Raw genomic sequence first — 72,089 nt, 5'->3', positions numbered from 1 at the left:
ATTGTTCAAAGAAAACATTTTTATGGATATTTTCTCTGCATAGAGTATGTTTTCTTGTATTATTATAATATTTCTGATATTAAACAAAAAAGTAAATGTTTTATGAAACTACGTAACAGCACTGAAATAACCAGAATAATTGCAAAATCTGTTTTATTTTAAAGGATCTGATGCTTTGCACAGAAACAAAATGAATGCTGTCTGGCCCAATATGAAACATGGAAGAAAAGCTGAGGTGAGGAAAATCTTTGCTACAAAGAGGTTTTTTATAAATATGGAGTAAAAAGGAAGTCTCTTACTGTAAGAAGAATGGAGATAGGTAGCTCACCCTTTCTTGGGTGTTACTTATTAGTTTTTTCTATCTGTTATTTTATAAGTACCCTAAGAGTGATACAATCTAGAGCAGAAGACAGATGTAAAATAGCAAGTGTTCAAATATTTCAATACAGTGCAGTTTTAGTAGTAGTAGATGGGAAGAAACGGGAAAGGAACACACTTTGAAACTATGTCTCGGTAATCATGATCATAGAAATTATGTCCTAAACATGTTTTGAGTGGTAAAACAAACTGGAAAAGAGCTTCCTACTTAGTCCTGTCTATACAGCAGCAAATCATTAAAGACATTTAGGCTTCAGCTCTGACAGACTATAATTTCAATTACAATTTTTACAGCCACAGTAAAAATGTTGGAATGTACTTATGCTTTTTTTCTCTTAATGTGATTGACTTTTCATAATTTCAATAGAGCAATTGGTAGAATATCCACTCAGAATCATCCATATAATGTTTGACTAAAGTTCTTTCATAAACATGAAAGCAACATATATAAATATATATACACCTGCATATTTTTGTTGATGCCGTGAGAGACTCTAAAAATGTACACACACTGTACACACAATTATACACACACAAACAAAATTTCAGATTATTCTAGATCTGGGACAATTATTTTGTCTAAAGAAAGTGTTGATTTTGAATGCCTTTATTTATCAGTGCATATCTTGAAGCATCTGATGGGGACAATATTCATAAGACAAATGTAGGTCAATTGCTCTAAATTTTAATTTTTAATAAGAGTACTCTAAAATTAAGCCACTGCATAAACTTGATTTTTCTTTTCTAAATATAGGTCAATGGTTCATGCCATCCTGGTTGTGTTACTTGTTTTCTTTCCCTTTCTGTCCACCAGTGTGCTGCTGAAAACATAAACAGATAAGCTGACTCCACTACAGGAAAATTGATTTATGCTGACTTCTACTAGAATTGATGAAAACAACGCAGTTATATATCCTGTGTCACAGAAGGAGGGCTCGGCTTTCCAATATATCAAAGCTTTTTGTTCAATCCAGACAAGTATGTTTGCATGAGTTGGTTCTCGAGAAGGGACTGGTCACTCACTTTAAGTGCTTTAGTGTAGTAATACTTGAGTGTTTAGCACTTTGCAGTATTGAGATTTCTGTAATGTTCATCACCCCTCTGCTTCCCTTGACTTTTGAGCACTCTTTCACTTACAATTCAGAGGCAGACTACCACCTTCTGAAGCACTAACATCACTGCTTCTAAAATCTGGGGTTTTGTTTGTTTATTTTTTGTGAAGATTTCAAGTGAATATGAATCAGACCTTGAGCTTTAAAGTGTGAGAAATAAGACCAGAACTCAGACTCATGTAGTGTCTCTGATGGGTTCCAGAAATACACATTGGCAAGGAAATATGAGGTGAGCAGTATGTCAATGGAGCTTTGTCAAGTTGGAACACTAAAACATAGCAAAACAAGTAAGTAGTCAAATGTTACTAATTATCCCAGACTATTTTCTACAGAGCATGTCTTTTATCATCTGCTGGGAATCCATGTAATCCAACTTTTGGGATAAACTGCCTAACCTAGGGTTTTAATTCTAGGCATGCTCCAGTTTCTAACATTCTCCCCAGGCACTCCAATGCAGAATCTCTTTAATTCACTGCAAAATGAAGTTTGTCATATCTTATTATGAAGAAATACTTATTTGAAAATGTACAGAGCAGCTCTAAAAAAACACCAGTAAGCTCAGAAAGCCCTGTCAACAGTGCAGCCTTTCTACAAATACAAAAAAACCCCCAAAAACAAAAAAACACAAAAACCAACCAAAAACCAAAACAAAACTGAAACAGTATTTACCGTTACCAATGAAATTTGCAAATAACTGTGAGTGGTATCTGTGAAGGTACTCTAGCTATAAAACCATTAGACTGAAAATACTGAGAATTTATAAATTTTCTGTGCTATTGTCCTAATTCAGCAAGCTGGAACCAGTTTACCACTGTGTGGATGTGACCAAAGCTGTTTATTCTAAACCCTCTGTGCCATTTCCCAAGGACTGTTAACAATGGACCATTCACAGTAGCTGTCCAGGGCACACCCAACCCCTCAGGCTGTGAGCTGGGTGTGAAAGACACCTGTGAGATAAGAGCTGTAATAACGCCCTTCCAGCAAGTCGTTAGCACCTACACACCCAGCCTGAGGTATCATGTCTGCTAATGGACCATCAATGATTCCAAAATACCCTATGACTCACAGAATGAGATCACTCATTGTGTAATACTCTGCCCTGAGGGAGGTACTGGGCAGTCCCACCTGGACCTGAGGGGATATAATTTTGGGGGGTTTGAGACTTGGGGAACCACTCATTGGATTCAGAGGAGGACCAGAACCTCGACAGGAGGAGACTACCACATTCGCAGATGACTGCGACTGTCATCTGCACCAACTGGTTTTTCACTTCCTTTTACTTTGGACTCGAAGGAACCACTTGGGTCTCAGCACAGGGGCTAACAAACACCATGGTTTTTGTGCCCCAGGGTGCTGGGTTATATTTTGGGTCATGTAGGTTAAAGCCAATTTCTCTTTGTGACTTGCATTTATTGTAATAGTTATCAAATTGTAACTCTGACTTATGGTCTCATTTGTGTTGGGTTCGTTTCTCCTGTCAGTTTACCTTTAAACCAGCACAGCTGTCCTAACAGCACTTACACTGAACTCTGTGGTCTGATACCTTGTTAGTAACACTCTTATCTCTCTTTGTTGCTGTGAGAGAAACATAGGTGGAGTATTTATACAGCAGGACTTGTGGTACCAGTTCCTCTGAGTCAGTGTAGAAGCCATTTCACAAGTGACTGAATTCCAGGTTGTATGAAACCAGTCTGTCAAAATCATATATCAATTTTGTCTTCTTCAGCAGAATACTACCATTTATGTGAAATCAGTACTTTAATGTCTACTTACAAAAGGCTTGGATTTAGTTCTGCAGCTTTTCTTCCCCTACCTCTTTTCTTTTCCATCCATTGTTCCCTTTTTTTTAACTGACATCTACAATGACATCTTGCACCCAGTGTCTTGGTTTAAGCTGGCAAAATGCCAGCTGCTCAATACCAAGTCAGAGCCTTTCTCCCCTTACTGAGAAAAGGGAGAAAGGGAAAAAAACCTCTCAAACTACATTTCCGCTTAAACTAGCTACATATATTTATACAGAGAAGAGTAAAACTACAATATAACATACACTTACACAAGCTAGGAATAACAAAAAATAACTTCTCCACTCCCCAGTGAAAACAGATTCTATTACTGCAGTTTTATAAGCACCCCAGAAGACACCCAGCAAAGAACGGAAAGAGTAACAACAAAATGTTTCTACTTCCCTGAAGTCAAACAAAATGCAAGTAGTGGCAGCAAGAGCAGCAGGGCCTACTCCAACAAGACAGGAGCTGCACCACGTCCAGCTTGTATTTCGGTCATGATGGAACTGAGAAAAAAACACCTCCTACTCCTGTATCATATCTTAGGTTCCCGTCATCTGGTATGAAATCTTTCCTTGATTACCCAGTCAGGTGATAGCTGTCTCTCCCAATCCACGTAGATTCTCTGAGCCTGCTAATTTGAGGCTTAGCTAAAACCACTCCACCCAGACATGGCTCATATTGCCAACATATAAATCAGATTGTTGATTCATATTGTGAAGTGTTTTATATTTTTTGGAGAATTCCATGGTATGTTGCAGCCTTTTCTTTTCAAAAAAGGAAAAACCCCTGTTCAGCTCAATATGTTGATACTATGTCACTGAATATGCTGGGTGTAGGATTGGGGAATGAAGAAAAGAACACTTCATCGATAAAGATATGTTTTTAGTGGTTAAATTTATAAAGCAAAACTGTCAACTGTTTTGAGTGGAAAGGTCATTAATGGCAAATGCAGGAGAGCATGGGATACTGGATGCAAGTTAAATCTTCATGGATTTCTCTTCATCTCCAGCACCACTATCTACCACCATGAAGATTACTCATGTTTGGGAGACATCTCAGTGACAACCAGCTGGAGGGAGAGATTGGCAGCCTCACCACTTCAGTCTGCTTTTATGAGATCTCCAGGAGGGCTAGGGGAGAAACACATGGATCCTGTCACACTGAAGGGGTCATTTCCATCTTCAACATTTTCCATGGGAAAAAAAAGAAAAAAAGTCTTCCTCTTCATTTTATGCCTAAAACAAGCCTTTATTTCACAAATCTCACTGCTTTGTTGTGAGCCATGACTGACACGCTGAGATAAATCAATGCCTTTGACAGCCAGACAAGGAGGACTTGTGAGCTGTATGAGCATCACCCATCTGCCCAGGTGCTGCATTTCTGCAACAAAGAAGGCATAAAAGGAAGTAAGAACCAGAAATAGAAACATTTTCCAGAAACATTTTCCCTTGTTATCCTTTTGTTTTCATTGGGAACACTTTTTGGGTTTTATGTAAGAAAGATAATCACATTAGTCCCAAAATTTCTTTTCCTCCCACAAAAGACTCTTTAAATCATTCTTGATACCATCCAAAATATTGTCCTGTGGGGGGAGGGAGGTTTCTGCACTTCTGAATGAGCATTATTTTAAATGCAAATTTTACTTGACTGAATGTTTGGTAAGGAGGCAGTAGCTTCATTGCAATATTCTTTTCAATGGTTCTTAGTGTGGGAGTTGAGATGCATTTCACTGTGTGGGCCAAGGTGTTTCACAGTTTGGGTAGGGAGAGTACAAGTCAAGGCAACCAGTCCTGCGCCTCTCAGACTCAGAGTATGTGCACAGCCCAGCAAACATGATGACTGCACTATGTCACCAGCAGCGTGACCACAACCCATTGATTCTCCAGTGCTCCTCTTAGATGGCAGTCCATTAATCAAGTTACCTGCTAATTGGACAAAACATTTTGCATGTTTTTCCAGGACAAACACCAAAATATAGTATTATACGCAGCTGCCTTAACAGTCCATGGCCATATAGCAATTTTTTCCTTTTTCCTCTCTCACTGTCATGCATGTAAATTAGGATGTGAGGGTGTGCAGATGGAGAGAGCTATCAGTCACCTCATATTCTAACTTCTTGACAATAAAGTCATTCAGAAATACAGCTTCATGCAATTAACAGTAGATTTGGAAGAAAGATAAAAAAGTGTTTTTTACATCATGACATCTCCTTTCATAGGTGTTCTGAAGAAGACCTAATTGTTCTTTTGTCTCTATGTAAACAGACAGAAAAAGTGTAAGATGTAACACCCTAACAAGGGGACCAAAAGGTGATAGCAGAAGATAAAGAAATTGTGGCATTGTTATTACAAGGAAATCAGTTCAAATCTTTTGGGAAACCTCTTGAATCTGGCCTTTGAATCACTGTAGCTAGTAGCTACACAGGAGTTTTTAAAAAATGGGTAGTTTTAACCAGGTATAGGATTTAATATAATAGATGTTGCCATCTTCTCCATCTACAGTTGTATTAATAACTAAGTGCACAGAGGTGCTGTGACTTCCACCTGCAGCAGCATGTTTGAGAACTCGAGTTCTCTGCTGCTTTTAAATACATTCTTTCTTTGGAGATGTGGACAGGTGAAAAATATCTGCAGGAACTGATAGAAGCAGTTCACCAAAATAAAGTGTTCTTGCATTTCTGGCATGTCACAAACATCTGCTTCCTTCTTAAATAAACCATTGAATGAACATTCTCATACAGCATTACTGAAGCATGCAATACCACTTCACTAAGAGCCTTCCGCTGCCCTCCAGATACACTTAAGAAAATAAATGGAAAGATGATACACATAATAGCTAAAGGGAATGCAATCACATTCAGAGAAGATAAAGAAATCATAAGCAGCCACCTGCATTTCTGAAAATTCCTTGGGCTCTTGCTATTGGAAATTCTAACAAAACATTTCACAGTACAGACTCATGTCTGTCTCCAGAGCTTTCAGGTTGAAGCAGAAGCTCTGGCCTTACTTAGAAATAAGTAGTGGCGAGGCAATTCTTCCCCAGGAACTGAAGAGAAATTTTAAGCATTAAAAAAAATTAAGCAAAGGAATTGCAGGAGACCCAAGTGATGGATCCTCAAGACTGTCTTGTGTGTATGTCAGAGTACCCCATCAGGCAGTTCCAGCTGTCTGCATGGGGAACTTGAGTTCAGGTATTGCTTGTGCCACGGGGACAGAGGGAAATTTCTGTCCTGAGGCCACCATGTTAGAAATCAGATGGGGAGGAGCTGGTCATGACTGAGGTGGTTTGATACCATCTTTTGGGAGAAAGTAGAAAGCACGTTGGCAGTCAGAAGCAAGAGAACATGATTAGTCTCATGCTGGTTCAACAGTGGTAATATGTATGGGAATAGACAGTGACTTTGATCTAATTCTATTGTTGCCTGACAAGTCTGTGGATAAAAAGACTCCAAGCCAATTTTAGTAGGAGATAAGAGAGCAGAAGCTTTAATGAGCACCCAGGCTCAACCAGGAATACATATCAACATGCATGCCCCGAACATTGGTTTCATGGGTTTTATAATAATGTCCATCCAATACCCATTCACCCTTCGCTCAGTCCTGCCCCATTATGCCCCCAGCACACCCCATCCGGAATTGAGTCTGGGGGAGTCTGGGACCCCTTCATCATCTTCATCTCTCTCATAACATGCAGGATACTTGGAGGTTATCCAGTGTTCTGGGCTTGGAGGTCACTAGGCCTATATTTATGTCTTGTGATACAGGCCTTGAGGTGTTTTTCAGCACTCTACCTTAAAAACAAGACTAAATAGCTGATGAAATCTTGAGGGGTAAAGGTAGATATGCATAAACATTGAACTTTAAGCTACTAGAAATACTGGTACACTAAAATCTACATTCATTATAACTACTCCTAAAATCTATAAAATTAACAATCAAAAATCAAAAAATCTCTGAGGCATCACTATTCTGGTTGGAAATTGATTGATTTAATTTTTCTTCCTTCTAGACAATTTAAATTAAATTCATTTACTTGCTTTCTTGTGTTCCAGTTGTGTTGCTTTTCACCTTTGAAATAAACTCTTAAACATTATGCTTTTGTCTTTACTTTTCACCAATTCCTACATTGGGCAAGTGGGCTGTCCCCTAACTGGGCAGCAGCTGAATGCTGTCAGTATCCCAGGTAATTCTCTCCTAATCCTCCCAGCTGAAGTGCTAGTGAGCACGGCTCTACTAACTGTTTTTCCTCCATTAACATCTTGACTTTGACCCTTGAGCTCCACAACAAAGCATGTACTGAAACATCAAACACATTTTTAAAACACTGACATGTCAAATTCTTCATAAAGGACATACAGGTTAGTGAAAATTTTGTAAAAACCCTTTCCCTTTTCTATGAATAAGGCTTGGATTTTTCAAGTGTTTAAAATGCTGGACTAAAGGCTCTTCGTAGGGTCTTTGTTTCCTGTGGAGTTACTACCTCCTCAATAAGAAAAAAAGGTGCTCTTGTTTAAGGCTATGGGGGGCATACTGAGCTTCCCATCCCCTCTCTTAAATCTTCTGCCTTTTTTCCCTGAAAAATCCTGTTGAAAGGAGTCTATTTCTTAGATTGAATTCAGAGAGAAGGACTAGAATAGCTTCCTGCAGGCAGTTGCCAGGTTGATATATCAAAGCAATATTGCTTTCTGAATTGAGTGGCACCAATCAGCAGGAACTGTCAGTCTGGGGATATAATAACTGTGGTGCCAGTCGTCAGGAATCTAAATGAAAGTTTCAGCTGTACTTGTATATTTAAACTGCCTGTTGGCTCAGGGAGTAGAATAGGAAGGAGAAAGAGCTTTGCTGGCACTGTCAAGGAAAGTATGGCATCTGAAGAAAAATTTAGTGAAGCACAGAGGACCTGGATTCTCCCTGGGGACCAGTAAGAGAATAAGATGACCAGAGTCACAGCATGGAATGGATCTCACATCTGCGTTCTCCCTAATTCCAAGCCCCATTAATTATCCTTCTGAAGGGAAGGTGAAGATTTGTATAATCTTGTCACATTTGTCATGCTGACATCCTACCAAACTGCCTTTCTGGACTTCAATCCAAATATAGATCCCCAAGACTCTGCTCAGCTTCTGTCTGGATCTGTCAATGTCTGAAATATGTAGATACCTGATTTTTTTAATTAATGAAGTTCCTTAATTTTTCCCAAGATAGTGACACAAGCTCTCACGGAGCTGGCAGTGCGTGTGCCCTTGTGTTCATGCTGCCCAGACATGGATTGGAGAGTACGAGAAAGCTGACAGTACAGGAACTGCCAGTCCAGGTGGGGAGGCCACAGAAGTGTACTCAGCCACAGCACTCATCCATCAGTCCTGGGGACAAAGGAGCCCATTTCCACTTTCCCAGTGTCCTAGTTAAGCAGGTGGGACCAGTTGTCACTGTGTGTGGGTGATCAAAGCTATGTATTCTACCCCCTCTATTCATTTCCAAGAACAATGGACCATTAGTAGCAGCTGCCCAGGGAGTCATTAGCACCTTCACACTCAGTGGGGGGGGGGGGAACATTTGGGAGGTCTAGGATTTAGTAAAATAACTGGTATAATCAGCTGGATCATCCTCCTCTGAGGGAGCCACAGGTCTTGGGATCAGTGCTGTTTTGTTATGTGAATCATATTTTTATTGGATTATGGTTTTTTAATACTCTGCCCTACAAACATGAGGTAAACTGTTATATCCATGCAGTACCTGTGATTAGTGAGTAAGGTCACAGTGCGGATTCAGTTTTCTGCACACGCAACTAAGATTCACTAGATGCAGGAAGACTCTGACTGTAGCAGTAAAGGCATAAAAAGCAGGTAAAGCCCATCTATTCTGGACTACACACGAGCCTTCATCCCCCAAAACCTCAGCCTGATTTAAGAAATGATTGAGAAGAGTGTGGATTTCCAGCATCAGGTAGATGCTGTAGATCTGTGACACCTACCTAACTGGCATGATTTTCTGAAAAGCCATTCTTTTGCTGTATCAAGCAAAAATCTCACCATCTACTAAAAAGGGTGGAGTGACATTGTATGTGACTTCACAACTCCTGATATGGAGTCTCTAGAAGAGTAAGACACAATAACCCCCATAAAAACCCACCTAAACCTGGAGACCAAACTGGAGACCCCCAAACCTGGAGACCAAAACCCCCCAAAACTGGGACAGGTACCTGGCCAAAAGGATCCCTCCTTAAATTTCATGAGCTGGAAGTACCTGTCATTCATCCAGCCATTGCAGTTATGCAATCAAATATTCTGCCTTTAACAATATTTGGGGTTTACCCTCTTAAATAATGTAAAATTGGTCTCTAATGAAGAAAGCACATTTTAAAATAAATTTAATTTAGAATAATTTTAAATATGTATTTTAAAAATTACCCTCTCACATTTACTTCTTCCAGTAATGAAAACAATAAATCGTGATGTCTATGGAGTGGGATTAAATGGACATATGAAACAGTTCCTTTTCCTGGGAAAGAATCAGATAAACTAGTACATGTCTGATTTTTCCTTATATCTGAGCATGCTCTCTAAAGGATGATAAACACTGAAAAGGTGACAACCAGTTTAAAAGGATATGTAATATTGATTTTATAAGTGGATTCAGGTTAACCAGATATGACTCCAGAATTTCCTGCCATCTGTCCCTTTGGGGAATGCTCTGCAGTAGTAGAGAAGATTTCATGGCAGATCTCACACTTAGGCTCTTCGGGCTGTTTTGTCCTCCTGGATGCTGTCAATTACATTTGCATTTATTTTTATTCTCAGATTTTTCACCCTGGTGTCCACCGAGGAACAGATTCTTGTGTACACATCCTGCAGCAGTGCTACAGGCAGATGGCTTCTATCCCAGTGCATCATTGGCTGTCCTAGAATTCTGGATTTTTTCCTTAAAGGATTTTACCTAATGTCTGCTGTGCTGGGAGTAGAATAACCTTTTGTATTATTCAACTTTAGAATAGCTATCAGAATAAGAAAGAATTACAACTGGTATCCAAAACTCTTTTTCATTAAATAATCAAAAGCAAATTCAGTTTCTCAAAATATTTGTGAAATATTTAACCTGGAAAAAAAGGCAAGGCCAGTAATGAATTGTTCAAAATTTAAACCAAAAGTGTTCAGAGAGAAAGCAATATGCCAATATTTAACAGTAATTAACTTAATTATGGGGAAAGCATAATAAACTTTAGTCTCTGAAACAAACTCATATCTCTCAATATTGACAATACTATTTCAAAACAGCTTCTTCATAAGGACTATCGGTTCAGATTATATGATTTGCGTCATGTAAAAAATCAGAAAACATCATAAAGAACATTTCTAGCCTAACGTTTTCACCCTAGTTTTATTTGGAAGTTATTTTCTTTGGCTCTATGAATGGAATTAACTACAATTGTTCAGTAGAAATTGTTCAGTAGAAATCAAAAGCAATTTGTTTACAACTGATAAAATGAAAATTTAAATTCTTGATTCTTGTTTATTTTTAATGTATCATATTTATATTCCCTCTAGTTATCATTGCATCTGAGAGTTTATCAGGATATTAAGAAGGATAAGCAAATACCAAAGAAGAACATCTACAGATGATCTAAGCATTGTGAGGAGAATTATGGAAAAAAGATCCCTGATGACTCTGCAATTGTTGATTATAATGATTTGAACATATTTCTCTGCAGAATCATCCCTGGGCTGAGATGTGGACATGGCACTAGATGAGTCATTGTCTTGATGCTCTAAATCATATAAGGACAAAATCAAAGAATGTAATGTTTGCAAGCAAGATCCACAATTTTTCATTTTAAAATTATTCTCCCAGTTATCTGAACATTTGGCAGTGTCTTAGCTCACTTCAATAATTCTATTTGCTAATTTGATTTGCCATTTAATTGATTTTAAGTGAATAACAAAATATAACAAAATATCCATACACAAAACCTACATCACTGCAGTATCTGCTCATGAGAAACAGAACAGCCCTCTTGCAAGGTGAATGTTTTGAATACTAGACATTTCATGAGGTTATATAAAGGTCCAGGTAAGCAGCTGACTCCTTGAATTTTCATGTATCTGTTTGTCAATTGCCTTAATTTTATTAGCTGTGTGGCAGAGGATTGTGAATTGCTTGGTGGAAACAAGGGCATTTTTCAGGAACTTGTCCATTGTTTCTATCTTTAACAGATAACTAGCTTTAGATGAGCTGCCCATCAGAGATACAGAGATAAGCAGAAGGAACTGTGTGATTTAGCCAGCTCTTTGGTAGATAAACACAATTTTTTTGCAAATGATCTCATTGTTTAAGAACAGGCAATGAAGTGATACACAATAACTGTCCTCAGTTCTCTGTTGACTGCTACAGAAACCATTAGTATTGACAGAGTGAGTAGTGATGCCGAGTTAACCACGCCTGCTACTTTGCATTGCTCCAGTAAGGAGACAGAATTGAAGTGGAAAGACTCTGCAAGAAACCGGCTCTGAGTGTGAAAGAGCCCTGCTGTGGGGTAGTGCTTGGTAAGGAAGCAGAGATTCTGAGTCCATAGGGGACCGCAGGTTTGGGCAGGGAGCACCTGCATTGAAAAGTCTGCCGGAAGAATCCAAGGCAGTGAGGAACTGAGTGTATGGAGGGGGTAAAAGCATGGAAAGAAACAGATTAAACAAAACTATTGACTTGATAGAAATTTTAATTATCCTTATATTAAGAGGAACATATATATTGACAAGATCTAACAAAGCTCTCTGCTTTGAGGTTGAAAGTCACTAGGAGAAATGTAACCCTGCAACCAGTTAAAGCCATAAGAGTTAGTTTCCTACCTCCTTGTCTGGTGAAGGGCTAAGGTGACAGTTGCCATGAAATATCAATAGTTACTCTAAGAAATACCAAAAGGATGTAGGAAGATGTGGTAGTATGGGTGAGTGACAATTACTGTTCATTAGTTTTCTTCCTGATCATCTTAAGTCTTTATGCTGAACACCTGATACCACCTGCTTCCCTCCAGCTGTTCCCAACAGGGAGACTGGGGGAGGGTCTGTTGCAACCCTGATCCTCTCACCACTTTGTTTATCATGCTGCAGCCCACAGTGCCCTACCTTCAGTGAACAATAGTGCAAATTAGATCAACTTCCAAAACTGTCTGAATGTTGTACTTAGTGTTGAGTTTTGAGTAATGCTCATATTTTACTTCTAGTATTGTCTGGATCACATGAAAGATATCATCATCCCCCAGTTCCTCCATTAGCTCAAACACTGGACTCAAACACTCAGAATAAAAGTTGCATGAGGTGGACCACTTTCTGAGATGACTCAGGTTTCTGAGGTAAGATCCCTCAATGCATCTGTAACAGAGGCTGAAAGGCTTGTACTGATGAAGATAGGATTTCTGTAAGAGAAAGTGGTCTTATGATTAAGACAGTCTATCAATCATTCTGTACCTATTCCTGACACAAAATTCCTACCTAAAACTTGATTAGTAATTGCACTAAACACCCTACAAAGTATAAGGTCTTTGGTGCCTCAAATTAAAGGCCAATTTCAAGCTTACTCTGTCCACCTTTCTTCAACATAAAATTCAGATAATATCACCCCTCACAACACAAAATACTGCAAAAATAAAATTTGAAATGAGTAACATAATTGAAAAAGTCCCTGAGGACATCTATGATTCTCACACACAGAAAGGTTTGAGTAGCCTAAAATAAATGTGTCCATAGGGCATGTACTGAAATATGAGAGTAGAACAAAAATATGGAGAAGTCATTCAATCACTGAGTGCTGTCCACCCAGAGCACTGAATGAGACAGTCTTGCAGAAAAAACTGTGGGTGATCCTCAGTCAAACTGCAAAAATTCATACACAGGAGGAAGGGGACAGCCCAGGGCTGTACAGATAGAAATGCAGAGAGATACACAGAAAGCTTAATTCTGGTATTTTGTAGCTTTTCAGTACTTGCATTACAACCTTCATGTAACTTTACTGTGTGCCATATTTAGAATATCAAGTTGACCAGAGGTAAAAGGTATTTTCTCCCTATCACATATTTTTACATATTTTCAGAACAAGCCACTTTCATTTTACCATGCTACAATTGTCCTGAGCTCCTGTTGAAATTATCATCTGATTCAGTAGTCTTACAGGATAGCCATGAGAGGAAATCTTTCATAGTTTGATGAACACCATATTATCATCACTATAATTCATTTCATGCAACATATGTTCACTCACTTTGAATGCCACATGATTTTCACTAGAACTTAGTTTCTTCTTCTCTGACTGACACAGGTCTCAGAAACTATAGAGAAGCAAGCACTTTTGAGCTCATTCAGGTACATCTTGCATCTACAGTGAGGGAATTGACTGCAGTAGCCAATGCCAATGCAGCAATGATACATACATCTTAGCCTGGCTACAAGTTGGTGCCCACAGCAATTCTTACTTCTTGATAGGTCCAAGGCAGGACTGTTCCCTAGTTGCGGCCCCAGGAAGTTATCTTGCTGTGTATACAGATGGGAACACATGTTATGCTTGTTCAAGAGCAGCAGGAGCAGACACAGCAGCATGTACTATCATGCAGGTGAAAGGAGAGTTCAGGCTAAGCATAGCAGAGCTTCTCTTGCGAGTCCCATTTTCCATTGTTCCTGAGTGATCTGGAAATAAAAACAAGCACAGTCAGATCCAGTATTTCTCAATACATTCAGTTAGTCAAATATGAGGTCTTTTTCTTAATTGTGTTGCAGTTTTCTTTACTTTGTTAGCTGAAAGAAGAAGGGAAAGTACATATCTCAATCAGTGTTGCAAATGTGCCCTACCAGCTTGGTGCAATATTCAAAGGATGAGAACTGACTGTTCATCCCCTTTCATTCTAATATGCTGAATCTAAATGCCCTAAAGTGAAGAAAGCTGGAATTTCAATTCAAAATTCAACAACCACATCCCCAAATTCAAGAGCGTTTGGGGTTAGTGTTGATGTTCATTCCTTACAGGGATAAAAAACAAGTTGGTCTGAAGCCAGAAAAGTATCTGGGGTCCTCTCTGCCCTTTGCTACCATTGTCTGGCAAATCAATCTCATGACTAATTGAAAACTGCACCTGCAGAATATTAAAGGTGGGGAGTGTGCAATGCATTTTGAGTGACACTCACCTCATTGTGATGGATGCTTTCTGACAGTGCTAATGCAGTGAAAGGATAACATCCCTCCTCTCCTGTCACAGGTGCCTGACAGTAGTCAGACAATTGGCATCCTGTGTCAGCCACTGTTTGTGCTGCCCAGTGTGGTTGACTGTTGCCTTATCCATGTGATGTAGAAGGGGCTGCTGAGCAAACTCCTCGATGGCTGTCCCTTTCCTGCACCTCTGCTTAACTCTCTGCTGGCATGTGAGCTAGAGCTCTCTATCTGCTCAAGAAGCATTACAAGGCATTGAGCTTCAGAGAAACTTAACTAAAATACTGATTAAGCAGATGTTAATTATTGCCAGCCAGTATTAAAAGGAAAGGCTCCTAGAAAAGGAAACACCGAATACACAGAGAAAATGTTATAAATAATATTAAATGTTATCTAGAATGTGTTTCACAACTAAAAATAAGACGGAATTAGCTACTAGAGGTACTGTGGCACTTCCTACACAGATATGGCTCTTTTCTTCTCCTACCTCTATTAATAGGATTTCAGCTGCAATATCCGTTTACATAGCATTTATGTTGCATTGACACTAAAATAATTTAGTATCCATGCAATCCTCCACAAGTTTCTTTAAGTGACAAGTTTCTTAGTCTCTCTAGGATATAGATGATATTCTGTGACCTGGGCTCCAGAGCTGAGAAAGAAAGGCAGCACTTCAGTCCTTTCAATGTCCTACTAACTCATGATATCAAACTCTCTTAACTCCCCACATTGACTTGCAGGTTAATCACTGATGACTATTCATTTAACAGTTAACACAGAAGTAGGACAGCTATTGGATTTACCAAATATAAGATCTCTTCCTTGTAACTATGGGGTTTTACTTGAGAATATATTTCACTCACCTGTGCACAGGCTTGTAGGCCTACAAAATATTATCATCTTCTGATAAACCCAGGTTAAATAAAATGCTAATATCCACACAAGCATACCTCACCAGGTGCACCTGGACTTGTCTGGAGAGGCAGAATTCCAGCTTAAAAGCAGTGAATAATGAAATGTAATCTGTGGAGATCACTGTACACTGGTCCATAAAATAACCCATGGTAGAGCAAAACTCAGTCATGACAGAGAAATTAAGCCATTATATGTAATAAAAGTGGTAAAGGTAGAGACAATTTACATTAAATTTATTTAGGTTCTGTGTTTTTCAAGTATTTTTCTTACTTGTTTTCTCCACACTATGACTGGGAAAGCTCTTGGAGGGTAAGCATGTATGGCTTGAGGGAATAATCAACCACAATCTTCCTCAGATAGTGCCAGAAAAAGCAATTAAGCATCCCTTATAAACACCATCCTCTACTCCTGATTTTTCTGGGTCTTGCAGTTGAATGCCCCTGCTATCTTCATGTGAGTAGGGATCCAGGTTGTTTCAGCTATAATCCACCTTTCTCTTCAGCTGGTTTCCTTCTGTCCTGTGACACAAATTCAAATGCTTGAAGTATCAAAGCATGTAAACTACACCTTTAGATTTGTTCCCCTTTATCTCCTCATCACCTCTGCTCTTCCATTGAAAGAAATGCCTGTTTTTGGAGCTGAGTCACTTAACACTGCAGGGTCATAGTCAGTAGCAGAAACTCCCCAGGGACTCATTAGGACTTTCAGAATTGTGAATAAATGGAGTATATGTACATATATACACTGCTATAGTTCAGAAATCCCAGTTTAACTGTAATGTAAGTTGAAGCCCTGAAAAGAAGTGGGCATACTTGCAATCACAACCAGAGCAGGAAAACCTGTTTCTATTCATTATGATTTTTTCAGCTGAAACAGGCTGAATCACAAAATTTTTCTTTAACTACAGTTCTTAACAAATCTTCCTCTATCCTTTATTCACCAGGTGAAGCTTCAAGAGGGCTGGGTAGAACCTGATCACACCTGTCTTCAATGAACTGGATTCACTGGCACTAGAGTAATTTAAGGGCTTCCTCTGAGCCATTCCTAAAACCACTTGCTGGGATGACCCATACAGGACAAGACACAGGGTGAGAAAAAATTAATTGGAAAAGGCAGGTTATTTTAATTTTTGTTCACCTATTTCCTTTTTTCCACACTGCTAAATAATAATGAAAAGCAAAAGAACCCACTCAGTGTTACTTCAGCCTACCACCAGCACTACCACTGGGGCTGGTGGGATTGGCCTTGTCCAGCTTAGGATTTATAGATCAGTTCATCACGTGTTGTCTCTGCCACTTCTTCCTCATCAGGGTGAGGACTCTTCACACTCTTTCCCTGCTCTGTCCTGGGGTTCCTCACACAGCAGCCAGCCCTCCAAGAACATTTCCAATGTGAGTCTTTTCCACAGGCTGTGTTTCTTCACAAACTGCTCCAGTGTAGGGTCCTCCATGGGCTGCAGGTGGATCTCTGATCCAACATGGATATCCATGGGCTGCAGGGAAACAGCTGCCTCATTCAGTCTTCACCAGGGTCTGAAGAAGAATCTCTGCTCTGACACCTGGACCACCTCCTCCTTCTCTCCTCCTTCTTCACTACCCTGGGTATCTGCGCAGTTGTTGCTCTCAGACGTTCACACTCCTTTCTCCAGCTGCCACTGCTTTGAGAAGCAATTTTTTCCCTTCTTCTTCTTAACTGTGTTATCTCAGAGGCACTACCACAGTCACTGGTGGGCTTGGCCCTGGCCAGCAACAGGTCCATCTTGGAACTGTCTGGCATTGGCTCTGTCAGACACAGAGGAAGCTTCTGGCAGCTTCTCACAGAGCCACCCTTGCAGCTCATACCCATTACCAACATCTGGCATTGCAAACCTGACACACAGACATTCTGTTGGCTCCGTGCTGTATTTTTAGCCTCTTGGATGTCTCAGATCGCAAATATCACAAATGATACTTAGACCTTCATTCACTTAAACTGGAGTGTAAAAAACTAGTTTACATGGAGACAACTAAAATTTGTGAGAAAGGATAGTAATAAACTCTTTTACACTTAAAATGAACTAAATGCAGAGTAATATACTTTTTTCCTGGAAAGAAAGTGAGCTGTTGCAAAAAGCCTTGAGGAGAAAAAAAAGTTCCATTCTTTTGACTTTTGGTTGATATGAAGATCCTTATAGCTCAGAAGCATTTCAGGGTTTGCAGGCTAGTTCTGTGGAAATCTAGAGTTAATGGAACACTGGCTAATGTTTTTTTATCTGAATATTTTCATTCAGGTCTGCCTCATTATGTCTTATTATTTTATTTTTCAGCCCTAAATTATCAGCATAAGGATCAATTATAACATTACATTTTCCTGTTAAAAAAGAAGTTCATGGATCAGTGAAAGAGTGCTGAAACAGCAAAAATATTTTTTCCATAAAAATAACTTTTTCTGCAGCAGTCTCACTGATAATTTTGTTAAATTATGGAAGATCTCACAATCCCCATAAATGTGCATATAGGTCTCTTGTGCCTGTGCTGTCCTGGAGTATTTGTACTTATCAGAACCAAGCTATAAAAAAGCACTCTTTCTCCCTCATTAATCTAGACTTATATTCAGAGAAAGACAAGTGTACTCAGGTGGCTTGGCTTTTAAGTGACTACCTTGAATTACTGAAATCTATTCAAAAGTGCCAACTAGCTCTCTGTGAATTGTGTTCTATTAAACTTTCCATTTTGGGGAGCCCAACTGGCTAAATTAAATCTCATGTTAAAGCTAAAAGTAGGTGTATGTTAATGAAATTTTTTGCAGCTAGAGGTAGAAAATGTCTAGCAGTGCAGAGATATTTGCTTTTGTTTCCATAAGTCTGGTGCACATGCAGTTTTTTCCCCCAAAGTACAGAGACTACCAAGTTCTCACCAGATCTGAGAATCAGGTAGCTGACTCCATGCTTCTCCCTGAGTGAGAAAGATGTCTTTGGATGCTTGCAGGGTATAGCCCTGCACCTCTTCTTTGGTTTTTGACTTTGCACTGCGTAAGCTGTTCAGTGGGTTGCAGTGACCACTGAAGCAAGACTAGAAAAGGGTTGACCCTGAAGGCTGGTGGGGTCCTCAGAAGAGCTCTATGGCCTGGCACACTGCCCATCTGCAGGTCATTGATGCCCCATAAGCTGACCTACTGGAGGGAAGACAAGTCACACTGCTGACCTGTGGAAGAGAGTAGGAAAAGAAAATGGTTTAGGTCTGTGTGCAGGAGGGCTACAAGGTCCTCTCCCTCCAAGGAAGAAAAGCTTGGATAGATTAGTCTATCAGTAGAATTTAAAAATCAGCTGTGATAAGAGATGGTAATACAACATTTGCTTCTTCTGGTAGATTTTACAATTCAGATTTAAGCTTGTGACACTCCAGTGTATGAGAAAGCTGTCAGAAGCATTTTAAGTACAGTTATTTTTCTCTTTGCAAGGCTGTGTTAAGGCAACCTGGGTTTGTATCTTAAAGAATTGAAGTAGGATACTTTGTATAATTCTGAAGTATTTCCTAAATATCATCTGTTAAACACAGCTTATGCTGCATAAATTATGACGAGGTAATGTTTATTAGTATTCACTTGATATAACCTAATTTATTCATTGCTTTGTCACCCCTGAGAAATATGCACCCCTCCAAGTGAAATAACTAAACGGTATACCTTGCCATCATGCATTCTCTCGACATAAGATTCCAAAAACATTAAATGTATGGGAAATATGTTTCTCTCTCCAAGATTAATCTGTGCAGTCAGGGAGACTAGCAGATATGAAAATGCTGATTTATTATATGGCAGTTCATTTCAGTGAAATATTTCTACATAACTGTTGATAGAGAGCAAAGCTGGAATTTGCTGAAATGGTTATATATGGTATGCACTTGCCTCTCAACAGCAGGAACCTTTTAGCAGTACAGTAGCTAGTTCCTAAATGGTTGTTTTCTTAAGCCAAGATGCAACAAAATTGGCACCTCAGCCCTACCAGAAGTGGTGCTAGACAAGATGCAGAACTACAGGGTTTGGACACATGTACTACTGGCAGATGGTGCTGAGATTAGTCATTATCAATCAGCTTCAACTTGCATTTTTTCTCTGGTTCAGTGCCAGTCAGTGATGAACCCTGACTGATATTGCCTTATTAGTGGTTAATATTTATTAAGAGTGGCTGACTCCCTAGAGGTTGAAGTGGATGGATAGACCCTGCTCACAGGAAAGGGTAGACATAACACACCGAATTTGCTCATTATTGCTAAGACTGATGCTTGCAATTCCAGTATCAGCTCTGCCAGTGCCACTCTCTGCAGAGGGATCAAGAGCTGCATATAAGTGGAAAGACCAGCTGTCACCCCATTCAGAAGAATTTCCACCCAGTTAAGGCTGAAGTGGGCTTTTTGGGATAGTAGAAGAGGTGATATGTAGAAATCCAGGACTAGCAATTATAGTACTACTATGTCCGCTATATCTCAGGAATAAAAAAAAGTACAAGTACATACACATATGTATGCAATTATATTGTATAGGGACATATAGGTATGAGAAGGTATGTGGGTCTTGCCCTTTCTGCCATTACTCAGTCTTATGATGTGGCAGTGACAAAGCAGGACTGGATTCATTGCATCATCTATAAGCACCCATAAATTTGTAATACAATACTAAACTCACTCACCTCCCCCTGCTATCCTCAAATCCACAGGACTGTAATATAATACTAAACATTAGATTCAGCCTTGATTTATTCAAATGAATCCCACAACAAGACTGAAGTCCCTTCCTTGGCATTATGGAGATTGAAAAGTTGACGTTAAAAATAAAGATAGTTATCCTCACAGTCTGACTAGTATCTAGAGATTATATTAAATTCCTCTGGAGAAAAAAACCCAAAATTATGCTATAAGCAGTAAACAACATATTATGTGTTCATTGTTGGGGTGTCATGGAAAAGTTTTCTAAAATCATCATTGCTGAAACTAACTGGAAAAAAAAATAAGACTATAATAGATAGCTGGTTTAACAAAAGTGTCCTAGCATGTCTTTTATTTGATAAGGATTAAAAGAAAATTACTGCATAATGCAATATACCCAAGTCAGCACAGCAGTAAGAGGAGTCATTTTATCAACAGGATTAAGTCTCACAATAGAATAATCCATAATGGAAGTTACAGGAATGGAGCAAAAGAGAGAGCTAAAATGGTTGTTCTTTACATTTCAGACACACACACACACACACACACACCCCTCCCCAAGAGTCATAAGGAGATGATCTAATACTATGTTTTCATAAGCAGAGTTCTTTTCCAAAGCATTTCCCAGGATTATTTCTTTTATATTTAATGAATTTCAGGAAGTGAGAAAAGTTGATGTTTTATGCTTAATGTGGTCCCTGAAGATCAGAATACATCCATGAAGACATTCTATGTATCTTATTTTATAGCTGCCAGACATGTTTTTTTTCTCTTGAACAAACACTCTCCAGCAATTTATGAATGCAGTTAAATGTTCAGACATTTCAGTGCAGCAGAGGTATTACCCATGCAGCCGAGGATATAGGGAATTTATAAACCTTGGGTTTTCAGCAGAAACTAACTCCAAAGCAGTGTTTGTGAGTAGATTTCTCCCTTGAAGATAGCTGGGATTTCATCACAAACACCCCTCAAACTCGTTTAATACCAGTACTCTCCAGCACAGGCAGGGCACAGTGTCTAGCTGCCTCTCCCAGGGTGGAAGAGCCTCTCAGCAAAGGGAGGCACAGTGGGAGCTGTCGCTTGTGTTTGGAGGTGAAGTCCAGTGAGAAGGCCCAGCTCGCAGGAGAGAGCACCACTCAGCTGCACCTCCTGTGAGGCAGCACCCAAGAACCAAGTCATTTCTGACACAGGACATTTCTCTGAAAGGTAGGAAGTACAGTTGGATTCAGAATCCCTGTAGCTGTTAATGAACTTCCATAGGTACTTTTCAGGGTTAATGTAATCCAAAATTTAAAAAGTACAAACAAACAAATGTTAAAAAAAAAAAGGAAAAGGCCTATTCAGAATTGACTCTTCAATGTAATATAGCAAATATGAGCAATTAGTAGGTCAGAAAACCACACCTAATTTCTCAGTGGGGAATCCAGAAAAAGAAGGTAGCATACATTATAAATTTTTTTTAAACCACAGACAGGATTTCAAGCAAATAACCAGCTGGTAGAAAATGAAAAGATTTCAAACATTTTAATTCACTGAGAATCATGGGAAATTAATCTGAAGTATCTTATGTGTTATCAACCAGATTTTGTACAAAATATTATATTGGATTGTGTTATACTTAAAAGCCGAAACACAAGCTCAGCTGACAACTGACACTGTTTTTTGAGGGAAATTACTTATTTGCCAAAACAGTTTTTCAGTTATTTTCTAAAATCCCACACAAGTTAACACAATTTGGCAAAAAAATATTCCAGATAAACATATCTGAAAAAAGATTCACACCTTGAATAATAGAGGTCTGAACTTGCAGCACTGACATAAACAAATAGGTTGCCTAGTAGGTTGTTTACTGTGCTATTGGACCTGGAGCATGATAAAGTAAGCAGAAAAGGGACTGCATAAGCTTTATCTCCATAACAACCAAGAAAAGAACGATTACAAAAGAGCATGGAAAAGCCACCTTCACAAAACAGACTTTAACCTTACAGCAATGGGAGCAGCACAGCACAGTACTGCTGATGTCTAAATAAGAAAAAACTGTCTTGGCTCGAAACTATTGCATCTCACACCAAGCTGGATGATCCAGTTGGAATAATGCAAGTGCAAAGTTATCTAATACAGTAGCCACATGGAACAATAAATTCTTTCAAAGGAATTGAGTTATGATCAGTATATTACAGAGCAAGAAAAGATAGCACTGCATTAAAGTGATTTTCAGAATATACCTTTATATCATTAAATCATTCACACTATTTTTCTTTAACATATCTCAGCGCATTAAGCAATTATGAAATTAACTAGTTTTAATTTGTTTTACACAAGTTGAATGATTTGAAAAGTTTTCCACTGTAGTTCGACCTAGCTGGGTGAGTTCTTTTAGGCTTTACAAGAAAGGCAGCATTCAAAAACAGTCTTCACAGAAACATCCTAGGTGAATAAAAAGGGGGCAAACTTTTGAAATGAAGTCATTGGGGAGGTAGACTCAATTGCAACCTGAACCTGTTCCTACTCAAAATGTTGGCAAAACTCCTGCTGGCTTTAATGAGCATGGGATCAAAACCTTGAGTTTTCTCTTTGACTACGAACTATGCTCTTTGTTGTTAAACTACTTTTAGGGGGAACCTGCAGCTTTAAGGCACAAGCCTTTAATAACACAATGTCTAGAAGAGCCTTACTTTGACAAAAATGCCTGAGGGAATTTTTCTTCTCCCCAGGTACGATAAATTATCAATGGAAATAGTACAGACATGCTACTAGTATATGTAGCCCTGCAGAATGCACACAGCTACCCTGGCTGCCATTAGCAATTTTAGTTAGCTCTTCCCTTCTCTTGCAACCCACAAATTCTTTGTATGATGTCTCTCACAGTATCATTCCAGTTGGTTAGAGGTATACTGATAATTACAGTCCCTTCAAGAATTTAAAAGTTCTTTTATCTGGGACTACATTTACATGAAAAGAAAAAAAAAACAATAACCAAACAAACAAAAAAACCAACAATAACACAAAAATCTGAAATGGCTATTTAGTTAGGATATTTTTCCTAGGCTGTTTAAATGCTTGAAAAAGATAAAGGGATTTTTTTTTTCTTGGCCAAATAAAAGTTCTTGTAAACAACAAGTCATGGCACAGTTTTTCCCACAGACATAAATCAGTTTGGAGGGGCAAAAAAGGCCATTTTCAGTAGGAAAGCACTTTATTAAAGATAATTTAAGTGGCTCTAGAAAGCAAGCCAGACTCATGAAGCAGATCCTCTGTTCCTGCCCTTCCTATCTTATATCCAGCCTGTGGTAGGAGGCAGTCCTTGTGCCCATGGTATTGATAACACAGAGAAGTTTTAGCTGTTGCTGAGCAGAGATTACACAGAGTTAAGGCCTTTCCTGCTTCTCACCCCAGGCAATCCATCTTTTGACAACTGAGAGGTACATTAATTAAACATGCTAGTCAAGCCTGATGCCACAATTTTTACACTGGTGACTGTAGATTTTGATCTCCCTGAGATCAAGACATTTGATAAGAGGAACCAGATAGAAGTGCATCTCTCATTTTTCCTCAAGTGCTATAGCATATTACTGGCATTTCTATATACATTTTCTGTGATTCAAGACCAGTTAGGTCCAAAGAATTGCTTTCTCATTTCATAAGTCAAAACTAGTCTGTTTAGTTTACTCAGATGGGCCTGCTGCCAGTCCATTCAAGTCTCTTCAGATGTGTTAATTGCTTGCAGAGAAGATACCACACATTTGATTCCTTCAAGCAGTTGCAGAACTGTGTGTATTGTTAACATTGGGTTTAGCTGGTTTATGGTGTGCTAGTGAAGCAAGCTTATGGTAAGTCTGGGTGCAAGGCATACAAAACATGTTTTACAAGTTTGTCTTCATGTTACAACAATATGATGAGTTTATAGACTAAATACAAATATTTTGGGTGGGTATATAACATAGAAAACCTTACTAATGAGACTAACAAGTCAAAAGTGCAAACTTTATAATCTTTTCAAGAGACATCAGAAACTTTTTTTGTTGCAGTTACTAAATGGCAGGATAATATAAAACATTATATCAAAGTCTCATTTAAAGATAAATTTGAATGGAAGCCAGACCACCAAGAAGGTCATCCAGACAGGGCACATCTGTATAACAGCAAACCAACACCAAACCAATTCATTTTTTACAAGGACAGAAGTATTTGATCCTTAATAATTAAGTGCAAGACTGAGGTTTTTCTTCCCAATTTGTATAGCTATCTACAACAGAAACTAGGCAGCCAGCAAAACAATTCAGCTTTTACACAATTTCTTCTACATTTGCACATGCACCAGTAGAAGAAAAATAACCTATCCTGCCCTCAGCTCACCTGTCCTCTCCTTTGGTTGTAGCCAGAGTGGCAGTTGGCAGAAGGGGGTGTGGGGTGATGGCCCCTGATAAGCCCTGATGGGTTGAGGGAGATGCCTCAGCCCCCTGGAGGGATGCTCCAAGCAGAGGATAAAGGCTTTCAAACTGATAAGATTAACATAGGGTGGAGTATTGTTTAAGGAATGTTGTTGCCCCCCTTTGTGACATCTTCTATAACCACTCTAGGAGCCACCTCGCTTCAGGCATCTGTATCACTCCACCAAAAGATTGACTTTTTGTCACACAAAACCACATGAAGGAAAAAAAAGGTATAAAAAGTGTGGAGTTTAAACTCCAGCAGAAAGGGGGAAATGCCAAGACACTGTGAAGGTAGCTGCTGCAGCTTGTCCTGTCTCCTCCTACCTCCTGGAACAATGTAGGGGTGAGAACACCATGTGCTTTCTATTTTTCTATACTTTCTTAACTTTACTTTCTTTCAAAGCTTATTCCTTTATGCATTCTACCTTGTATCTTATGCTAACAGCTACTTTGATTCTTACTTTATAAGCATCTTCTTGACTGACTGTGTTTTGCTACCTTAATACTAACAGTAACTTGCTTTACACTTTGCTACTTTATATTGGTTATTGCTTTTTGCTATTCTTACTTTATAAAACCAGCTCTGTTTTGCAACTACAGTAACTTGCTTTACTTTCAATGTGCAGTTTATTTTTCAACATGTGTGTTGATAAGAAGCAGCTCTGCTCTTTCCTTTTGTTTTGTGTTACAGAGAGAGTGGTGTGCAAGATATTTTATTGTCCTATGTTATTGAGAGAGTGTTTTAAGTGGCTGTGTTTTTAGTTAGTAGTTCTTTGTTGCTAGTTTCTGTCAGTTGTGAAAATGTGATACATTGCTGTATTGTAACTTGAGTTTAGTGTGTTTGTCTCTGTAAAATGTGTTTTGCACTGGTTTCTTTTAGGGTCTTTTATTATTAATTAAATATAATCTTGCAGCTGAATGTTATCACTGGCAAAGCAGAACCCACAATGACTGTCACATATTCGTATTAATAAATGTTACTTCAGGAGCTGTTGTGGGGAAAGTTCTTTCCTGGCTTAAGTGTGGCTTCATATTAGAGGTCAGAAACCCTTCCAACATGTGTGTTGTACATTAGTCGACAGACAGTGTTGGGGACATAAGGATCTGATTGTCTAGAAGTGCTTATTGCTAATAATTTCTCCCTGGTTTAAGTGTGGCTTCATATTAAAGGTCAGAAACCCTTCCAACCTGTGTGCTGCCCATTAGGTGACAGACAGTGTTGGGGACGTAAGGATCTGACTGTCTAGAAGGGCTTATTGCTAATAATTTCTCCCTGGCTTAAGTGTGGTCCTCATAAGGAAGTCAACAATCTTCCCAACCTGTGTTCTGTCCAGAGTCCAGCAGGCAGTGCTGGGTTCATAAAGCTTTGATTACTACAAGGACGCTTATAGCTAATAACTTTTATTAATACAGTTAAGACTAGAAATCTTTGTATTTCTGTCTCCCTCCTCCCTTTAACATGGCAGGGGGTGTCAGAGTCCATGCAGCAGCAACAAGCTCTCTCACAACCTGTGACAAGGAGCGAAGTCAGTGATACAGCCCTTTAGATTTCTCTATGTTCTTCTGAGTTAAGCCAGAAACCTTCTAGGGAAGATTTCATTTTCACAAGGTCCACCATTATCCCTTTTTTCATACAGGTAGATAAATAGTAATAGAACAAGTGGAAATGGTTTTAAACTAAAAGATAGATTTAGATTAGAAGTTAGGAAGAATTTCTTTACTGAGGGAGGGTCAGGCACTTGAGCAGGTTGCCCAGAGAAGTCCTGAATGCTCCATTTCTGGAAGTGTTCAAGGCCAGGTTGAGTGGGGCCCCGGGCAACTTGATCTAGTGAATGGCATTCCTGGTCCAGGGCAGGGGGATTGGAACTAGAAGATCTGTAAAGTTCCTTCCAACCCAAACCATTCCATAATTTTATGTTTCTATGATTGTTAGCACTGCACCCAAAATTGGAGGGTCAAATATTCTAGTTAAATTTAAATTAATGGACAAGCTTGTAGTGGTGTTACTTCTTCTGTTAAAGATTTGAGTGTGTATAAACCAAGATACACATTCCTTTCATATCCATTCAGGTACCTGTGTTCTTTCAGAGCACTTCAGTAGCACTTCAAAAAGAGAACAGGTTGAGAGTTCCATATCTGAACAGTTTATTTCAGTTGTATCTTCATGCAGAGGATAGATATATTGGGGAAAATTTTCATTTACTATTATTTTACTGGCCTCAGTAAAATTATCTTGAATTCATGTTGCACATGTCGCATTGTTAACTGTACTCCTCCATGACTGAATAATATCCTGCTCTGCTCAATACTGCCTGAATTCATAAGCAAACCTGTTTTCTTCTTCATGAATCTGCAATCTAAACGATTCTCCATGCACTTGACAAGGTTTTGGTGATCAACATCAGCAGGCTAACTTTGCTTCAGAAGCTCTTCTGAATCCCTGTTTACATCTGGCTCAGCTATGAGCAAAGTAAGTTTGTCCAATTTACATATATGACTAAGAACTGAGAGCAGGAGAGTTTCACAAAGCTAAAGCAGCTCACTTCACATCCTGAAGAGCTCTGCAAAGGCAAATATCTTTCCTTAGGCAATCAGGTTTTGAACAACTTGGTGACTAGCTTGAACATAATAGGAATTCCACAATTTCTGTAGATAGCTGGTTATTTCCTGCAAAGTTACTGCCTCATCCATATCTCTTTATATAAAAAGGTTTAAGATCCTTTTGGAGTGTAAGAAGCAATATGCAGATGACCAAACCACAGCTAAGGTATTTAAGGAAAAGTTTATTCTGAAGTCAGAAACCAAAAATAGACTGCTAAAATCACACAGTGGGTAAAAAAGCAGCATTCTGGTGATTTTATAACAACACCTTTTGCATGCACATAACTTTAAGACTGTGTTCTCCCTTGTGCTTTATGGTGTCCCTCTCTTCCCTTGAGCAGAGGCCTCAAGCATATCTGTGAGAACTTTTGTCTCTTCTTGCAACAGTGGAATTAATTTCTCAAAACAGACAGGCAGAAAATAGGTAGCACTATTCATGGGAAAGGATTTTCACCCACATCGGGTTTTCCCTAGACCTACTTTTCCCAGCAGCGAAAACCTCCCTAACTGAAACTCCTTTCCTCCTGGAATAAATCTGCATTTAACTTTCTTTCCCTACAGAAGCAAGCACAAATAGGATCAAAAGATTAAATGCTAAAGGCAGTTTTTTCCAAGGCACAAAGAAAAGTTAAGTACTCATCTCTATACATGTGCATCTCCAATGAATCTTCCTGGAACCAGACATTTACAGCAGCGTATCTGTGACACAGTGCTAGCTCATGTCAGCCTGAGCTTTGGTGATGGAATTCAAATGATGTGGTAGGGGCAGACAGATGGAGAAATGGCAATTCCTTTCTCAGGATGTCAGCTCTGAGAAGTCATTCCTGTCTGTAGATACTTCTGGGGCGGCTGCATGAAAATAACACCATTGGGATACTACTGGCATGCCATAATCATGCCATAGTGTAATATAGGATCTGCTAGAAATATCACCAGACTGATCTGCTCTCCTGACAATCAGGAGAGTGAATTCCACAGTGTTTCTTATACTGAGCTACAGCTCAGATGAGTCAATTTGCAGTTCAATACAAGAATGAGGCAAAGTCACACAGTGATGAGTAGTAAGAAATAACACCCTGTTCCCCTTCTGTCTAGGCAGTGAGGAACTTTGGTTTCCTCAGGGAGCCAACATTGTCCTCTCTGCTGCTGTAGCCTACCCATTCACACTTCCTTTTTCTTTTCTCCTTCTTTGCTAAAAGAACCACATTATTTTTTCCTCTTCCTCTGAGAACACAAATATTTGTATATAGCCCTTTATTCTGGCTTGAAAACCTATATGAATACCCACAACTTGAACCCTTGGTCTCATTTGCAGTACCTGTATGTGGTTCCTATGCAGCCTGGGGACAGCTGCGCTTTCAGGCTATTAAAATACCCACATACCTCTTTAGCATTCAATCAGGTTACAATATTTATGCTCCATGATGGTCTTCTGAAGACTGGCATATAACACAGCAAGCAACATGCCCACTAAAGAAAGATTAACTTGATCCAAGGGGAGAAAGGTCAAAGGAGACTCAGATGCCTTCAGAGTCCCGGATCATCAGGAAATGTTTAGCAAGCTACTAACTCCTCACCCATAAAAATCTAGTTGGTTTTGACTCTTAAGTCACTAGACATCACTAATTCATTCCCAATACTAATATTTAAATATAATTTAACTATTCACATATTTGAACAATTAAGTTCAAAGACAAGAATTTAGAGAAATACAAAGCTTCCAGACCAATTCAATATGTAGCCATGTGAATTAGCAGCATTTATAGAAAATATATAATAGGACCATTCTTCTGGTCATGTTGCTTTGTACATTATAGCAATAGCAAGATAAGATTAGAGAAAATAGTTACTACAACATAGGATACAACTAGAGTAATACATGAGGTTGGAACAGTAACTCAGTTTTGAACCTAAAGGCACTTTGCCACTCAGTGGTCTGGACTACAGAGTACCACCTTTGAGCAGTCAAAGAACAGCTGTATTGCATGCTTGGAGTACCTCCAGCACACAGACACTGAAGAGACAGGGGAAAAAAACTAAGACAGATAGATAGATGGCAGTGTTCTGCTCTACATGGCTTTTTGTTGATGTTGAGATGTTCAGCCCTTCCCCAAACCTTCTGTTTCCAGAGCTATATTATTACCTTAGACTCTCTCGCTTCATTAGAAAAACATAAACTTTTGGTTCTCAGGAGTTCAGAGAAAAGCTTAGCAATGTTAACTGTCATAACTTTAAAACTATTCTCACTTATTGGCAACTTTCCCTTTGATTTTTTAATGTTTTAAACTAGCATATTCTAATTATATTCTCTAATGATGAAGACTGAGAATAATCTGTGCCAAGCTTGATTTTGACAGAAAATTGAATTGACGCCAATGATATGCAAATATTTATATGTCTATACCTAAATTTATTGATATATATTCTATACAGATGTGTAGTATGCAAAATGTGGCAGTGTACACAAAATAGTTTACCACTAATGAGATATTTCAGCCTTGTTTCAATGCTATTACTATTTAGTGAGAAATTAGCAACATTTAAAATACTTGCAGGAATTATGTATTCTGAATTCAAACTACATCAAAATTTCCCCCCAAATGAAACAAAATTGTACAGATCATTCTAGCACTGACTCTTTCTTTTATTCTCTGAAACCTTTTTATTTATTAATACTCTTGCACATATGATAAGTTCAAAGGTACCCAGCTTTCATCGAAAAACGAAAGCAATTAGAACCAGAATTAATATGTGAATGAGAAAAGGATTTCCATGCTCCCTTTCTTTATCTTTTGTGCATACATGTGTCACACAAATCCTATGCACTGCTTATTAACCCATGGAGAATATTCTGAGTTGTGAAACTGAAATGATTTTTTAGCGATCAGACTACTGATGATTACTTGTACTTATTTTGATAGCTATTTTGCTTGTAAATAGAATTAAGCATGTATGCTTTATTTGTATTATCTTTTTGACATGGACAAACTGATCTGAATTTCAGAACATTAACAAAACCTTACTATAATAAAAACATTATATTTTAATTGTAGTGGAAAACAAAATTAACCTAAGTGGGGGGAAAGGTCCTTCTTAACTGAGTAGCTGACATAAGAGTCAGATGTTGCTAATAAAATACATTTAATAGAAACTCAGTTTAATTTTGAATACCAAAGGAATTGATGATGAACATTCTTAATGAGTCATATAAATTTTCCATGAAATAAAGGGCTTGTGTATTTTGCATGACTATGTGTTTTTCATTTTACAGGCCTATTGATATAAAAATATATATCATACTTTCCCCAAGTCTAGGACAGGCCAAAAGTGGAGTCATTTGAGCCACAGGCAATGGCAAACCTCCATACTACTGCTGTCTTTGCTTGCCAGGAGATGAGGAATAGGTGATAAGGTGCTGTATCCAAATGGTCCAGTACTTAGTTCTAAGTCCTACTTTGTGCATTTAGGGAAAGGCACAGATACATAGCACCTCCTCTGAATTCATCCAGCCAGGAGCTGCAGATGCTGACTTGATGGGGCAGGAGATGTAAAAGCACTCTGCCTGACACTACAGTTTCAGCAAATTAGATTGAGATAGCCATATAAACTCAGATTTCACCTAAGAAAGATTTTATGTTACCTATGCTGTCATCTGTGATGAAGACAGCATTGAGAGAGACCAGATCCAGTACTGACAAGTGTGACTAATCAATGAGCACCCTGAGCCTGTGTCCGAGTTCAGCAGCCGGGAACATCCTCTGTTCTTGCTAGTGCCGCTGTGCTCATTTTGCACTGCAGAGAAGGAAAGAGCACAGAGAGATCTCATCTTAGAAAAATTTTCATGCTGGGTGATTCCTGTGTCCAATTAGTTTTTCTGGGAAAAGATGCGGTCATTGCTAATAGGGAGAGCAGATGCAATATACAGCTTTACCTACGTGAAGCCTGGCAGTCTTACTGTAAACTCCTCCTGACCTCATGCTTGCAAGGAGGCAGCTGACATCAGTCAGAATAGTTAATTCATATCTCTGACATGAGATTTTATCAAACCTGTGAAGACTTACGCAGATTCAGCCAAGTGATAAATCTCTGGAAAACTTCCAGTTCAAGGACTTTTTTGCTCAATTTCCTGTCTCTGACAGTGACCAGTAGCTACAAGGGAATTATCAGAAAAGGCTAAGTGGTACTCCTTTTTGATATGCATCCAAGCCTTGGTCAAGACATTGATACACTCTTGATCTCTGAAAAGCAGTTGCATGTGCCTTAGGTGCTCACCTAAGGTCTCATAAAGATCAAATGAACAAAAAATATGAAGAAAGGAATACTTTTTTTTTTTTTACAAAACTGGAAGGGCTTGAAGGAGCTAAAGTACAACCTAGACATGTCAGAGTAAGGGGGGGAGGAGGGAAGTAGAGAAAAAAAATATAAAAATATCATTTTCTCATTGGATCACCTATCACAATTAATGACTTTATCATCATAAGATTTCACAAGAAAAAAACAAAATTTCTACAAACAAATTGTTAGCAACTGTTATTCAATTATAGGGTGCTTTGCAATGTAACCAAAGCAGAGTTTCTGAACAACTAAACTTGGTTACTGACCAGAAGTTAATACAAAAAGAATTTAAGTAGTACATAGAATAAAGACATTTACAGTTTTAAGAAAATTTGTTTTGTAATTTATAATGATTGCATAATTTAAAAAAAAAGAAATAATTTTTAATACCAATTGACTATATAATCCTGAATTCAGTTTATTAATATACCTTCAGTTTTGAGACGCAAAAGAAAAACAACAAAGTAATTTAGTTTTAATCAAATAATGAGTGAAAAATCAGGTTTTCTTTCTCTAAATCTTTGTTAAGGTCCTGTGAAAATATATGAGGACATAAGGCAACATCTCTGCCGTTTTCCTCCAGATGTAAGAAAAGGATTTGATCCATATTGCATACAAGAGCATACAGCAACATATGTATAAACAGTTTTATGGAACAGTGACAAAAAGGTAGAAAAAATTTTATAACTCCATCTTGGTGATATGTTTTCTTCTTTTACGAACGTAAGGTTAACTGATACTGACTTTTAATGAGTTAATAACACATATGGGTCATCTTTTTAATAAAGAGAAAAGAAATTCCTCTTACATAAAGGTCAATTATGCCTTGGCCTTGTAGAAAACAATGTAACAGTGATAATGAAACTCCACATTTTAGATGAAGCCTAGCTACATCAGTTAATATCCAATAAGGAAAACTTGAGAAGTGTTCTAGATAAACCCAACAGTTGTAAATCTAATAAAAAAGCCCTTCCAAGTAGCTTCTTCAACATTAAAAATATTAATATAAATTCTGTGTTAGATAAATTCTTAAGTCTGCTCAGAGAGATAACCAAATTACGAACTTATTAAAAGGCCGTCTAAACCTCATAACCACACAGGACTGCACATTTTAACTGGAAGTAAAAATGGTCACCAGACCTCATATTTAGTAAATAAGTTGAAAATTATTTTCCTGGTTAAAGTGGTGCCCACTAATTTTACTACAGATAAGGGTCTGACAGCATTTTCATCATGCAGTCCTATTTTTAGAGATTTAATGCAAGCTGGATGTCAAATCTAGTTCATCATTGAAATAAGAAATACAGTGACTCAGACCAGTGAATGTGCCTTAATACAAGGAAACTAAAATCTTGTGTTTAACAGTACTTAGGTTAAGATGCACAAAATAAACATTTTTAAAGCAAAGGTTAGGTGCGGTGCAAACATTTAAACTCAAGTAAGTTTACAGGACCCTGTACTGGTTAGGTCAAGTTATGCCTTAATTTAATAATAACTACATTATATATCTGTTCTCATTTAGTAAAGATTCTAATCATGGAGGTAACTTAAAATACACAAATATTTTTTGCATGCTTAAGGCAAGTTATACATATAAACAATTTATCAGGTCACAGAAAGAAACTCAAAGGTACTTTGGATTGCAAGAACCAAGGATGGAAAGCAGATCCTCAAGTCCCCATTAATAAGTTCCTATTTAGGCTTAAGGAATGAGATGTTTGGCTGCAGTGTCTCATTGGCTCTCTCCACATGTTCCTCCAGCTGGGAGCCTGTGAAGCTGACTCTCTTCTTGCAAATATGTCCTCAAGAGACAGCAAGACAGATTCCTTTGAGACAGTTTATGCACTTCCCTGGGAATGAGTTTCAAATTTCCTTCCTGAATCAAAGTAGAGATACAAGCTCAGGTCTTTCCATTTAGTGCCGCTCCACATAATACAATGGCAACATATTCGTGGGGCTACGGTAGAAGCTAAATATAGAAGGGAAGTTAGAGAGGTTCATTGACTTTCCTGGGTAGGATTTAGGAAGATAACCAAATCCATTTATATCACTTCACATCACTTCATTTAAGTGCCTTTTTTCATGTACAAAAGAATTTCTTAAGAGGCTAGGCATCAGGTCAAGTTAAAAACAGCTCTTTATTGGTCAAGACACACACACACTCAAAAAAAAAATCAGAAATTAATGAGCTCATAATCCAAACAAAATATCTCAATGATCCTTGTGGGTCCCTTCCAACTCAGAACTTTCTGTGAAATTTATCGCTGTGAAATTTTTCTTTGCTGAACCAGTAGGCATTAGTTAGATGGGGAAGATTTGACTTCCACTAGTCCCAAAGCAGATCTTCCATACCACTGACTTGCCATCTTCCAAATCCATGGTTTCTTTCCTTCAGAATCATCTATCTTTCCAAGCTGGGTTTCTCCTTCTGAACTCTTGAGCTGCTAATGAGACCAGTCTCAACCATCTTGCACCTCTCTCCCTTTTTTGTCTTGCATGGCATGACTCCATGGCCTTTCTTACACCACTTCCTCACTTTGCAGTCACAGAATCACAGAATCACAGAATCACAGAATGAGTAAAATTGGAAGGGACTACAGTGGGTTATCTGGTACAACTACCCTGCTCAAACAGGGTCATTCTAGACCACATTGCATAAGATTCCATCCTGAAGGTTCTTGAATATCTCCAGTGGCAGTCTCCACAACCTCTCTGGGCAATCTGGTCCAGTGTACCATCACCCACACAGTAAGGAAGTTCTTCCTCATATTCAGGTAGAACTTGCTGTGCATCAGTTTCTGCCCATTACCTCTTGTCCTATCACTTGGCACCACCAAGAAGAGCCTGGCTCCATTGTCTTGACACCGTCCTTTGATTAGATCCCCTCTCAATTGCCTCTTCTCAAGGCTGAACAGGTCTAGTTCCCTCAGCCTTTCTTCATGAAAGAGATGCTCCAGTCCCTTAATCATCTTTGTTACCCTCCCTAGGACCCACTCCAGGAGCTCCATGTCTCTCTTATACTGAGGAGCCCAGAACTGGACACAGCACTGCTAATTCACTAATTATATCAAGAATGGCTGACAGAGTCCATTTGGGAGGGTGGAAGACTTCATTTTCTTCTTTTTTGTCAAGCAATGAAAGCAAGTTTTTTTAAAAAATATAATGATTGCTTTCGGTACATTCAGAAACTTAACTATAGTGCCTGGGACACAATAAAATGAAAAATATGATGCCTGTGGAGGCAGAGAGGTGACTGTGGTGGAGCAAGGGTTATAGTCAGAAACAGAAACATATAAAGCCCATCTTAAACTCCTCCTTAGATACCTATCATCTGCTTCTTTACTGTATTCAGTCCTTTATCTAGGATATTCAAGTGATAATATCAGAGCAGTGGATATAAATGAGCCCTTTATTTTCAGTATTCGTGTTGCATTCTCTGGTAATGACTTAGATCCAAATTCTATTTACAGCTGGGGAAAATATCTTTTATAAAGAAATCATTGTAAATTTTGGCAATTTTTGCATTGCTTATTCACAGTTCTTTATTAAGCCGGCTCTAAAAATGGCTAAACAATATCATATGAATAAAATCTATTTCAGATTTTTGCTTTTTTTTCCCAATAATTATCTATCTTTACATTTTCTAGTTGCTCAAAAATCCGTTATTTTCAGACATACAGATACACCACCACTAATACTACATCTGGAATATGCTGAAAGTTCAAAATATCCAAGAATACATTTTGAAAAAGTACAGAGACATTATAGCATGCAATGCCTGAAAGTTCATAAGAACAGAGGTGCAAAATCTACAATTCCTGAATGATCTCCCAGAGCCTAGAAGAGAGTGACAACCTTTGTATTGAATCTGGTGTGAATCTTCATTCTCTTTTTCATGGTGGACTTCAGTAAATCCTCCGTTTCTTAGCTCACAGACTAGCTTGAGTAGCTCTTGTTTAATGCCATCATCACATAAAGTCCCCATAAATCCTCCTACTGGACTAGATATCTGTGAAATGTGCTGCAGCCTGTATCACATTCCCCATTTTGAAAATTTAAAGGCAAATGCTTAAAGAATGCTGTGATTAAGTTGTGTATTTTGATTACCAATAGGCTAGAGCACACAGATGCCACAATTTATAGTACTTCAGGGAGCTGTGAGACCGAACTGGATATTGCTATAGTGAAAAGAGGTATGCTATAGCATCATCTGTTTCTTCATCTGCCAAAAGAAAAATGCAGCTTCTGGAAGCATTGCTCTTTACAGTTTTGCTGGTACTTTGCATAACAACTGGAACCAGCAGATACCTAAAAACAGATGATAACGCTCAGTTCCCCTAATCACAATACTGTTAAATATTAAGGAGTGAAATTGTTTTTCACAAGTACTTAGAGTAACAGCTTTTGCAGAATTTCCTGTTAAGTACTACCTAAGAAGCAGCATATTTTCAAAGTATTTTTATACCTTAAATATATACTAACCTTAAAAGTATTATTTTAAAAATTGTTTGAAGTATTCTTCAGCCTTTTAGAATCACTCAGTGGTGATTTGTTTCCTCACACAGGAAATTGCCCTTTCCTGACACTTTTTGTCCTTTGTGTTGTCCTTCAGATGTAAAACCAAATCCTCCTATTTGGCACAAACATCAGACAACAGCTTTGTCTTCATTTCTCGTAAAAATAGCATCTTTGTATCAATTTCATAATGAGGTTGAAAGACCTCAGAAACATGAGTACAAAATTGCCAAGTATTTCTTAAAATGCATGGAAGGACATCACTGGCACAGCTGCCACCAAGCCTGACTCCGCGTAGGAGATCTTGGAGTATGCAAAGGACATTCAAATAAGCTTGTGACTAGAATGCTAAAACATCTTGGGGGACCTGCTCTTTCCCTCCCTCAGCACTCTTCTTGCCTGTGACACTGGCCCCCTGGTAAGAGTCACCATTTTTTCTGAAATCCTCTGATTACCAGTTTTGAATTCTAGGGTTGTCCTCAGTCTCCCAAACAAAATTATCTCCCAATGACTTACAGAGCAAGCTTGAAATCCTGTGAGATTTTGTGCACTTCATGCAAATTTATCTTGGATTGTCCTAGTTTTGTGATTCTCAAGGTGTGGAATAAGAAATTCTCAAAAGGAAAAATAAGAATAAAAATGTGGCAAGTGGGAAGCTTGGGTCATTTCTTACGGGTTCAGATCATCCTTAGTCCAAAATCTTACATGCAGCGTAATCACAAATGGACTTTTAAGGAAGTGTTGTTAGAACTCAAATGCTTGAAATTTGGAGTGCCAGAATGAGTTAATTCAACTTTTCTCAATAAAAGTTTTAGTAAGTAGTTTTTAATATTATGTTACGATAAGGCTTTTGTGTATCACTGTGGCGCCAGAATGGGATTTTAAGTGATTCATCCTGCTCACAATGCAGGACCAGCTGCAGCTATGCAATTCTGTTCACTGGCAGACTGGGAACTGAGGTTACACTGTTACTATTGCATTGAGTAATGCCAGTGTTCCTGCCATAGCAATTTTGGGAATGCCTATGTCTGCACCAGCCTGTGGTCCCACAGAGAGCTTCTGGCATGGTTTGTGAGTCCCATGAGCATGACAGAGACTGACCACAGCAGATATGCTAGAGGTGAAGAATTAATATTTTAAATTCCATTGATAGGTCAATGATAATGCAGCAATTTTAGAAAACTGAAAATAAACCCCCCACAAAGCCCTTTCTTACTCTGTCATGATGATTTTAAATCTATAAATTAACTCCTGGACTTATGAACGGAAAAAAATTATAGAATCATAGGATAGTTTGTGTTGGACAGATCTTTAAAGGTCATCTAAATCTCCCTGTCATAGGCAGGGACGTCTTAAACTAGATCCATTGCTTCACATCTGCCTGACCTTGAATGTTTCCAGGGATGGATCATCTACCACCTCTCTGGGTAACCTGTGCCAGTGTTTCACTACCCTCATTTTAAAAAAAGTCTCTCTTATATCGAGTAGAAGTCTATCCTCTTTTAATTTAAAACCATTACCCCTTCTCCTATCACTATAAGCCCTACTAAAATGTCTGTCACCAAATACCATCTCATGGTTAGAAAAACTCCTTTCTTTTACTGAACAAAAGAAAACGACTTCAGAAGTTCACAGCCCTTATTGCTCAGTAACTAATAAAAATAAAGTAACTTCTATGGGGGCTTTTGTTAATTATTTTGTGGCTTATGAGTCAATTCAATTTAAACAGTGTCAAATTTTGTTTAGGCCCAACTGATTTATAGTATATTTTGTGACCTTACATTATTGAGAAAGCCACTTTGAAAAGAAGGACAGTTTTGATTTAAAAAGCACTACAATTATCTAATAAAGCTCAGGCATAGCCTGTTTTCTTCTAGGAAAACATTTTTCATTTATTAATTCTATGGGTTTATATAACATGAAGATATAGGAATAAAACTTATACTTTGACAGCAAGATCTATCACCTGCCTAGTACCTAAGTTATATAACAGAAAATTTTAAAGCAAGTATAGAATTGTACTGTATGATTTTCAGTAATGCCAAGAATGCCAGTCACACAGTATTTTTTAATGATCAGATCGTTTACTGCACTGATTTGCAGATTAACATTTATCACTTAAAATATACTGGTCATAAACTGTGTGGGGTTGATGTTATTTTGGTAATATTTGACCTTTTTTGGTAATATACCCATAAGTTTAGGTATTAAGTTTTAGACTACAAGGATTAGACAGAAATAACATGGCACTTTTTATAAAAAAGTAAAATATGCAGTTTAAATTTTTTTCCTGTTTTCTGATGTTGACTCCTTTGACTTATTGGAAAAGAAGGCCATCAGCAGTGTTCCAGGAGAAATGAAACAGTGTGCTGAGCTTTCAGCAACTTACTTTTGATCTTTTGAGATTTCCACCAATAAGTATCAGACATTTCTTCCTGGTTCTTGGATTACACATTTTGCTGAGCTATTTGAAGCTTTCTTTGTGATTAAACAGTCCCATTTGTTAACAGTGAGACAGCCAGAAAGTTTGTCTGTAGCCTCTATTCATTTTGTGACAACTCTTTCTAGGCATCTTTGAAGTCATGTAAATTATCTGTTCTTTACCTTCATTTTCTCTATTTAGTCATCTAGCTCTGTGCTTAAAGTTGAGCAGATAATAATTTGCTTTCCCAGACTGAGGTCTCAATTAAAAAAAGCCAAAAATACATGCCTCAAGAATAATTACAGTCCTACTGTATCCATGGAAACATGATGGGTGGAGATAGTTCCAGCAGACAACTGTTTATGGAGAAGTATTAGTGTAATGATTGCTAGAAACATCTCTTTTTTGCTTGTCTTTGTCAAGTTTTCTTATTGCTTTACATTTCAGGGCAGAGAACTCAAACACAGAATGTGAGCATCTGCTTTTCATCTGTGTTTATGCAAATTGTCATTTTTATATCATGTTCATGCTATCCAAGTATATTTGGTCATTATTTGGAATAATGTAGGAAATTATTAAATGTATTGTATTTATTTTTATATTATTTATAGTTGTATATAATTTTATCAAGACATCTGAATAAATATCAGCCTAACAAGTGACTATCTTAACCATTTCTGTCATTTCAACAGGGCAGGAAAAAGATTCATTATTATTATTATTTAAAAATCTGATGAAAAATATAAATGTGAAAAGCACACTAGTGTGTAACAGAACACTGAAGTTCATCTATGCTTGGTCATATACTCACTGCTCATTTACTCACTGTCTTATGAGTAGATAGAGGTTCTATTTTTATCAAATAGGCTCAAGTCATATATTCTTTTCATTACAATGCTCAGGAGTGCTATAAGACATTCAGGAAAAGGATTAAAATAATAGAAAAACAACACTGAAGTGCATTGCACTGAATCTTTATTGGCCATAGTCAAGTACTAGAAAAGCAGAAAAGGGAAGAAATGCTTTCCAGAGAACTGCCTCCTGCCTTGAGGCACTCTCACAACCCAAATATCCATCTCATACCTTTTACCTACATGAAATACCTTGCTAACTCCCTACAAACAAACACAGTGTTTGCAATCATAAAAAAAATTATTTTCAGTTTGGATCTCCAAAACCAGTTAGTTTTCTTGCCCTCCATATTCTTATTGGAAGACTTGTGATCACCCACCCTCCTTGTGATCAGAAACTATTTACTAATTTCCATTCAAAATATATCTTATCTAATGCTATTTAATATTGGGTCTACTTTGTTCTCTGATTCACAGAACTTTTCTTCAACTCTAGTGTCTATTTCTTTTGCGTTTTTACCGACACAATCCTGTCTTCTCGAACCCATTTCATCTTGTTTGACAGATTGGGCAAAGTAATTTATTTTAGGGCTAGACTACTCGAACAAGAACTCATGCATTTATATATGTCTCTTTAGCTACCTCCTGGAAGCTTCCATAATATTTCTCCTTGATAAGTTCAAGACAACTTATCTTTCAGTGAGAATGAAGAAGAACTACTGTGAACTTACCATGAGGTAAGTGCAGGCAGGCAAACACTCAGTAGACTACTTCTTGGTAACTAGTAAATCTACACTCTTCCCAAATTTGCATGAATTTGTTCACAAGTCCATATCCCAAGACTCCTCTTTCATGGCAGTACCTATTCAGTTTGAATTTTTTAGGGGAATTTTCATGTGCATGCTTGAATATTCTCTAAAACAAAGTCTTCTCAACTGTTTGAGTATTGATTTTGTCCACTTCCAGCATCACTGGATGTGGAGTAATAAATAAAGTTAGAATAGAATTACAGAAGAAAAACCCACCTGCTGCTTCCTGGACGACAGAAAAGAGGCTTCTGCTGCCTCTTCCCAGAGGAAATAAGGTCACAACGCCCTAAAAAGGTTCCCCCAGCCCTGATAAACACCTAGATATACTGAAGAATGGAGTGGTGTGGAGGCACCACAGCCCCTCTTCCAGACATCCTGCAGGAAGAGGAACAGGGTAACCCTTTTTGACCTGTGTCACTTATTCAGCAAGAAAATAATAGATGCTAACTTTGTCTAATGTAACAATTATGACTAAAGTAATCAAACTCTAAGAAAAAAGGTATAAAAAGGATATTGAGATGGGAAAAATTGAAGGAAGTTTTCCATCACAGTAGCTGGGATCAAATGGCAAGTTGTATCTACCTTCCTTCCCCACTGCAGGATGCTGGTCAGGTGAGAAATTCAAAGTTATGTGCACTAATTACTTGCTTTTAAAGAACAAGAGTTTGCTTTAACTTCATAGTGCTTTAGTAGGTTGCTATGCTTTAATGTTTGTGCTTGTGCTTTGCTTTATATTATTATTACACGGTTTTAAGTGTGTGTTTGTAGCCAAACCCTATCAACCAGTGGCCATGAACTTTTATTAGCTTGTCACAATTCGTATTAATAAAAATTGCTATTCTGTAAACTGCTAGAGCGAGTCCTTTATGAAGGGTCTAGCAGTTTGTCAATAGCAGAATAGCTCATGGGAGATATCTGCTGAGGGATTTTCTCTTTCACTGTTACATGTCATCCTGCAAAAAGGGTACTAAAATTATCCTAATCTTGTGAATTTGTTCGGTGAAGAGTTCCTGTGTAGAATAGCAGGCAGACTAGATTGGATTTACATGGTTTTGTTTTCCCTGGATACTAACAGACAAATATATATTTAAGCATTGAGCACATTCCTCCCGTTCATGTGACACTGGAAATACTTTGCATGTATTTTTTGACAGTGGCTCACAGGCATTCTGTGGCTAACAATTGCGAGCTTGCCCTCCTTTCGCATTTGCATTTGATGTTATTTCCAGTTTATGGCAATGATTCTTCCCAGTTCCTGGTCGCATGACCTTGCACTTGATATTACATGTTATCCTTCTTATCACTCCAGTTCTCAAGGTCAGCCAGATCCTCCTGTATGATATTCTGATGCTCCCCTGTATTGATTACTGCTCCCAGGTTTGTGTCATCAGCAGATTTCACCAGTGCGCAGTTACTCTTTGTGCCAAGGTCACCAATAAAACATTACATATAATTGGCCTCAAGACCTATCCTTGAGGAATTATACTAGCTACTTTCTTCCAACAACACTGTTCTCTTTTTAGAAGTCTCCCTGTTACTGAGTATTTTATCTGCTTTACAGCTCTTATGTTGTTCTTTATCATCCCCAAAAAACTGTGTTTGGGGGCAGGTGAATTTATTCTTTAAGATCTTTCTTTCTTTCCTTTGCCCATAACGCTTGCTATGTCAACAAAGACAGAGATCAGGTTGGTCTGGCATGATCTGTCATACATTATCCCCCACTGCCTTTTTTTTCTATTTTCCATCTTTGCCTTTTCCTTGAAATGCTCTAAAGTTTTACAGTTTAGTCTAATCTGACTGTCTGGTACATAGTAGAAGAGGCATCTATGACTGTGACCTAGCTTGTAAATAATTAGGAAATGGAAAGTCAGATTATTTCCTTGAGGCACAGTGGTAAAGCCAATTCAGAAGCACCTCTTGCTATTATTAAAACAAAGCCCTAAGGTCAGTCCTTAAATTTCTTATAGCTTCTTAAGTACCCTAGCTACCAGTCTAGTGGTTAAAAGGACATTAGGGCTTGCTATTCCAGTCACCTCTTGGAATAAACAATTTCACTTTGAATGCTGAAAATAAGGAAGTTCAGTTCTATGTTATGAAAGAGGTTCGCACCTCTGGTTCAGAAAAGCTAACTGCTGTCACAGGCAGGATGCAAACAATTCTATTCTTCATATTTCTGTTTTAGAAAACCCTTTTTTAGGCTCATAGCATTCTGCCTGCATTATGTAAGTGAGCATGGGTGCCTCTGTGAATTACTTTGGGTGCCAAGGAACCTGAAATTGCTCACATTATTCTTAATTCCATTTAAGAAATTTTCCTTATGTCATCTAAAGTCTTTAAAACAGCACAGAAAGTGCTCAACAGAAAGGGTTCATTTTCTCATCTTCTATTTTTTCCTACTTTAATCAATGAGAAAATGATAAGAAAATATCTTCTCAAGGTTGTAAACCTTTCAGGGCAAGTGTCAAACTCAGTGTTTGGCATCATCTCAGTTCTAATATACTTTACAAGATGATTTTCTTTTACATTTGCATGGAATACCGGGAGGCACACCTCATTTCTGTAGTATTTTTTTTCCCTCAGATAAATTTGTAAGGAATTTCAAAGACACACACTACAGTAGTCTTCAACATTCACAGACATTCTTCTCTGCTTTCCTGTTCTCATGTCATGTACCTGCTAAACCGTCCTCCCCAAATTAGCTATAGAGAAGTGTATGATACTAAGATGGCATTACTTTATGTGCAGTGGGTTTCCTCTAGCATGTTTCTAACATATGCTGGGCTATTTTGGTTGCTTGGTCCTTCAGAAAACCCTCATACTTTGATCAAATGCAGCATTATAATATTTTTGCATGCTCTCTAAAAGAAAATAATTTTAGCACTTGTAACCTTCTTACTTCAAGACAGAGAAAAAATAAAACTCATTAATCATGTCCTGCAGAATGTCACTATTATAGATGCTGTAGAGACTTGCCACAGTGGCAGTAAAATATTCATATTTTCGGAAAACCAATTACAAGGTACACTAAATCACTTAAATGTGTTATTGGTGATATTTAGAAAGCAGTGTGAATTTCTTCCTTACACATAATTACCTGAGGCAACCAATTCTTTTCATGGTCAGTGAGGGGAAAATGACAATTGATGATGAAAAAAGGAACTTTTGTTTGCAGAGATATTTTATGGCACTAAAAAGTCACCATTTTTAACCCTTGACTTCAGGACTGAAACGTAATCTCCACCTCAGTGGTTAGCAGAAAGCAAGGTCCAAAGATTCCTTTAAAAACATTACCAATATCCTATTGAAAGCACAATTTGACTACCCTGGCCACTCCTGTAGTACCCCTGTTTATTTGGTCTTCAGTTTCTGTGAAAACAAGACCAAAGAGAATTTTCCTACCACTGTAAAGGACATCATTGCTTTGCTTTGTGACAGTGGTCTTTATTCTTAGTATTATTCCTTAAGTTCCACATGAAGGACTTTACAAGAAACAAACTCTACGTCACCATCCCCATAGTCTCAACTTCTTGTGTTCTAAATCCCTTCCTCACAGCTTTTCCTGTCACAATGCTGCCAGATCACTGACATATGGATTGAGGGACATCGTGTGGTGCCTGTGGTTTACATGACCATTTATTACGTATGTCTGAAACCCCATGGTTATTGTCACCTCACTCCCTCCCTTAGGTCCTCACCCCTTATGTATCTGCATGCCTTTCACATCTTATCATAAATCTGGATTTCTGGCTCTCTGTATTGGGGAATAACCTTTTCCTGGTTTGTTTTTTTTTTAATATTTTATAGCTGGGAACTCCAGGTGCTACCATGAAAGAATGATATAACTGTATGAAAAATCCCCATGGGTGTGTATTTTCAAACTGCTGCATACAATTGATCAGTGCTAGGTATGTGGAAGTGTAATTGTTGAACAAAGGCTGCACACATTTTCTTTGCCTAGTTTCTGCTAATAGTTACTATGGAAATGTAAATTAAATAATTGGTGATGTGTTGGACTATAAATACACCTGTAGATGTTGTTTGCATTGCCCAGTTTTTAAAGCAACATCATTTTGTCTGTATGTAAATGCAACTATTTGCCTTAAATGCAATATAAGAAACCTTCTGTCATCATTACTGAGCTGCTTTCTAGACAGCATTCCCAGACTGAGTAAGAAAATATATTTGTTTGAGCAGAAAAGACAACCTCTCTTCTTCCTCGACCTCTCCTTGTTTTATTCCTTTCCTCCTTTTTGTTGCCCTTATTGTTTACTTTTCTGTTGGGTGGTTTCCTTTTTCTTCTGTTTGACATCTTTTTCTCAAATATCATTCTTTCACTCTTCTCACCGAAATTCTGGGAAGTTAAACTCCAAAGCTGAAAAGATGGAGCAATATTTTTAAGCACACTTGTCTGACTTCAATTGGTTTCCCTTGACAGTCCCTCTAAATCTCCTTCTTGTGCTAGACCTCCTTCTTTCCTATTAGTAACTTGATCTTCATAACCTTCTTCTCTTGCCCTGCCAGGTCTCCTAGACAAAAAATGGGTGCTTCAAAGCACCGCTGACCTGCTTTGACTACAGATTGATTATGCTGTGCTTTCCAGAAAAACATGTCACCCAAGAGACAGCAGACAGTAACCTTAGGTTGCAACCAGGGTGATTCTCTTGTGTTTACATTGACATCAATTGTAAATAATCCCACTGAAGTCAGTGAGTCAACTCTGTGCATTGGTATCTGAAATGAGAATCAAACCTCTGTGTTATTATTTCCACACATTGATAAAAGCTTCCCACAGACCCACTGCGGTATAAAGGCTACACACAGCAGCTTTAGTACCCATGGGCACAGTGCTTGCTGAAATTAAGTGTCTAAATAAAGTCAGGCTCTTTGAAGATCAGATAGTTTCTCATTGCTTCACTTTTGTTATCACTATTGCAAAGCAATACTGGGAGCATTATCAGCTGTAAAAAGGTACATGGCTTTGCTTTTCTAAATGAAGCACCCAGAACAGGAGTGACACTTGACAGTTTCTTATGGCATCACTGCAACATATTTGTAACGTGTTAGCCCTCCACACACACATAAATACAACACATTGGGCTTGTAACTGCGAATCATAGGCACATAATCTACCTTACTTAAACTATATATGTGATTTGGACTGGTCAACAAGACATGAAATGCAGCCACATACTCAGTCACTTAGAAATGACTACAGGGGCAGAAACCATGACATTATATGTCCTATTTTTTAAAAACATTAAAATTATTTGATTAGGACTTTTTCTACTGGTGTGTGTGCATAAATAGTTACACACACACCTAAGCCTATGTACATAGACACACAAACACATACAGCCTTTATAGAGATATTGTTGCTGACAACATTTAATCTATGTGAAGGTAAACTGGTGACAGACAAGAAATTTAGTTTTTTACCCTTTGACTACCTTTTCTAGGCCTATGCCAATGCATCTCCCTTGGGAACGCCTGAACATAGCAAAATTATGGACTCTATGAAAGATAAATCAAAGTGTTTTAAATCAGCATTCAAGACAAATATTTTCTCTTTCTTCAATATGACAGAATTTTAACATCCAAATATTGTATTTCTGCCGAACAGGTATAACTTATCTTTGTTGTACCTCGAATCCTATCATGAACTTCACTGCCCTTGATGCTAGATCACTTTTTAAATCTTTCTCTTTAAAGCAGAGAGTATAATGTATGAGACTGTGTCCTAGCTGAGCAAGCTGGGACCAGTTTATCACTGTGTGGGTGTGACCAAAGCTTTGTATTCTAAACCCCTCTATGTCATTTCTCATGAAGTGTTAACAATAGACCATTTGCAGCAGCTGCCCAGGGCACACCTGACCCTCTCAGGATGTAAGCTGGGTGTGAAAGAAGCCTATGAGACGAGCCATGATAACTCCCCTTTGGGGGGTCGTTAGCACTTTCACACCCACCCTGAGGGGGCGTGTCTGCTAATGGGCCATCAACGATTCCAAAAATATCCCCTGACTCACAGAGTCAGATCACCTATTGTGGAACTCCCCACCATGGGGGAGGTACTGGGTGCTCCCACCTGGACCTGAGGGTATATAATCTTGCGGGTTTGGGACTTCTGGTACCACTTGTTGGATCCAGAGGAGGACCAGAACTTTGACAGGAGGAGACCACCACTCTTGACCAGACCTGCAACCATCATCTGTACTAACAGGTTTTTCACCTCCTTTACTTTGGGCTAGGGGGACCCATGTGGGTCTCAGCACAGGGGCTAACAAACACCACTGTGTTTGTGCACCAGGGTGCTGGGTTATACTTCTGGGTTTTGTGGGTTGAAACCAATTTCTCCTTGTGCCATTGCATTTATTGTAATATTGTTATTAAATTGTAACTCTGACTTATAATCTATTTTGTTGGTTTTGTTTCTCCTGCTGGTTTACCTTTAAACCAGCACAGACTGTGTACTATGAAGTCATTGGTAGGAACCTCATAGTTAAATACTTTGAGATCTGAAGGATTAAAATTGCACTTTAAGGACTGGGTTTCCTGTTCCAAGTAAACAGATTAATTCTTCAGAGGACAAGTGAATTACTATACTATTTTTTAATTTGATATCAGTGACTGTTGGAGCAGAAACAATAAAAATGAGCCCACTGAAGTAATTAAATATCAAGAAATGGACAACTGTAATCCCTAAAACTTTCAATCATCAAGTATGCATTTACTATTAGAATGCTTCACAGAATATTTGAACATATACAGAAACTATTTCCAGTTCTTTTCATGAAGTGTCTTTTTGCAGAAATACAGTTGAAATCTCTCTTCATCATAAACAAAAAAAAAAAATTCTGAAATCTTCTCAAATTTAAGATACTGTGGATTTTCCCTGTGGGTTGGAAGTGAAAGTAAGTGTGTCAGTAAACATTTTTAAGATTCCACCTAATCTGAATATGGCTATAAGGACCTGGATATGTCAGTTTATATTGCGCTTTTAGGATGAAAGGAAATTCCTATGGAAATAAGAGGTATATTTGGATATGACTTTTCATTGGACAGCAAGACGCAGGAGTAGTAGTTGGCCTTTGCATTAACTGGGATCCATTACACCATCCACACTGACTAGTGAACACAGTTTGGAAATACCTTGAATTGCAATCCTAGCAGTTAAACAGTCATTGCTATTACAGATGATGATATACAATGTCTCAAGAGTTTGCATGTGTTTTAGGAACCAGTTAAAAATCACCATTAAAATAACTATATATTTTCAGTGACAAGAGTATATGTAGTGCCCAACAGATTGAACGCTGGTAAGTTTACCTGTCATGGTTTGAGTTTTTTTAAGGAGTCAAAAAGCTATAGTTGGAATGAAAGATTCTTCCTTTCCTCTGGTCTTCTGTTAATTGTGACAAATCCATGTTATTTAAATTAAAATTGTGTTATTGGTAGAAAATTCAAGTTCCTGTTGCAGTGCGGCTGGGCTGTGCCTATGTGCACACTCAGGGCATTTATCATTTGCATAGCGGGCCCAGAAACTCCTCAGCTATTCCCTGCACAGGGAAGACAAATAGTTTGACATTTGATTCAAATACTATCTTGAAAGAAGGTAATTGACTGAACTCCACAACAAAGCATTTGACTAACCCTTACAGGATCTCTCTGGGTGGAAATGTTGGACAGCAACTTTCCCCAGGCACTCCTGCTGTGCTTAGTCCAAGTACTCTGTACTATTTTTGTACATAAGATGTGCTGATTAACTCCCTGGGTGGAGAAACTGGCAGTCCCAGGGACTCCCCCAGGCAGTTGCTCCTGCAGAATTGACAGAAGTCTACATGGATAATTTTAAATAGTTAGTAATAACTGTTCACAGAGATGTAGAATTGTAAAATCATAGAAAGGCTTGGATTGAAAGGGACCTTAAAGATCATATAATTCCAACTCCCTTGCCATGGGTAGAGACAAAATTCCAATAGACCAAGTTGCTCAGAGCCCATCCAACCTGGCCTTGAACATTGCCAGGGATGAGGCATCCACAGCTTCCTTGCATAACCTGTTCCAGTGCCTCATGACCCTTGCAGTAAAGACTTTTTTCCTAACGTCTAATCTAAACCTACTCTCTTTCCATTCAAAATCATATCCCCTTGTCCTACCACTACATGGCCTTGTAAGTAGTCTCTCTCCATCTTTCTTGTAGGTTCCTTTTAGGTACCGGAAGCCTTCATTTTTCTCGGCTAAACAATCCCAATTCTCTTTGCCTTTCCTCGCAGGAGATATGCTCCATTCCTCTAATCAGCTTGGTGGCCTCCTCTAGACTCGCTTTAAGAGGTCTGTGTCCTTTCTATGCTGAGGACCCCTGAGCCAGTTGCAGTACTCCAAGTGAGGTCTCATGAGGGCAGAGTAGAGGAGCAGAATCACCTCCCAGAATGTGCTGGCCACACTTCTTTTGATGCAGCCGAGGACCTGTTTGGCCTTCTGGCTGCAAGTGCACATTGCCAGGTCATATCCAGCCTCTCAGCCACCAGCATTCCCAAGTCCTTCTCAGCAGGGCTGTTCTCAATCTGTTCATCCCTCAGCCTGGATTGATACCAGGCATTGCCCCAGTCGAGGTGCAGCACCTTGCACTTGGCCCTGTTAGACCTCATGGGATTCCCATGGGTCCACTTTTTGAGCTTGCTCAGGTCCCTCTGGATGACATCCCATCCTTTAGGTGTGTCAACTGCACCACTCAGCTTGGTGTCACCTGCAAATTTGCTGAGGATGCCCTCAGTCCCTCTATGTCATTAATGAAGATATTAAATATCACTGGTCCCAGTACAGAACGCAGAAAGAATCACACAGGACAATATTTTGCATTTAGTCGTAACTAAAGGATATTTTTTAATTAAGGATAATTAATAGCAAAGGCTCATGCATATGTTTGGGGTTTTTTTTAAATTCTCTGTCCATGAGGATCTGTGAAAAACAATGGGTGGGTCATCCAGTACACTCCCTCCAAAAACCCTGGGGATGATTCATATATTCGAAATATTTTCCATTAATGTGTGAACAGGCCTACAGTCTGAACCAGTGAGCCAGTACTTGCAGTGCTTAAAATGACATTTGCCCACTTTTCACCTAGTATTTTTCTCTTCTGTTTTCAGAAGAAGCCACACAGATACAGACCTCAGTGTATTTGCTTACAAATTCTCTAATAACATTCCAAGGATAAGAATATACATGCATAAATTTTCCTGGCCAACAGAAGAGTGAGCAGCAGTTTTCAAAGAAGCTTTAAATTCCAGTAACATTGGAACTTTGCAGATACATTTAACATATCAAAGTGTTGTTTAAAATTAGTAAGCAGAAGCCTTTTAAAGAGAGTGTTATTGGGGTTGCAGTGCTGTCAGAAAGGCAAAAGGCATGAAACCTAGAGATTTGCTGCAAACACAAGTAATGTCAAACACTTTATTCTTCTTCATGAAAAATATATCAGGAGAGTAGGTGCCAACTGTGGAACAGTGGGCTTAGGAATGGGAATGGACAGAGGCTCTTTGAGTTACTGTCTTTAAACAGAGAAGAAGGGAATTCTGAGCCAAATAAGTAGTGGGACGGTGCCCCACAAACTCTTGTGAGGGAGTCTGAATCTGAAGTTTCAAAAGTATCATAGTACTCAGAGGGTTCACATATCTGTTAATATTGGAGAAACAAATGTAAAATTGATTAAGCTTTGCAATTATTTCAGTTTCTAAATGCTGTTACAAGTTTCTTTGTAGGTTTTACTGTGGATGGCTTTTTTATTTTTGTAACATATGACTTTGTGTCACAAAAATTATGCACCAGGATTTCACAAAAAATGTAAAAATGAAAAATTACAGAAATGGATGCCGCCTTTGTTTGTTTATTCAACTTAAAAACAAACATTGTTCAAAAATAATTAAGTAGAGTATTTCCAACAGCAGAAAGAAAAATAGGAGGAAAGAAAAGAAAAACATTTCATTAGAAAAGAAAAAGTCATTATTCCAGTGAATTCCATTATCTTCTTTAATAAACAGTGATTTCCCCTCTTCAGCTGGTTCACTTAACTTGCTCTTTTAATCATTCATTTAATTATTCTAGACATAGTCATGTAAATTTTAAGCATTAAATCAGGTAACAAGTGAAAATGACCGATAATGAAGTTACTTTATTCTTTGTGCAATACAATTATATGGCTTTTTCACAGAAGGAAAAGAGTAACATTAACTGATTTGACAGTGATCTGTTTATACAGACAGAGACTGGAGTTTGTCTGGAAGAACTGACCTCAGAATCTTGAGACTGGAAACAAAGATTAGTGGTGATTAGCATCTGTACACACGACCTAGGGCCTACTTGGTTATCAAAGAGTTATTTATTTTAGGGAGTTGCAACAACTGCAACTCTGAATTCCTTTGCTCCAGAAGTTGCTCTGCCCACAACTGTGCAGCTGCAAAAGCTCAGAAGAATGAGTGTAAGATTGCATTTCTGTGCATGCACACACGCATGGGTACACATGTACGTAATGAGAACCAAGGCAATAAAAAGGTCTGTGAGTGTTAAGATGCTTTTTTAACTTGGTGAACGTCTTTAAAGAGATACTTTTGTCAGTCAAGGAGGAGGCAGTGTCATCCTGCTATTCTGCAGTCCCAGTGATTTGACTTAAGAACTGGTCCTAATGATTGTGTTCTCCCACTATCTTGGCAGTCTTGTTGTATGAATATGTACCTCACCATTTGTGAATACTCAGGCCTATGATATACCAATGTGGACCGTTCCATGTACGGGAAAATCTTTTAAAAACAAATACAAAAGGAAGACTGCCAAACCCAAAGCAAATGTTCCTTTTAGGTCTGAGATACAAACATGTAGCCAGTATTTTTTTAAAATGTGCAGAATTTGCGACTCTGTAATACCTATATTTTGTACTGACTGATAGAATTGCTCAGGGATGATTGGTTCATACCTATCTTCCTCTGTTTTCCAACCACAAGATGATGTACAATAGTTGCATGAGGCACAAAAATGTCATTTCTGAATAAATGTTTTTAGAAAACAAGCAGTGAAAAGTAGGCAAAGAAAATTATTGTGACAGTGCAAGATAAAACCCATAGTAGCACCTAGAAAACAATGTTGATAATTATTCCCTTTAAGAAAGCATTATGTTTAACTGAAATAGCAGTTGCTTGGTCTTATTGTTTTATTCACTTCACATACACACAATACATAGGAATATCTATTTGAAGAATGAGAAAGGCCAGCAACAAAAAATGCCTTCAATTTTCCTCACATAAGCTGGTCAAGTGTATTTTAACATCTTCAGTAAAACCTTCTTTAAAAAAATTTCAACTATGACTAATTTCTTGCTTTGTTCAATGAATTATTTTTTTCTGTAAATACTCACAGTTTTGCAAGTTAAAATTTACTTTGGTATTTAGAATGCCAGCCAAGAAACATAAAAATAATTTTACATTTCTAGAAGCAAGCACAAGTTTATAAAGAGTCACTTTTCATTCTTCTACACCCATCAGATATTACATTTTCCTCTTTACTTTCCCAGTGTAGCCTCATAGTTATAGCACATTTTTCTACACATAAATTTTAATTTCAATCATACTGCAGGAATGTCCACATAAAGCCCTTGAATACTGGCTTGAGAATATTTTGATAAAATATACTAAGAAGTTTCTCTGCCTGGGAAATCCTGACACACCCCAATAATCACAAGAAATCTATTTTCTAGTGATACTCCAGAAGACTTCATTGCACATCACAGGGAGATGTTTAATGCCTTTTAAGTCTGTCAGAAATATTCACTAGAGCAAGTTTCAACCCAGTTCTTAAAGTCATTTCATGTTTGTGATTCTGAGGCACAGTTGTTGGGAAAAATCTGTGGCTGCTTTGATAAAGCTTTAGTAACATCACTCTTCTGATGATGAAAGAGTGGAACAGGATTCCTGGGCTTAAGTGTCTTTTTCTGCAGTTTTTTCCATGAACAAAAGACTTGAATCTCAAAGTCTGCTCCAGCAAGTCCCTATGTAGTTCTCATGCTACAACTGCTGCTCCTACTGTTGGCTGCTATCTCAGGTGTCTAAACATCAATGTAATTGAGAACAAGTTTTCTTCTGGTCACTTTGTTGAAGACTTTTTCAATTAATCAATCTGATGCTAAGATGTGCCATGTTCCTCATAAATTGTTTCCAATAGTTCCACTTTTTCATCTTTTATTCAGGAACATAAACAGAGCACCTTCCCTGACTTCAGATTTTAATTTGGCTTTAAGACTATATCTAAATATTTCTTCCTACACAGAAACATTCAGTAGAGGTCTCTAGTTTCGGTTCATTGGTCAGTTTTGCACTGCTTATATCCACTGAGACTGGCACTGCAAAAATCAAATTTCATCTTTTTTTTTTTGCCTTTTCAACACTTTATTTCTCCATTAGCATTTTCTTCTCTATAAATTCATACAGAAATTACTCATCTCCATTTTCAAGGTCATTCATGACCTGCTAGCCACTCAGCCACAACGGCGTCTTAATTTTTAGACCCAAGGTCTTTCTTTCTTATTGCTCTTCATGCTTGAGAAGACCTTCCAACAGCTGTCTCTAAATCTACTTCTTTTTTGTCCTTTGCATTCCCACTTAAATCCCCCTGTTCTGTCACATTTAGAAACACCTAACATGAGTTAGGCCTGTTCAACACCTTCAGTTAATGCTTTCCAAACATTCCCTTGTTTGTGTTCTCCTTTTGCCTGTATCATGTTGTCTCTTTTTTAACTTCAGACTGCAATTACTCTAGGACAGACACATTTTTGGTCTGCATCTTCCTGCCTCTTCAGACATTACTGTTCTATCCATGATTGTGAGCTAAATGAATATGGGCAAAAATTATTGACATTGAATCATGTCAGTTGCTGCAGACAACAACTACTAAACCTGAAATTTGTAACAGAAAGCTTTATTTCTATATTACTTTTTCATGCCTTTCCTTTCACTAATTTTTCTCCACAGAGTTGCCTTTTCACATTTCTGTCTACTTTCATTTAGGAAAATCTCCTCTTCTTCTGTCTCTTCCACCATTATTGTCTTATGCTTATTTCTTTGTTTCAAATGAGACTTCATTTATGTCTCTATTGCATCTACATGCCTTCTTCATTCTTTTCCTTCTATGCCTCTCTACCCCTCCCTTTCCCTCTTCCTTTTACAATTCCTTTGAAAGATTCAACACCTACATCTGCACAAATGGAAATAAACTGAAGTTATTCCTGACTTCAATACAAACACAGACATTCAGAAATAAATAATCTGGGTTTGCAATGCCTTTTTTCCCTAAGTGGTCTATGGCATTTGTACTTTGATTAAGTTTCCAAGCCAGTGTGACCCAATCAAAATGCAGACTGTCTCATCTTGCAGCTTTTGGTCTCCAAAGAGTCAAGTATGGAAAAGCACAAAGAATTGCTGCAGAACAGAGTTCTGAGAGGGGTGACCAATTTCTTCAAGTCTATTTCTTTTTGCAGGTATGGAGTGCATTATCAGGATATTGCAAAAGGTGCAGCACTGCATTTTTTTGAGAGTTAGTGCACTAGGTTTGTTGTAAAATACTTCAGGAAAATCCATCCTTCCTCACCTATATTCCTGGTTTTGTTTGGGTTTTTTGTTTTTTTTTTTTTAGTTTCTGTAGTGGCAAAATGGGTACATATAGGGGGAGCCCCCTACACCGAGCTGGGTGTGGGCTGACGGTCAGAAGAGCTCCGGCACAGCAGACATCAGAAGGCTTGATCAGAAGGCTCACAACTTAGGGAGTTTATTCAAGATAGGTTAACAGACAGTTCTCATAGCTCATAGTAGAAGAAGTTAGTTCCTATTACATCAGTAGATCTAGATCTGACTCACTCTCACATCCTAGTAAATCTCTCTCTCACGCAGTAATGTCCACACCTTTTAAGCACTCTCACATCCAACATGCCAACACATAATTGGTTAACCAATTCACCTTGCATACACCACAGCCTCTCATTGGTCACCAGCCACCACACATACTCCAGGTAGCTCTCATCTCTTTAAGGTAGAACTCCAAAACAGCTTTCCTTAAGGGATGCACTTACACTCACCCCCACAGGTACAGCTAGTTAGAAATATTTTTTTCTCTCCAGAAAAAAAATGTACTCTTGTGGGAAAATTCTTAACATATGAGGAATGGAAAGAGCACTTCAGAAAATGGACCTATGAGGAGGATGGTGCTGGGGAGCAACACAGACCAGCCCAGCCACATATATGAGAGAATTTTGTTGCTGAAGTTTAAAAGTTATGTGTTTTATTGTACGGTTCTTGGTTCATAAAGTTTTATTTGTTCCCTCACATTTATTCAACTTATAACCTTATCCCCTGTTAGTCACTGGATTTTCTTCTTCCTGCCTCTGCCTTAATTCCCGGTTTCCTATTGGTTAGTTTTTCTGTCATTGGCTATCCAGTTGCCCAGTTACTCATTCCACCCCTACCCTTACCAAATCCCATCCAAGTTCCAGAACCTTTGCTCAGAACCCTGTAAATACCCATGTCCTCCCTCAAAAAAGGTTCACTTTTTGTGCCTTTATTTTATCTGATGCAGTATGTGCGCTGGATCATTTTTTCCCTCGGCCAATGGCTTGTCACACATTTTTCTGTCAGAGACTAAAATATACTTTTTCTACATTATTTTTGACAATGAACTAGAAGACTCTGCTGTTCTGCCAAGACAGACTTGATGATCCTAGCATGCCTCTTGCCCCCAAAGTTTTCAGAATTCAATAGCTTTTAACTTCATTTAGCTAAAAACACCATTTCTACTGGAAAAAAAGAAAAGGAAAAAAAAAACCTCTTCAACAGTTTGGGGTTTTAATAATGGTATCAAGCTATTAGACCAGATGAAGAATCAGGCTGTACAGTATTTTACCTGATCATGAATTTTGTTTTCACTTTTTACAGAAAGAATTTGCAATCCCAGTTACAATATGTAATCAGAAGGGCCCATTGTGGAGGGATACTGAGGACTGAGAAACAAGCATAGGAGCATGTGAAGTAGCTAAGAAAGTGATGGTAGAGGAGAGATTAGTGGAAACAGAACACAAAATCTGTAGGAAATCAATTTTTTAATGCTGCTGCTCCTGGAAGACCTTTTTTCTTTCTGTAATACCATTTACTGCAATCTGTAGGGGGCTTGAGCTCTAACAAATGACTGCTGATAACTCACTGTGGTGTTTTAAAACATTGTCAGCTTCAGCTGTTTGCTTCCTTGCCTCTACCATAGCAAAGGCATTAAAAAAGCAGCCCTCTCCCAGCATCAGCCACTCCAATGCACAGGGCTTCAAACAGCCCAAACTACCTCTGAAAGGATGTTGAAACACTGGTTTATGAACTGCAACAGATAAGCCAAGATGGCTGCTACCTGGCAGCTAACGTGGCTACTCTTACAACTTCCAGCAGAAGTCTAATCTGCCCTGCAGGACCACCGTGTCCTGAACCACTACAGCTCCTTGCTCGGCAAACATGATTCAGAGCCTATAGTCTGCATACACCTCAACAGAAATTGCTCTGTGGTAGAAGTGTCATACTGATTGCTGTATGTTTTGTCACATTATATTCCCATATAAAACAGTACAAAATAAGAAAAATGACAAAACGTACTGGAGAGGATTCACAGTGCCTGCTGCTGTGTAAATCTGGACTGTGATTACAGAGTATTATGAGAACATAAAACCAGGGCTGGGTCTCCATAATAATGATGCTGCCTGTTCTTTAATTGCTCTACTTTACATTGATTCAGAAAGTGGTTGAATTAGACCCTCATGCTGCATTGTGAAACAAAGTCATTGGACCTTGTCTTACATCAGTTAACTGTCGCAGGTTTGGCCCGGCTGTTGCCAACCCTGGACTGGCCCCCCCTTTCCCCCTCCCAGAACCTTCCCAGCAAAGGAAAGGAAAAAAAAAATTGAAAAGAAACGCACTTTAAAGAAACTGAACTGAATAAAAAGAATAAATTATATTTACCAACATTTACAAACCACACTGTATACACAATACACAGGATCCCACCTCCCAGGGGAGAGGGGAAGGGAGAAAAGGGGATTGATTAGCCGGAAAATAGGGAAGACACCAACCCAACCCAGAGAAACCGAATGAATCAAAACAAATACAATTAAAAAACTCAAGGAAGGGGAACAAGAATGAAACAATCTCACCCAGGACAGGAGAAACACCAGGGACCAGAGGGACCAGACTTCCACCACCTCCCTCCAGCTCCTCAGCCAAGGAAGGGAAAAAAACCACAAACCACTCCCCCACTGCTAGGTGGAAGACACGTGTGGAATACTTGTAACTTCCTTAGATACAGTGGTTACTGAGGAAGCCATGGGTCAAACCATTACATTCTCCACCCCTTATTCCACACTGGTCTTTCCACGCAATCTTTGTATTATTGCATTTGCTTATATCCCACACACACATATATATCTATAGTCCATATGCGGTCCTTCAAGGCAAGTCTTGTCATCAAGGATCAACACCAGCATCAGTTCAGCTTTAGTCCATTGCCTTTTGGTTAGAGTCACAGTTCCAAGTTGAGGCCTAGTCCACAGTTTAGGGCTGCCTTATCGTTGGACATCATGGGATACCAGTACCGGCTTTGTTTGGGTTTTTCTCATCTCGTGTCTGGTTTCCTGCAAAACACAACTCAAAGCACATCATTAGTTCTTCCCCAAGGCTAGATTGCCTTGGGGCACACACTGGATCTCGCCATCTTTCCTCATTACCCACCAGGTGTTTCCGGACCCTTGGGCAAAAACAATCCCACGAATGGGTTTGTCTTGGCCCGAGGGAGGGGTAATCCAGACAGATTTCCCTAACATGCCTCTCAAGTGAATCGCTGGAACTTTGTCTCCATCTACCTTGTGGAGGGATTCTGCTTGGGCAGGACCAGCTCGATTGACAGAGCCTCTGGTGTTAACCAACCAGGTGGCCTTGGCTAAATGCTTATCCCAGTTCTTGAAGGTTCCTCCACCTAGTGCCTTCAGAGTTGTTTTTAATAGTCCATTGCACCTTTCAACCTTTCCAGCCGCAGGTGCATGATATGGAATGTGATATACCCATTCAATACCATGCTCCCGTGCCCAAGTGGCCACTAGATTGTTCTTGAAATGAGTCCCATTATCTGACTCAATGCGATCTGGAGCGCCATGCCTCCACAGGACCTGTTTCTCAAGGCTCAAGATAGTATTCCGAGCTGTTGCATGTGGTACTGAATATGTCTCTAACCATCCGGTGGTTGCTTCCACCATGGTAAGCACATAGCGCTTACCTTGGCTAGTCTGTGGCAATGTGATGTAGTCAACCTGCCAGGCCTCTCCGTATTTATACTTGTCCCAGCGTCCACCATACCAAAGGGGCTTCAACCTTTTTGCCTGCTTAATGGCAGCACAGGTTTCACAATCGCGGATAACCTGGGAGATAGTGTCCATAGTTAAATCCACCCCTCGGTCTCGTGCCCATTTATAGGTTGCATCCCGGCCTTGATGGCCTGAAGCATCATGGGCCCATTGAGCTAGGAACAATTCTCCCTTTTGCTGCCAATCGAGGTCTACTTGTGACACCTCAATCTGTGCAGCTCGGTCTGCCTGTCTGTTATTATCTTGTTCCTCGTTAGCTCGACCTTTGGGCACATGGGCATCTACATGGCGGACTCTCACGTTCAATTTCTTTACTCTGGCAGCAATGTCTTGCCACAGATCTGCAGCCCAGATGGGCTTCCCTCTACGCCTCCAATTCATCTTCTCCCACCGATCTAGCCATCCCCAGAGAGCGTTTGTTATCATCCATGAGTCAGTGTACAAGTAAAGCCTTGGCCATCCTTCTCTTTCTGCAATGTCTAGGGCCAATTGGACAGCTTTGAGTTCTGCGAACTGACTCGATTCGCCTTTCCCCTCAGTGGCTTCTGCCACCCGCTGGGTGGGATTCCACACAGCTGCTCTCCACTTCCGGCTCCTCCCTACGATACGGCAAGAACCATCAGTGAAAAGGGCGTAGCGTGTCTCTTTATCTGGCAGCTGATTATATGGTGGAGCTTCTTCAGCTCGACTCACTGACTCTTCCTCTTCTTCATCTGCCAGGCTGAAGTTCCCACCTTCAGGCCAATTGGTTATAATTCCTAGAATTCCAGGGCGATTCGAGCTCCCAATTCGAACACGTTGTGTAATCAAAGCAATCCACTTGCTCCACGTGGCATCGGTGGCATGGTGTGTAGGGGGCACTTTTCCTTTGAACATCCAGCTTAACACTGGTAGTCGAGGTGCCAGGAAAAGCTGGGCTTCAGTACCAATTACCTCTGAGGCTGCTCGTATGCCTTCATATGCCGCTAGGATTTCCTTCTCCATAGGGGTGTAATTGGCCTCAGAGCCTCTGTAGCTTCGGCTCCAGAAACCAAGTGGTCGCCCTCGTGTCTCACCAGGCACCTTTTGCCAGAGGCTCCAGGAGGGACCTTTATCTCCAGCTGTGGAATAAAGTACATTCTTCACATCTGGTCCCGTCCTGACTGGTCCAAGAGCCACGGCATGTGCGATTTCTTGCTTGATCTGCTTGAAAGCCTGTTGTTGTTCAGGACCCCACTGGAAAATGTTCTTTTTACGGGTCACAAAATAGAGAGGGCTCACGATCTGGCTGTACTCTGGGATGTGCATTCGCCAGAAGCCTATGGCTCCCAGAAACGCTTGGGTCTCTTTCTTGTTAGTCGGTGGAGCCATTGCTACAATCTTATTGATGACGTCGGTTGGAATCTGGCGACGTCCATCTTGCCATTTCACCCCAAGGAACTGAATCTCTCTGGCAGGTCCCTTGACCTTGCTCTTTTTGATGGCAAAACCGGCTTTGAGGAGAATCTGAATAATCTTTCGTCCTTTTCCGAAAACTTCTTCTGCTGTGTCTCCCCATACAATGACATCATCAATATACTGGATGTGTTCTGGGGCCTCACCCTTCTCCAATGTGGCCTGGATCAGCCCATGACAAATGGTTGGACTGTGTTTCCACCCCTGGGGCAGTCGGTTCCAGGTGTACTGCACGCCCCTCCAGGTGAAAGCAAACTGTGGCCTGCACTCTGGTGCCAGAGGAACGGAGAAGAATGCATTAGCAATGTCAATAGTGGCATACCACTTTGCTGCTTTGGACTCCAACTCATACTGGAGCTCCAACATATCTGGCACGGCAGCACTCAGCGGTGGCGTAACTTCATTCAAGCCACGATAGTCCACAGTCAGTCTCCATTCTCCATCTGATTTACGTACAGGCCAGATAGGGCTGTTGAAGGGTGAGTGTGTTCTGCTGACCACCCCTTGGCTCTCCAGCTTCCTGATCATTTTATGGATGGGAATCACAGCATCTCGGTTTGTACGATACTGTCGCCTATGTACAGTTGCAGTGGCCATCGGTACTTCTTGATCATTGACTCGGAGTAATCCCACAGCAGAAGGGTCTTCTGAGAGACCAGGGAGAGTAGACAACTGTTTGGACTCTCCTTCAATCACTGTAGCTACACCAAAAGCCCACCGGTACCCCTTCGGGTCCTTAAAGTGTCCTCTTTTTAAATAGTCCATACCAAGAATGCTAGGGGCTTCTGGTCCTGTCACAATGGAATGCTTTTCCCATTGGTCTCCTGTTAGGCTCATGTCAGCCTCTACCACCGACAGGTCCTGAGACCCTCCAGTAACTCCAGAAATAGACACAGTCTCTGTACTCTCATGTTCTGATGGCATTAATGTACATTGGGCACCAGTATCTACCAAAGCTCGATATTTCTGAGGATCTGATGTGCCAGGCCATCGAATCCACACAGCCCAATAAACCCGATTATCATCCTCGTCCCTCTCCTCCTCCTGGCAGGAGGCAGGGCCCCTCTATTGTTGTTCCTGGTCAGAGCATTCTCCATCTGACGTGTGTGATGCTCTGTCAGAGGCTCCTTCATCAGCATGGGGGGAGTTGTTTCTTTTGCGTCTCGGAGATCGATGTTTCTTTTCTGGGCTCTTTGCCTCAACTATGTGGACAGCTTTCTTGCCAGCTACTTTCCGTTTTAATTCTTGCACTCGGGCTTTAAGCTTAGAGGTGGGTTCACCGTGCCATTTTTTCATGTTTTCCCCTAGTTCGCGCAGAAGGGCCCACAAGAAACCACGCTCACTTTGTGTCTTACTCCTGGGGCTTCCAGTTTTCTCTCGTGCTGCATGAGATGACTGAGAACGGGAGCGGGAATGAGAACGAGAACTGGAACGAGAATAAGAACGAGACCTTTCTTTGCGACCTCTAGAACATCTGTGTCTAGGTTCTTCTTCATACACAGAGCGTCTAGTATTCCTCTGGTGGCCTCTAGTTCTCCCTCGTGCTGCATGAGGTGACCAAGAACGGGACCGGGACTGAGAACGAGAACAGGAACTTGAATGAGAATGAGAACGAGACCTTTCTTTGCAACCTCTAGAACCTTTGCCTCTAGGTTCTTCTTCATACACAGAGCGTCTAGGATTCCTCCCTACCCTTTCCCCACTGTAGAGGGACGAATGCTGGTAGTTAGAGGGGACCCTCATGGTTTCTGATATTCTCCGTATCCAGTGACACATTCTGTCGACGTGTATCTCATTCTCGTCCATACTTAGAGGGTATGCAGATATCAGACACGGCATATAAGACTTAGGGGCCCCATTCATCACCTTATCCCACATCGGCTGTGTGCATGGCATCTTCTCTGGGACCAAGATGTCATAGTAATTTGGATCAGAGTATATAATCTCCAGCATGGCCAGTTCCCGCAGATACTGGATGCCTTCTTCTGCAGTATTCCACTCTCTCGGAGCACTCACCAAATACTCTTTAAATGGGTATCTTGCCCTCACGGCACGGAGGATTCGGGTCCAGAGACTGGATGCCATCTCCCCCTGTCCCATTTCCTGTTCTATTTCACGGTCTCGGGCAAGAGATCCCAATTGTTGTGCTTCATGACCTTCCAGCACATGACTACTGGCCCCCTGGTCCCAACATCGCACCAGCCAGGTGAGGATGCGTTCATCGGGCCACCGACTGTAATCCCTTCGTATATCTCAAATCTCCTTTGGGGTCAATGATCGTATAATTTCACTTTCCCTCATTATTTCCTGTCCATCTCTTCCACGTACTATTCTCTCTACCTGTGTTTTTACTCTTCCACTCCTTCGTGGAACCTCTCTCACTTCCTTTCTGACCCTCTCACGCGAAGATGGGGATTGTTCAGGCCGTGAAGATGAGCTTCTATGGTGTTCACTCCGGGAGGATGGGCTCCTACGTCGCCCACGCTGTGGAGAGAGACTTCTACTTCGTTCAAGCCGTGGGGAAAGACTCCTAGCTCGTGCACCCCGTGAAAGGGAGCTCCTGCGTTGTTCATCAGGTCTGATGAATGGAGGTAGCACATAGTCCTTGGAAGGCCGGGGTAAGGGCCTTCCCCGGTCATCTATTCCCTCAAATGTAGGTCTAGTATGGGGAGGCGGAATCATACTTCCAAGGTAGGGTTGCCTTTGGAGAGGCTGAAACGGTCCTTCCTCAGGCTGACGGAAGCGCGTTGACCTCCTCTCTTCCTCCACTGGGTACTTGCGTGTGTAGTCAGAGCACCAATCGTCGAATGTTATTCTATCCCAGGATGCTCGCACCGTCCCTTTCCTTTCTCCAGGCATGCCTCTGGTCTCTTTTGGGCGTGCCCCCAGTCCCATTAGGTGTGCCCCATCCCTTGTGACCACTCCTCCCTCTCTGGCGGCTGCTCCCTCTTTTACTGTGACTATTCTTTCCTCTTGTGCCGTCGCTCCTTCCATCGTCACAGTAGTTTCTTCCTCTCTCGCAGCTGCTTCTTCGTCTACTTCTTCTTCTTCTTCTTTTTCTTCTTCTTCTTGTTCCTCTTCTTCTTCTTCTTGTTCCAATTGCGGAGGTGGCTCTATGGGTTTTGTAGTCTCCTTTGTCCTCGTTGTTTTCTTCTTTATGGGGGCAATGATAATCTTCCGGTCCGTAACTTCAGTTTGAGTTCCCACAGAGCGAATAGGAACTGTGTCTGCGTCGGCTTGAGTTTGAGCTTCGACTGTGGTCTTGGTGGGTTTAGTAGGAATGGCCACTTCCAGATCTGCAGCTTGAGTCTGAGTTTCCACAGAGCGAATAGAAACTGTATTGACGTCGGCCTGAGTCTGAGCTTCAACTGTGGTCTTAGCAGACTTAATAGAGATGGCAACTTCCAGATCTACGGCTTGAGTCTGAATTTCTACGGAGCAACTGGAAGCTGTATTAGCTTCAGCTTGCGTCTGGGTTTCAGCCGTTGTAGCGGGGACAGCAGAAATAGCCTTGTCCAGATTTGCAGCCTGAGTTTGGGTTTCTGTCGAGCAAACAGAGACTGTATTTGCTTCAGCCTGCGTCTGAGTTTCAGCTGTGGTTGTAGAAGGGACAGCAGAAATGGCCTTGTCCAGATTTGAAACCTGAGTTTGGGTTTCTACTGAGCAAACAGAGGCTGAAACTTGAGTTTGGGTCCCTACAGAGTGAATGGGGGCTTTGTTGGCCTCTGTTTGAGTCTGAGTCTCAACTGTAGTTTTAGCAGGGACAGCGGAGGTAGCCATGTCCGGGTCTGCAGCTTGAGTTTGGGTTTCTACAGATGGGACGGAGGCTGTATTAGTTTCAGCTGCTTGAGTTTGGGTCTCTACAGAAACAACATCGACCTCATGCTGTGTTTGGACTCCGCTTTCGGTAGCCTGAACGGGGACTGCACAGGTCTCGGATGGCATATCTCCATATTCTATCCTGTCCTCAAGCCAGTGACAGTAGTCTATGGCACATCGATAAGCACTAGCCAAGCCCCAACACAAGGCAGAGACTCGCGTATACGGGTCCTCATAGGAAAAACACTCTTCTGATAAACAGCGGGCCACCTCAGCAGAGTCACACACTTCTTCTGGCGTGAACTTCCAAAGAGCGGAGGGTGAGATACGCCCTAGCACTTTACCGAGATCCGACCAAGGCCCATCCCACCCAGGGACTGGCCTGTCCAAAACCCCTTCCAAAGTTCCAGTGAGTCCCCCAGAGGCATAGCCTTTCTTAGGTCTAAAACAAGGGAAGCAACAAAGTGCCAGCATTCTTCCAATCTTATACAACAGTTTCATTACCTTCATAAACACTAGTGCTGTCACAATACAATTTAGGTAATAACTGGGACCAATTGTAACAGTAGGGATCTCTCTCAATAGTCCATTAATGTCATAATTTAACAGACCTTTAATGTCAAGATTCAGGAGGGCCTTACATGGATGACAATTATCAGGCAGACCTAGGTATGTCCCTAGGAGCCCCCTCAGAGTGGGAGTAAGCATTAGCACCATCAGTATGTAAAAGAATAGAAAGACACTTAACAGGAGGCCTTTCACTACAAGAGACTGCCAGGCCATGCCAGCATGGTTGGACTGACCTCCTCTGGTACCTCTCAGGTATTTGCTAAAAAGGGTGAAAACCATTCTTTCTATTGTTTACCTTATGCCTGAGTCCTCTGTTCCCAAACAAAAACCTTGTTTATAACAAAAAGATACTCTTTTGATAATACCACTTCAGTTGGCAGTTCTCCCGGCCACTGTTCTCTAAACAGAGAATTATTTACCAAACAACTCAAGGTCAGTATCTCGGTGGAACCTCCAATAATGTCGCAGGTTTGGCCTGGCTGTTGCCAACCCTGGACTGGCCCCCCCTTTCCCCCTCCCAGAACCTTCCCAGCAAAGGAAAGGAAAAAAAAATTGAAAAGAAACGCACTTTAAAGAAACTGAACTGAATAAAAAGAATAAATTATATTTACCAACATTTACAAACCACACTGTATACACAATACACAGGATCCCACCCCCCAGGGGAGAGGGGAAGGGAGAAAAGGGGATTGATTAGCCGGAAAATAGGGAAGACACCAACCCAACCCAGAGAAACCGAATGAATCAAAACAAATACAATTAAAAAACTCAAGGAAGGGGAACAAGAATGAAACAATCTCACCCAGGACAGGAGAAACACCAGGGACCAGAGGGACCAGACTTCCACCACCTCCCTCCAGCTCCTCAGCCAAGGAAGGGAAAAAAACCACACACCACTCCCCCACTGCTACGTGGAAGACACGTGTGGAATACTTGTAACTTCCTTAGATACAGTGGTTACTGAGGAAGTCATGGCATGCCTGAGAGCCTGCAGTGTCACCTATGGCCCCTGGAGGACATTTCTACTTCCTTTGGCCAGTATGGTGCTACCTCTACGTGCTGCCTGCACAGCTCCTCCTACTCCACTCTGGCTACAGGAGAGGACATTCAAGGGAGCTGAGCACTTGCTAGAATGTTCCAGAGTCCTACTTTTAGATTTGCCATGCTCCTGGGTAAGCAGTGCTGTGTCATTATGTTTAACCTTAGAAACACCTGACTCTAAGCAGGTTAAGGCAACTGAAACTCAACATAATTTCCAAGGCAAATTACCTGAGCAAAGGAAATGACATCTACTGCATTATTTGATCTGAATAGCACAAATGTAAAAGCTCTTGAATGCTAAATAGGCTTTCACAACATTTTAAAGAATTGCTCATCAGAAAAGTGAGTTTGGAAAACTTTTTCTTACAAAATGAAGGCTCTCCAATGCCAGCATGCTGACACTTTAAGTGTGCTTTCTTTCATGCCACTTTATTGCTAGTGGCACTAGTGGTTGCTGATCCACCACTCAATATGCACAGCACGTTTCTCTTCTGCAGTGGCAGCCACATAAAAGGTTGGCTCATGTATGAACTTTTATGTTAAACAGAAAAAAATATTCCAAACTACTGTATACCCATCATATACTTCACTTCAGAAAAGCTAGCATTGAAAAAACCTGTAAGCAATATCAAGTACTAGATATTAATTAATAACCAAAGTTAATGTAAAGAGATTTTTTTTCCTTATTATTTTAAATGAAATCACTATTAAATAATAGCTTACTGATCAAATAACATTTTCTATCCCCTGGAAAAGAAATAAAAACTGTCTTAATCTCTACTCCATCTATTGAAAACTTAAAATATTTGCCCTTAATAATCCAGTTACTTTTGTAGCCCAGTAGAGAATATCTGCATCACAACACACCAATTCTTCATGCTTTTCTCAAGCCATTGCAGGTCCTTTAGCCCTGGAAGTCCTGTATTTTGCCACAAATACTCTGCCCTACTCTTGAGTACAAGGATGTCATACTCCTGCCCTGCTGACACTGGGACAAGGTGGCAGCCACAGATGTCCATCATTCCTACCATGGTTCTTAATTAAGAGCAAACATGGCAGTCCAACTTGATATTATCAAACTCAGGAGTCTGAACAAAATCATACTCTTGTTTGTAGCAAACACACACAACCTTCAAGCAAGGGTAAGGACGACTGAGCCATTACTTGCAGGTATTCATCTTTTTCTTCTTTCATCCTTAGAGTAAGTAATAATTTAATATTTTTAATATCCTTGCACCCACCATAGAACATTAAATCATGCATATGATTAGCTGACAAAGAAATTGTTAACAAAATAAGTATTTAGAGAAGAAGAGAAGACACCTTTCCTAGTGAAAATCTACATTGCTCTTCAGTGATGAAAAATAAGTGGTAGGAAAAAGCAGAAGCTTTGAAGATAATCTTGTACTCATTAAGGAAAATAATAATAATAATAATAATAATAATAATAATAATAATAATAATAATAATAATAATAATGATCACTCACTCCAGATGACTGGGGGAGTAAAATTTTGGAAATCTGGCTTTAATCTTGAGGAACTCACTGTTCCCTTTTTGACTTCTCTATGCTTGTCCTAGTTTATGTTGCCCCAGGCCTCTAATCCATCTAGCCTATAAGTGAATCTATTGCTGCTATCTGTCATCTGTTACAATTTTATAAAAGTTGTGGTATATACAGGAAGAGTGAGAAACACCAACATAAGCAAATTCTGGTTGATCTTTCCTTACTGAAGAATCAAGAATAATTTTATTACTGACTCTTCTGCTTTCTATATAGACTAAAAAGAAACAAATGAGAAACATCCGTTCTCTTATTATTCAAAGTCACATTCCTGAGTGTAGTAAATTCACTGTTGGATCAACAGCTTGGAAAACAAAAGTAGTGCTTGCACTATTCCCTTAATTGTTTTCTTGGATTGACCTTGTCACCACCAGGAATGCTTGTTAGGTAAATTTCACGATTTTACTTTTTCTCTTGTGTATTTTCCTGCTAGTAGTTATCAGATATCAATGAGGAGTGACTTAAAATGTGTAAATCTAAAATTAAAAAAAAGAAGCTGCCACTTCATTCTCCAGGCTCCTCACTTGATATTCTCTAGTCCCCTTTAAGCTGGCTGTCAATGCCACTAGCAGTGAAAGTGAGAAGCACGGGGTTGCTGATGCTAGCATCTCTGTGTCAATTGCTGTAATATCCAGTGCCCTTGGGATAAGAAAATTGCTGCAAACCATTAATGCCACTGTTAAGTGTCCTCCTCCAAAAGCCATTGACAGAAAAAAGGGAGTGCTCTTCCTATAGTCAATAAAAATAAAATGCAGCATATGGGAAAATCAGGTAATTGCAAGAACAGAGAGGCACTTCTAAAATATGATTTAACCCCTTGGGCATCCAGTATAAGTACAGCACCTGTGGAAAAAGCAAGAACTGGGATTCATGTGAATTTGTTATTTCAAAGCACTGGCAAAGATTTTGCATGGAAATGGCCACACCTGAGGTTCTGTTTCTGTAAATTCTTCAAGAACTATACTCAAACCCTGTCTGAGATTAATATAGGAATTAATTTTCTACAGAAATTTTCACATTTCATGGTCTTCACTAAGATGGTTATAGTTTCTCATCTTCAACCCAGTATCTTGCTCAGAATCATAAACTGTATTTAGAAAAAATAAAAAAGACAAAAAGAAAACCAAGAAGAAACACACTAAAATACTAGTGCTGTTATCTGTCTTCCCGTGATATTGTCTTTCATTTTCATTTTCTAAATCATCACAAGCAGGGTTGAGTAGACATGCTGGGATCTTTAGAATATCGGCAGTCACTTTGAGGACAGCGTAATCTCAGGTCATTTCCTTTCAATAGAAAAGATTCAGGATACAGTGGTGGAAAACTATAGTAAGAGATCACTTCAGGCTGCAGGTGAGAGGTATGTAGAGTTGGCATTACCTATACCTACTGAGATTCAAGTCTACTTGTTGTCTGTTAATGCACAGCAACTAAATATACCACAGTTCATCGACCATGAGAGAAGTGTGATTTTGGAAAACCAGCAAAATTGTTTCTATGTTCCTTCAGCAATACAAAGTTTACAGCTGTGACAAATTGCCTACCTCTCTGAGCCTTCTCTTAAGTCAATCAGTTAGCCTTTTCAGTTATTTTACACATTGATATAAATCAAAATGCAACTGCTTTTATCTACATCCACTGTTACAGACACAATGCTGATAAACACAGTATACAATCTGGGTTGAATAACACTGATTCCTTTCTCTTATTTTCACTTTTCCCAGAGAAAAGAATCAAATGTTGGTTACTGTACTAAAAATAGTAAATACAATAAGGTGGATTAAGAAAGCCTTTGTCAGAATATCTTTATGATTAATTAAATAAGAGATGCTTTGATCTGGGATACTGAATAATACTAATGCTTTTACAAATATAAGGATTTGTTCATAATGAAATGTATATAATAGAAATTCATTAAGAATGTCATTATGTAATGCATTATAAAGGTACAAAAAGACATTACTTGAGGAATAAATATAAAATTAAAATCAGGGGTAAACTGTGTGATGAAATTTAAATTAAACTTAGATCCTCTAAAACCAAGAAATTAATATCCATCATGAACCAAACATTTTAAAATAGATATAGTAAGAACATTTAATTTGAACACTGAATAAAGATATTTTTTATTGTGAACAATGTAAATTTGTTATATTTTTAAAGAGCTTTTAGACAAAAAAATTCTAAAATTAATGTCAAAAATTGTGAATCTGATATTTAACTGAAAGAGGGTAGGTTTAGATTGGGTATTAGGAAGGAATTCTTTCCCGTGAGGGTGGTGAAACTTTGGACTAGGTTGTTCAGAGAAGTCATTGATCCCTGGAATTATTCAAGGCCAGGTTGGATAGGGTTCTGAGTAACCTGGTCTCAGATCTTCCCCCATGGCAGGAGGGCTGGAACTAGATAATACTTAAGGTACTTTTCAACTCAAACCATTCCATGATTCTATAAATCCAAACTTTACTTTACAAATAAAATTACTGGAAGTACATTTTTTTCTCTGTAGGTCATCCTCAAATTAGTAATTTTTGTAAAGAACTTTCTTTTGCATGGTTTATCCGGTAGTTTTCTTCTTCAAGGTTTCTTACACATTCCTTTGAAATATTTAGATTAGACCTTTACTGCAGACATGACACAAGTCTTGACAGACACTGCTTCTTTGTTGACAGTCTTTTCATCTGTGTTGCACCATTGTCCTTCAGTGCATGGAATGCTACTAGGAAGTATGTAATGAATACAAGACATATTTCTTGCTGACATTCCATCCATATCCTCTGTCCCAATCTGTCTCTGCAAATGCCTTTAACTCAAACCTGCTGTATCACACTTAATTGCTTCTCCATTGGTCAAAGTTGTGATTATGTGTGGATAGTAGGACATAGGTGAACTAAAGCCTTATGGGAAAAGTTCTCACAGTGAAGGGAGAAAGGAAACAAAACTCAGATACAACTCTCAGTTCTGTGGCTTGGGCTCATGTCTACTTAATTTAAATACTCAAGATTGCCTGGATTAAGGGAGGAAAAATGGATGCATAAAAAATGTTATGATCAATAATAAGTCAAGGTAAAAATATTCTAAATGGGAATACTTGCAGCACTGGAACATATATAGAGGAATAATCAATGTTCAGACATACTTATGACATGAATAAACTGTCTCAGTATTATCCAGGAAAAATATTTACTTTTCTAAAATGTTGCTGGTTGGAATTGTCGTGTTTTGAAATTAACTAAAACTTTCAAAATCAAACTACTTCTCAAGCCAGATGCTTTAGGAAAGTGGAAATATCCATGCTGTTCTGATAAATCAGGCAGTACGTACAGGACTGACAAATCTGATGGAAGCCATCACAATTAGCCTCATCTATATTTCTTTGTTTATTACAGCCATTTGCTGCTTCAGAAAATACTCCTGTCTGCCTGCAGCATAGCTTAGAGCGATGGTAAAATAATCTGGTTTTTTTCTCACCATACACAAACAGACTAACTCAATAATCATTACACAGAACAGGCATGGAGAACAGAAATTCAAAACATCACATCAATAATGTCACATTCTCAGTTCCTGTAAATCCTTTTGAATTGGACTCCTGCATACATCAAAAATAGCCAGTTAGGGGACTTATTTCACCCTTTTAAACTGCATCCTAATAAATCATACCAATTTCTAACCTATCAAAAATTGGGTAGCCCAGTTAGTGCAGTGTCAGTGCATAACAAGCATTTATAGTGGCAGTGTGTTATTTCATCTAGGTACCTCAGGCTAGAATGCTAACAAAACTCATGGGAGAGAAACAAAGCAGAAAGCTCTTGAAGATTCTTCTGATACCACTATCAGGAGGGGTGTATGGTAGGCAATGCTTATTATCCATTACAGTCCTGTGACCCCCGTGGATTTGAAAGCAGCACAGGGGAGCAGCAAAAAGACCACAGCTACCTTTCCAAGGACTCAATCACCTTTGCAGGGTGCCCAGAATCTGAAGGGACCTAAGATTTACTCACTGTCTCCCTCTTCTCATTCTGTTTGATTGCATCAGTTATCTTATTAAGTCATTTGTTGCTAACCTTTTCTCATCAAGATACAGAAAGGATCCTGCACTGTCTCTTTCTTCACATTTCTTCTGTCACAGCTGGTGTAGAACATCCTGTGACCTCCAGCCTCCAAGACACCCTAGAATACTGGTTCAATGTCTTTTTTTCCCTGAACTATCTCTTATCAGTTCCAAACTTTAGCTTTGCTTTCCAGCTGTCATAGTCTAAACAGTATGAGATACTTTGTTGTTTAACGTAATTCAACAGCGGGAAATAATTAGTATTTTTATATGACCAAATTTTATTTCTATTAATCTTACTCCAAAAAGACCTTTTGTATAGGATTTTGTTTCAGCAAGTCTGAAAAATCCCAATTTCCCACAAAAAATTCATTAAGCATTTCCTCCAATATGAAAGATGACTCATTTTAAAATATTGTTTTACTCTGTAACATGATTTGGGAAGTAATCAGCCACAAATGGATACTGACTGTCACAGTCTAGTTTCTGTTGAATTGGCTTCCACTGATTTAAATAACCCTGATTCCTACTGAAGCCTAGTGGAGCTTCAAATGTTAAAATCCTTGAAAAATCAGGCTGCATATGAGTGGAATATTTTCTTATCCTTGCTTGCTTCTTTAATTCATAAAGGGTATAGCAACATCTTTGAACATACTCTGTAGATTTTCTAGTGATTAGTTTCCCGATCACAGTACTTCCCCAGGTCAAATGTCAACCACTGATTAGATCTGAAGTGTCAGTACAGGACTGACAAGTAATAAAAATATGTGGCAATGTTTGGCTTCCATAAAAACAGTTTAACATGCATGGTGGTTTGACCTTGGCTGGACACCAGATGCCCACCAAAGCTGTGCTGTCATTGCCCTCCTCAGCTGAAGGCAGGAAAGAAAAAGAATTAGACTCCTGGGTCAGAACCAGAGCAAGGAGAGATCACTCACTGATTACTGTTACAGGCAAAACAGACCTGATGTGGGGAATTAATTGAATTTATTACCAATAAAATCAGAGAAGAATAATGAGAAATAAAACCCAATCTTAAAAATATTTTCCTCTCACCTCTTGGACTCAGCTTTATTCCCAATTCTCTACCTACTCCCCTGCAACAGTGCAGAGATGCAGGAAATGGTTCTGTGGTCACTTAATCACACATTTCTGCTTCTCCTTCCTCCTCAGGGAGAGGAGTCCCCTGCTCCAGCATGGGATCCCTGTCATGGAAGACAGTCCTGAATGAACTTCTCCGGTGTGATGTCCTTCCCATGAGTTGCAGTTCCTCACATGCTGCTCCACTGTGGGTCCCCCATGGGATTAGGACTCCCACCAGCAAACCTGCTCCAGTGTGGACTCCCCTGTCCATGGGGTCACTTCTGTCTTCACTGGTGTATCGGGTCTGGCTGAGATAGAGTTCATTTCCCCATAGCAGCCCTCACAGTGCTGTGCTTTGCATCAGTAGCTAGAAAGATGTTGATAGCACACCAGTGATTTGGCTACTATGAGCAGTGATGGCACAGCATCAGCACTGTCACTCCAGCTTTCTACCCCCATCAGTAGGCTGGGGATGGGCAAGGTCCTGAGAAGCACCACAACTAGGACAGCTGGCCCAAATGGACCAAAGTGAGATTCCATACCATATGTTGTTGGCTCAGATATAAAAGCTAAGAAAAGGGGGAGGAAAAAGGGGGTATTCATTATTTACAATGTTTGACTTCTTAAGCAAACACTGCTTGTGCACTAGCCCTGGTTCTCTGGAAGTAGCCAGACAACACATGCTATTGGGAACTACAGAATAACTTGGGATTTTTTCCTGTGCTTCTGCACACAACTTTTTACTTTAGTAAACTTCCCTGTCTTAACGTATGAGTTGTATTCTATCTGTTATGATTCGGTTCTTAAAATCATTAGAGAGATGACTCTGCCCAAAGTAAGGTGCAAATGAGACCACATGCCAAATCAATAGTACAGATTTTTATTTAACAGTGAAAGTGAGGTAGAGGGAGAGACAAAGAAATAGGGAGAGTGAGAGGAGAGAAAGAGAGTGACACAGAGACAGATTAAGTAGAAAAAAATATCACCACTCCACGGATTCCAGCAGCATCCTATTCATCCTCTTCTTGTGATCTTCTTGGTGGTGAGAGTCCCAGTCTTGTCAAACTGATGGTTGCAGTCTGG

This window comes from Pithys albifrons, chromosome 3 (genome assembly GCF_047495875.1).
Source record: "Pithys albifrons albifrons isolate INPA30051 chromosome 3, PitAlb_v1, whole genome shotgun sequence".
NCBI lineage: Eukaryota > Metazoa > Chordata > Aves > Passeriformes > Thamnophilidae > Pithys > Pithys albifrons.
This window is presented reverse-complemented; position numbering follows the sequence as displayed.